Source organism: Vipera ursinii (genome assembly GCF_947247035.1).
Source record: "Vipera ursinii genome assembly, chromosome: 1".
NCBI classification, from domain to species: domain Eukaryota; kingdom Metazoa; phylum Chordata; class Lepidosauria; order Squamata; family Viperidae; genus Vipera; species Vipera ursinii.
In genome coordinates this window covers 198,290,926-198,357,752 of record NC_139512.1, presented here as the reverse complement: position 1 = coordinate 198,357,752, position 66,827 = coordinate 198,290,926, and the positions used below count along the sequence as shown (strand labels likewise).

At 40.3% G+C, this 66,827-nt stretch overlaps 1 protein-coding gene and 1 long non-coding RNA gene across 3 annotated transcripts; one reads left to right on the top strand and one right to left on the bottom strand.

Annotated features, from left to right (window-relative positions):
* The first annotated feature begins 23,732 nt into the window (after window positions 1–23,732).
* PPP3R1 (protein phosphatase 3 regulatory subunit B, alpha) lies at window positions 23,733–65,791 on the top strand. 2 transcript variants are annotated; one of them, XM_083369956.1, is made up of 7 exons: window positions 23,733–24,426; window positions 40,202–40,273; window positions 56,105–56,144; window positions 60,498–60,674; window positions 62,338–62,397; window positions 63,177–63,361; window positions 63,736–65,791. In XM_083369956.1, the coding sequence occupies exons 1-7, from the start codon at window positions 24,424–24,426 to the stop codon at window positions 63,781–63,783; spliced, it is 585 nt and encodes a 194-aa protein (XP_083226082.1). In that variant the 5' UTR covers window positions 23,733–24,423; the 3' UTR covers window positions 63,784–65,791. The 2 variants fall into 2 exon arrangements, with proteins under 2 accessions (XP_083226082.1, XP_083226083.1); XM_083369957.1 differs by lacking the exon at window positions 40,202–40,273 and having other exon boundaries at window positions 23,738–24,426.
* LOC310644765 lies at window positions 36,697–45,073 on the bottom strand. Its single transcript, XR_014493378.1, has 3 exons — window positions 45,031–45,073; window positions 44,522–44,727; window positions 36,697–36,909 (listed from the first exon to the last, which is right to left on the bottom strand). It is a non-coding gene; the product is annotated as an uncharacterized lncRNA (long non-coding RNA).
* Window positions 65,792–66,827: the final 1,036 nt, after the last annotated feature.

The following is a 66,827-nucleotide window of genomic DNA, read 5'->3' as shown; positions in this document are numbered from 1 at the left end:
ATAAAGCACAATTTGTAGATTTGTATCATTTGTAACATACAAACTATACAATAAGTACTACATAGTGTGTGTAATTCTTCCATCCCTCCCCTTCCCCCTTCTCCACAATAGGGACATTTAGTCATGAGACCCTAGTGACATAGCTTGAAAACAATTTATTAAACTGTGAACAGATTTTTTTAAATACAGAATACTAGGCATGGTGAAGGCTTCTAAAGAGAGACAGGTTGTTTGTACAATATTTAATTGGTCCCAGTGGAAACAAGGACAGCTGTGCAAAGCTTACTTGTTCAATTTTTCTTCTGCATGTATTTGTTATACTTGTATTATGGGCTGAAAATATGGGATTCTATAATTCATTGGCCTATTCATAGAACTCTATATATTTAATTTAACAAAAGTCCATCATGGCCCATTAAGCATGAATCTGTAACCAAAGGAAAAAGATGACAGCATGATCTCAGTTTCAGTAATCAGAGGCTTGGGGAAGAATTTAGGAGAATCCTGATGTTTAACTGTGATACTCTGTCCAATATATTGATTTCTGTTTGAAGAGATGTTTCAGAACCAGCAGGAGCAAAAATGCAGCTCCTTTAGGCAACTTGTTAAAGTAGTCACATCTTTTCCCAGGATGTGTTTTAATAAGTCAGCCAGCTCATTCAGACTTCTGCAATATCTCTTCTGTGTTGAATTGGCATTGTGTTGAAATTCATTGCCAAAATGTATTTTTATGCAACAACTACATTAGTATTTACCCAGTAGATGGCAGTGTTTACAGGTTTCGATCTATGGTATAAATTCTATGCTCTTTTATTCTAAGTAGAGTTTCCTGTTTCTGGTTAGAGTTATATAGTTGAGCAGTAAAGTACATGGTGACTGTACTCTTTGTTTGCTCTGTGTGGTGCTTTATATAAACAGAATTTCTAACACATTGCATATCATCCAGCATAAAATAGCAGAATATTTTATTGTCGGTTTTCAGCAATCAAGGCTGAAGGAGACATAGGGAGCTACTAATGAAGGACTTGAGGACTATATTGATCAGAGATTGCCTACTGCCATCCTGTAGTCTTAATCACATAGTTGACACAGTTTTGCAGTACTGTATATACTTGAGTATAAGCCGAATTTTTCAGCCCACTTTTTGGGCTGAAAAAATCCACTTCGGCTTATACTCCAGTCAACAACAAAAAAGAACTTACCGAGGACTTGCGCGCGGCCGAGCTACTTTGCCTGATGCTGCTGGGGTCGCCCGGGTGCCTCTGCTCGCCCTCAGCAGCACCTGGCCCGGAATCACATGCGAAACAAGCCCGGCAGAGGAGCCGGAGCGGCGAGCAGAGGCGCCCGGCCCAGATCCTGCAAGGCCCGGCCGAGACGCGCCCCCAGCAGCGGAGCTGCTCCGGCTCCTCTGCCGGGCTTGTTTTACATGTGAGCTACTTTGCCTGATGCTGAGAAGACCCGCTTGGGCACTCGGGTTGTTGTCAGTCTCCGCAGGCCCTTCTCGTTTCCAGGAACGTCAAGCGCGCTTGGCTCTCCACCCCCACGGCAGGGCAGGGCAGGGCAGAGACTTGCTCGCCCTTCTGACGGCCCTGAAGAGAAACGAAGGGCTTGCAAACTCCCCGCGAGAAGCTGGGCGAAGCGCGCGGCTGGGCGAGTGTGTGCCTGCGCGCGTATTTACGAAAGAAACGCTCCGAGAGTTCTTCTTTCTCCGCCCCCTTGGGGGGAACTCTAGCGACTGCTGTAGCCGCGCTTCTCTTCTCGGCTCCGAAAATAGGGATTTCTACTCTCTCTCTCTCTCTCTCTCCCCTCCCCACCCCGCATTCTCCTGCCTCTTCGATTGCGACAATAAAAGGGCGAAGGGTGCGCTGGTTTCTTCCTCCTTCCTCCCCCCCTCCCCTCCCCTCCCCGATTGTCAGGTGAGGCAGCTGGAGGTCTGGCCGGGAGATTGTAGCCGTTTTGAAACGCCGCGTCTTGAAACGCCCGATCAGCTGATTTTCGGGTGGAAGAGCCGCGGCTTGAATCTGTTTGCATCTGCCTGAATTAGACCGAAATGGCCTGAATTTGACCAGAGTTGCTTTGTAATGGCTGGAGGAACTGCAGAGGAGGTCTTGCCAGGAGATTGTGGCCGTTTTGAAACGCCGCGGCTTGAAATGCCCGATCAGCTGATTTTCGGGGCGGAAAGAGCCACGGCTTGAATCTGCTTGTATTTGTTTGAACTTAACCAGAAACGGCTCGTAATGGCTGGAGGAACTGCGGAGGGGGGTGAATGCTCCAGCCTGGAATATTTGGAAAGGCTGGGGGAACCGAATGAACTGCAGCTTAAGCGACTGTTGCCGGAGGAGCCATGGCTTGAAACGCCCCAGTTTTGGGGCAGCGTTTGCTTGTTCCCTCCCTCCCTCCCTCCCTCCCCTTTCCCTCCTCTCTAAATTCTTCCTTCCTTCCTTCCTTCCTTCCTTCCTTCCTTCCTTCCTTCCTCCCTCCCTCCCTCCCTCCCTCCCCTTTCCCTCCTCTCTAAATCCTTCCTTCCTTCCTTCCTTCCTTCCTTCCTTCCTTCCTTCCTTCCTTCCTTCCCCAGCCCTAATCCGGAAAGTGGAAGGAAAGAAGAGTAAAGGCTGGGCGGAGGAGGAGGGGAAGTTTAAAAAGGGGGCGGCGTTCCCTTTAAAAAGCCACCCGCCACGCCGCGCTCCCTCGCAGCACTCGCGGCGGCTGGCTTCTTGGCTCCCGGTCTCCCCCAGGCTTCCCGGCTGTGATTGGCGAGCGAGCCTCCCGAGCTCCGGCGGCCGTGACATCAGCAGAAGCGGAGCAAGCAAAAGCGAAGGGGGAAGGAAGTTCACCAGCAGCACCTCGAGCCCGCTCCGAGCGCTGGCGGACGCGGAGCCGAAAGAGAAGCAGCATCTCTGTGCGCCCGGGCTGCTGGGGTGAAGTTGCAGCCGCCGCACCAACCAGCCGAGGAGAAGCAAGAGAAGGAAGTCGCCGCCGCTGCCCAGGCTGGGTTTCCTCGAAGGCTGCTGTTTGCACCCGGGAAGGTAAGTGCAGGAAAAAGGGCAAAGTGGCGAGCTAGCCCGGCATTCAACGTTTCTTCGCCGCTGCCATCCCCGAGAAGGCGAAGGGCTCCTATTTACAGCCACCCATCCGAGAGAAAAGCGGCTGTCGGTGCTTCGTCGGCCTTGATCCGGGACGCAGCCTGACCTCCCCTCGTCCCGGGAGACTCTCGCTTCCCCCCACCCTCCCTACATCCCGAGCCTTCCAGATCTTCGCCTGCCTACTTGCGAGCAGGCATGTTTTCCAGCCAATCCGGGCCTGGGAGCAGGGCGCCGGCGGCACGTCCACTTTCCCCGCACTCTCCGTTCAGACGGCGCCCTTTGAGCCTGGAGTGATGCGGACGTCGGAAAAGGGCGCCGGGCGAAAGCAGCGAAGCGGGATCGCCGCGTGTCCCCCACTCCTCCTCCTCCTCCTCTTCTTCTTCTTCCTCCTCCTGGTCAGCTTGACACCCCCATTTCGGCTGCTTCGCAAACTGCTTCCTCCACCCCACCCCACCCCACCTCACCCCTCCTCGCAAAAGATGCCGGGGTCGACAGCGTTTTTTCTACCCGGAACAAGCAAACACGCAGGCAACCCTGCACTATTCAGCTCAGTGAAGTCACGCTTGGTTAAAAAACAGATTTAATAATAATAATAATAAGAAGAAGTTGGGCTGATCAAATGTTTCAATAATGACTGAAGGAGAGCTGCTTGTACCTTGGTCTTTGTGCTGGTGTCTTGACATGCCAATACACTAGTACGGAAAGCTGCCGTTCACTTTCGGGGGGAGGAAAAAAACACAACAACACCGCACGCTTTCCGCCCCGAAAATCAGCTGATCGGGCGTTTCAAGCCGTTTCAAGCGTGACTTCACTGAGCTGAATAGTGCAGGGTTGCCTGCGTGTTTGCTTGTTCTGGGTAGAAAAAACGCTGTCGACCCCGGCATCTTTTGCGGGGAGGGGTGAGGTGGGGTGGGGTGGGGTGGAGGAAGCAGTTTGCGAAGCAGCCGAAATGGGGGTGTCAAGCCGACCAGGAGGAGGAAGAAGAAGAAGAGGAGGAGGAGGAGGAGGAGTGGGGGGCACGCGGCGATCCTGCTTCGCTGCTTTCGCCCGGCGCCCTTTTCCGACGTCCGCATCACTCCAGGCTCAAAGGGCGCCGTCTGAACGGAGAGTGCGGGGAAAGTGGACGTGCCGCCGGCGCCCTGCTCCCAGGCCCGGATTGGCTGGAAAACATGCCTGCTCGCGAGTAGGCAGGCGAAGATCTGGAAGGCTCGGGATGTAGGGAGGGTGGGGGGTGGGGGGAAGCGAGAGTCTCCCGGGACGAGGGGAGGTCAGGCTGCGTCCCGGATCAAGGCCAACGAAGCACCGACAGCCGCTTTTCTCTCGGATGGGTGGCTGTAAATAGGAGCCCTTCGCCTTCTCGGGGATGGCAGCGGCGAAGAAACGTTGAATGCCGGGCTAGCTCGCCACTTTGCCCTTTTTCCTGCACTTTCCTTCCCGGGTGCAAACAGCAGCCTTCGAGGAAACCCAGCCTGGGCAGCGGCGGCGACTTCCTTCTCTTGCTTCTCCTCGGCTGGTTGGTGCGGCGGCTGCAACTTCACCCCAGCAGCCCGGGCGCGCAGAGATGCTGCTTCTCTTTCGGCTCCGCGTCCGCCAGCGCTCGGAGCGGGCTCGAGGTGCTGCTGGTGAACTTCCTTCCCCCTTCGCTTTTGCTTGCTCCGCTTCTGCTGATGTCACGGCCGCCGGAGCTCGGGAGGCTCGCTCGCCAATCACAGCCGGGAAGCCTGGGGGAGACCGGGAGCCAAGAAGCCAGCCGCCGCGAGTGCTGCGAGGGAGCGCGGCGTGGCGGGCGGCTTTTTAAAGGGAACGCCGCCCCCTTTTTAAACCTCCCCTCCTCCTCCGCCCAGCCTTTACTCTTCTTTCCTTCCACTTTCCGGATTAGGGCTGGGGAAGGAAGGAAGGAAGGAAGGAAGGAAGGAAGGAAGGAAGGAAGGAAGGAAGGAAGGAAGGAAGGAAGGAAGGAAGGATTTAGAGAGGAGGGAAAGGGGAGGGAGGGAGGGAGGGAGGAAGGAAGGAAGGAAGGAAGGAAGGAAGGAAGGAAGGAAGGAAGGATTTAGAGAGGAGGGAAAGGGGAGGGAGGGAGGGAGGGAGGGAACAAGCAAACGCTGCCCCAAAACTGGGGCGTTTCAAGCCATGGCTCCTCCGGCAACAGTCGCTTAAGCTGCAGTTCATCCGGTTCCCCCAGCCTTTCCAAATATTCCAGGCTGGAGCATTCACTCCCTCCGCAGTTCCTCCAGCCATTACGAGCCGTTTCTGGTTAAGTTCAAACAAATACAAGCAGATTCAAGCCGTGGCTCTTTCCGCCCCGAAAATCAGCTGATCGGGCATTTCAAGCCGCGGCGTTTCAAAACGGCCACAATCTCCTGGCAAGACCTCCTCTGCAGTTCCTCCAGCCATTACAAAGCAACTCTGGTCAAATTCAGGCCGTTTCGGTCTAATTCAGGCAGATGCAAACAGATTCAAGCCGCGGCTCTTCCACCCGAAAATCAGCTGATCGGGCGTTTCAAGACGCGGCGTTTCAAAACGGCTACAATCTCCTGGCCAGACCTCCAGCTGCCTCACCTGACAATCGGGGAGGGGAGGGGAGGGGGGGAGGAAGGAGGAAGAAACCAGCGCACCCTTCGCCCTTTTATTGTCGCAATCGAAGAGGCAGGAGAATGCGGGGTGGGGAGGGGAGAGAGAGAGAGAGAGAGAGTAGAAATCCCTATTTTCGGAGCCGAGAAGAGAAGCGCGGCTACAGCAGTCGCTAGAGTTCCCCCCAAGGGGGCGGAGAAAGAAGAACTCTCGGAGCGTTTCTTTCGTAAATACGCGCGCAGGCACACACTCGCCCAGCCGCGCGCTTCGCCCAGCTTCTCGCGGGGAGTTTGCAAGCCCTTCGTTTCTCTTCAGGGCCGTCAGAAGGGCGAGCAAGTCTCTGCCCTGCCCTGCCCTGCCGTGGGGGTGGAGAGCCAAGCGCGCTTGACGTTCCTGGAAACGAGAAGGGCCTGCGGAGACTGACAACAACCCGAGTGCCCAAGCGGGTCTTCTCAGCATCAGGCAAAGTAGCTCACATGTAAAACAAGCCCGGCAGAGGAGCCGGAGCAGCTCCGCTGCTGGGGGCGCGTCTCGGCCGGGCCTTGCAGGATCTGGGCCGGGCGCCTCTGCTCGCCGCTCCGGCTCCTCTGCCTGGCTTGTTTCGCGTGCGAGCTACTTTGCCGGCCGCTGCTAAGGGAAGATCTCTGGAGAGGAGCATAAGGTGAGCTGCTGCATTTCCCAGCCTCGGCTTATACTCGAGTCACCAACTTTTTCCATTTTTTTGGGGTAAAATTAGGGGTCTCGGCTTATATTCATGTCGGCTTATATTCAAGTATATACGGTACTCAGATTCACTATCTGAATGCCATTTTTTTAAAAAAAAATCTATGACACCTTGTCAGGATAATGATTTAAAGGCTAACCAGCTGATATAATGTAAGGTGGATGATAAAATGATAGGAATGACTCAGCAGGTGTCTGTATCCTTTTAAGAGCCTGAGTATAAAAGGGAAGGCTTTTACTGCTGTGTTCTCTCTCGTCTTTTTCCTGCTGTAACTGCTGTGTGTTGGAGTTTGCTGTATTACCATGTATCTTGTTCCTAGTGTATATTGTAGACAGTTTATGATAAACCACCATTTAATATATAGCACTGTTTACTGTATTTACTCCTGGGTTACCTCAATGCAATAAGACTGTGCATGCTATGTCACACCTGCAGTATTCATCTAATAGAAATTCAGTCAGTTATTCTGTATGTTTACATAACTTGAAAGACAACAACTGGCATATGAAGGTAACATATTCTAAAACAGGACTTTGTGTGCTGGAATATTTTTTTTTTTAAACTCAGTAAATTATTAATGAGTTACGTTAACTGATAATACTGAAAGAACAATTGAGTTAGTGTTTTGGTTTAACTTCTGGCCTTTGTTAATATTTGCATCTGTACTATCTGGCTCACCAAAAGCGACCAAACCACTTTGAAGATACAGCATAAATGTATTAAGCATGCAAACAACTGAATTGTACACACAGCTCCCAGCAAAGCATCGACAGCTTGCTGAGCAGCTCCAAAGAAAAGCAGAACCATAGCTTACATGGTTCTGCTTCGGCAAACTACATTATGAAGACAAACAAAGAAAAAAGCAGATACTGTGTAATTACAGCACAACTTTGGTATGTTGTTAATAAACTCACTGGGGTCACTTTTATTATTTACTAGACAGATCGTGACCCACTGAGTCCTCCTCATTTCAAAGATATTTCCCTATCCAAACAGAGAAACAGAATGATCAAGTGCAAAAAAAAAAGCTGTGCAAGTGACTTCCAACTTCCTGTCGGGTTGACTGCAGCTGACTGCTCGCCAGCAGCCGATGGTGTAACCAGTCTGCCCAGGTTCTGAAGGGCTGGGGTGGGACTAGTTTACTGAACTTTTGGGCAGCAGTGAGTGGTGCAGCAGCACTGAAGCAACCACAAGTGTGCCAAATTTTAATCCCACAAGAGTCATGGGTCTCAGATTTTGCATGTGTTCTATAAATTAGCCCATTTGAGCCACCTTGGTTCAAAAACTGTTGTCCTATAATGCACTGTTTCACCCAGTTAGATGTAATGGTATGAATGAATAACTTTGGGGAATGAGGGGAAGCGATGCTACCTAGGATATAATCAGACAAGAGAGGCAGGAGCCTCCAGTGACTTAACAGTCAGGAAAAAAAAAACTTAGGAAGGACCTGCCCTCATGGATCCAGTAGTTAAAAGCACCTTCAGACTTACAAGATTCTTTTAGGACAACCTTATAATAAAGTAGAATTTTAGTTCATCTAGTTCAGGGGTGTCAAACTCAATTTCATTGAGGGCCACATCAGCATTGTGGTTGCCCTGGGTGGGGGCGCTGGGTGGGTGTGACCTACTGGGTGGGTGTGGCTAGGATGGGCGTGGCCTACTGGGTGGGTGTGGCCAGCTCAACATCACTTGCTTCAGGGGTTCCTGGGTAGGACTGGGGCAGATCTGAGGGTCTCTGGCACAGGAAGATGGGACAGGGGCGAGTGCCGGGACATGGTCCCTCCCACCCTCTGTTCTTTCCTTCCTCCCTCCCACCCTCCATTTCTCCCTCCCTCTGTTCCCTCCTTCTTCCCTTCCTTCCTCTGTTCCTTCCTTCTTTCCTCCCACTCTCCATTCCTTCCTCCCTGTTCCTTCCTCCCTCCCTCCCTCCATTTTTTTAAAAAAATCCCATTTATATCCCGCCCTTCTTCGAAGACTCAGGGCGGCTTACAATCTAAAGCACAAATCAATGTGCTTAGCAACAGCCTTCATTCTACTGTATGTATATGCCTGCTTATTAGGGCTTTTGCCCCCCCCCCAGCGGCATTTTTACAAAGTCAGCTTAATTGCCCCCAACAATCTGGGTCCTCATTTTACCTACCTCGGAAGGATGGAAGGCTGAGTCAACCTTGAGCCTGGTGGGATGCGAACCTGCACTAATTGCAGGCAGCTGGTGTTACTTAAGGAGGCATTAGCCCACTGCTCCACCAAGGCTCTTTTACCCAGACATTCAGAACTGAAGATTTTCTTTCACTTATAAGTAACTGTAATGGAACCCCTTGTTAATATCAGCACACATTCATTGTATAAAGGCTTAAAGTAGCACTGATGGCTGTCTCAGCACATGCTTTATAGCAGTTTTATTTGTGGTACAAGAAATTTTTTACTTACTGCCTAGTTTTTTCAACTTTAGGTGAACAATCGTTGGATTTCTCTATGCTTCTTATAATATCTGTTTTAATTGTGAAGCCTGAAACTATGTGTCTGCATGTGTGTATGTGTGTGTGTACTGAAGGGTAAGATGTAAAACAGAACCTCTTGATCAATGTTTAAATCTTGTTTTGCCAGCTAATAAGAATGCTAATATCTCTCAGCTGTTTGACAAGAGATGTGTACCCTAAGCATGGATTTATGATAAACATTATTAATAGAACCTTAAATATGGCTCAGGTTATGAGCTTTTCCAGGCCATTTAAATCTTGAGATAGTTATATAAATCCAGCAGTTTTGCTCAAGATATGCAGTGAATGAAGATGGCAAAAGAATGTTTAAAATTTCTTCTCTGACCCATTAGCATTGCCAGTCAGCTCTAGTCTAAAATATAAAATATCAGTTATATGAATTCAACTTATTAAATTCCTATTCTGTAAACAGTACATAAGATGGGAACCATGAATTTTCCTTTCTCCAATGATCCACGAAGTGTCCGGATCAATGGTTCCTTGTATTGCTGCTTAAAGCATGATGATTAGGGGAGAAAAAAAATCAGCTCTAAACAGTGGAAAACGTAAGGAATGTACAATGGAAAATGACATCTTCATCCCTCATAAATTTCTAAAAAGGATAGAATAGAATAACAGAGTTGGAAGGGACCTTAAAGGTCATCTAGTCCAACCCCATTTAAGCAGGAGACCCTATACTATTTCTGACAGATGACTGTTCAGTGAAAACATTAAAAAATACTCCTCTCTTTGAAATTCAGCCCTCTTATATATGGTTGTGTAAGATGAATATTAAGAAAGAGAAAGAAAAATATGGATTGGGTGAGAGTTACAGTACTTTAAGTACTATGAACCACAAGAAGAACAAATCCATCGATCCTGGAACAAGTAGACATCAGAGGGAAGCAAGTGAAGGATACTTTTGTGAGACTATATCCAGTCCTGCTCTTCTTCCATTTGGACTGCAGCCCTATTAGTGTACTGCATAACCATCCTACTGCATACAGAATCCCTGATTGAGCTGATGTTTGGTTTATGGTACTAGCAGTTTCAATATCCACTTCACCGGTTTTAATTTTCTTGATTTTAAACTTTGTTTTGTAACTTCCAAATAATTTGAGTGACTGGCCAAAGTATGTTTTATATAGTATGCTAAATAAAAAAGCAGAAATTCACATACTTTGGGCATGTCATGGAAACAGATTACTGATTAGAAAAAATGATTATGCTTGGCAAGATTGAGAGCAGTAGGAGGAAAAGAACACATAATAAAATAGATGCCTGTGTATGCAATTTAGATTCCAATGTATTATTTGAAACTGATTCCCAGTCTCCTTTCCGTCTTAATAAAACCAGAACTTTCATTTAAAAATAATAATAACATCAGCATTCATTTGCACTGTTCATTTAAATTAGCAGTTTAACACGCTAAACTTTACTTTCCTCTTGAGATAAAATATCAATTAGTTTTTCTAAATACCAAGTATATCCTACTGAAATAAAAAAAATATGCTATTTATAGTTAAGGTTGTATGCTTACAGCACTTGCAGGTGATGCAAAATTGGAATGGACAGCTGATAACCTTGAAAACAGAAATAATATTCAACCAATGGAATTGGTGGGAAAAATATCTGAAGGTAACAGAATGAAGTCCAGAATATTCACTTAACAAAACGCACAGACATTGGACTGTAAATCCCTAAATGTGTAACTATATTTATAAAAGTGGGTTGCAGAATGTAAATGAGTTAACCGTATTAACAGCATGATGAATTGATATGATACAGTGTCAAAAAAGGCAAAGGCAAATCCCAGGAATTATCCCACTTGGTTTTATCTCATATCAAACATTGTATGAAGTTCTAGGCATCACATTTTAAGAAGAATACAGAGAAAGTTCAGAAAAGGCTAGCAAGTTTGATTACAGGACTAAAAAGAAAGACCAATGGAGAGAGATTTAAAAAGTTGGGTTTGTTTAGCCTTGAGAAGAATAGATTTGATAGCATTCTATGAATATCCGAAAGGGTATTATCAGTGCTTTTTGGTAAAAGAAAAAGGTGCTGGAACTCACACACGTCATACAACCCACCTTGCCTACCCTACAAGGTTCCATCCAAAAAAGGTGCCGGAACTCCGTTCTGGGCGTTCTATGACAAAAAACGCCCTGGGTATTATACAAAAGAAATATTCTTTAATTCCACACTGCAAGACCCTGAGTAATGGATTTAAGTTACAAGAAGGCAAACTCTAATTAAATGTAAACTTCCTAACAATGATAGTAATTCAACAATGGAAACCATTTTCCAAGGAAATGCGGAATCTTCAGCTGGTTTTGTGCCTAAGGTGGGACTAGCACTTATGGTCTCCCTGTTTCTAGCCTGATGTACTGACACCACGGTAACTTACTAGAGTTTATAGCTTTTTTAGGACTTTAGCCCATATTTCAAAAGGTTAATTAACACCTTTATTATCTTTATGGAAATTCTGCTATTTGATAGTGGCTGCTCTTCTATCACTAGACAATAGGAAATATGGTATACACTGGATTGAAGCTGTTGGATCTTTAGCAGGATTTATTTTATTTATTTATTTTATTTATTTATTTGATTTGTATACCGCCCTTCTCCCTAAGGACTCAGGGCGGTGAACAGTGACATAAATAACAAAATGTACAAATACAGATATTGAAAACAAATTAAACCATAATGCCCAAATGCAGAAGATAAGATACCTTAAAATAATAATTACAGCCAGTTTATTCTTACTACCAAAAGCTTAAGAAATTTGGATAATTTGCAACCCTGTCAGGTAAAAGGAATCGAACATAAAAATTTCTCTAAATGTACAGGATTTTTTTTTAAAATTAAAGACTGAATTAACTTAAGGTAGAAATCAGAGTAAAATTGACAGAGAGTAGAGCAGAATACATTCATTTGATTCCGTCTCACCTGATTCAAATGGACAGAACCTTGAGGACATTGCAATTTTACAGTCCCTGTCTTCCAGAAAAAAAACAAAGAAAAGAAAAAAGTTTATGGTCAGAGCATTAAATTGAGTTGGGGAGATGCCCATCAATATTTACAATGGATGAATGAATACCAAAGAACTGCCAGGATAAATCTTTGGAAATCTGTAAGTGTCAATACATAATACGGATTCAACTCAGTCATTTTGTAATGCTGTGTCCTAGTGCCTCTGTTTAACGATCTTCTTAGCCTTAACTAGTCCTTGATATCTGATACATAAGTGAAAGGCCATATGAATGTAAGTAGCTTGAAATGCTTTCCTATCATTTAGATCTAAAATTGTCAGATGGTACTAATGGCAGCAACCCAACTGAGGCCAGGATATGCCTTAGTGAAGATGTCAGCATAACTAGTTGGAATGTTTGGCAGTCCTGCCCCTAACCTAATGCATGAGGAACCCAGATAGGGGACTGAAAAGGAGGTCTGAAGAAATACAGTGGAACTTTTGCACAGGAGACATAGGAGGTCTTAAAGTTACATATGAAAACTGTGCCCTACACAATAACCAAGCAATTATTTCATAGATAAATAATAAATAAATAAGTGCTATTGGAATATAATTTATCTTGGTTTTTGATGGAAGACAGGGGAATATATTGACAAATTTATATACACCAATACATTTTCCAAGGTAGTATTCAAAAATAATAGTTTCCTGAATTCATAGTATCTTTTAATTACTCTCAGCTTCAGGCAACAATAAAAAAAATAATATATCTGTAATATTTTAATGTGGGATGGTATTCCTTTTTATTTTATTAAATGTTTCTCTTTCCTTGAATTTGGAAAAATGCTGACTTGACTTCTGAGAAGTAGGTAGTATAGTAACACATTTTCTCAAAACATTTAAAAGAAACAGTAACCTTTACTAAAAATAAATATGAGCCTGTATAATAGCAAGAAAGAATTATATTGCCTGTGTACCTTAGTTTTAAAAAGGTAGATATTTTGAAATGGAATTTACAAGGACTCAAGTATTCACATGCTTTGTGGTAAAAAGCAGTTTATAGCTTTTTGATGTTCAAAGGAGAAAATCAGTTTAGTTAAGTGGGATCCTGAACCATGAGTTATCATAAAAATGATTAGTACATTGCAAAGGCAGCAAGTGACAGCCAATTCCAGACAGTCATTGTAAAGGGCAAGAAGCTAAAAATCTATTTAAAACAATATAGAGCAATGATATATAGGTTTAGTATATTCGGCTCTCACAGTAAAGTTTACTTCTATAAAAGAAAGATATTCATTGTACAGCTTGCAAGGTAATCTATAGTTTGGAGGTCCTAGCTTGCAATGAACAGTCTGAGCATGTGTGGGATGGATTTTGCTGGCCAAAAATTACCCCAACTAATCAGTTCTGTATTTATATATTTATGAACAATCTCTCTATATATATAAACGGCTTACCTGCAGAAGTTGTGGGGGCTCCAGCACTGGAGGTTTTAAGAAGAGACTGGACAACCATTTGTCTGAAATGATACAGGATTTCTGCTTGAGCAGGGGGCTCAGCTAGAAGACCTCAAAGTCATTTCCAACTCTGTTATTATGTTACCACTAAAAAGGATTATTACTTGTGGGAACTCTTGATATAGCTCAAAGTGGTTGGAAGAAGCTGAGAATGAGCAAACTGTAAACAAGAGAATGGTTGCTCGAAAAATGAGACTGAGAGAATTTGTGATGTATAAGATATATAATGTGTGTATGGAAAAATGAACTATTGCAAGGAATGCTGTCAAAGAAAACAACAAATTGTTAAGATCAACAGAAGTAGAGACAATACAGCATTTGGATGAAGTCAATGACTCAACAGGAAAAAGCAATCCAAGAAAATCATGGTTCAACGGGTGTAATGAAATAGTAAAAGAAAACAAAAGATGATAAATCTAAAGAGCAAGAGACAATTTAAAAAGTAGTGGATAGATACGGCAGAAACAAGGTTAGCAAAAAAACAATAAATAAAATATGAAAACATCTTTTCATTTCGAAGTAGATTTAGCTGTATTTTTTCATGCCTTGGGCTTCCATCAGCAATCCCCAACCTTCCAAGCTTCATGGAGCAGCAGTGGCAGCAGTTGGGGTGAGGGGAGGGATAAGGCATAGTTTCTCATGTGCAACCTAAACCCGCACACACACCAATGAAACTTCATGCACTTGCCTGCCACTTGCAGGGACTGGTTCCTGACGGGCCACAGACCCTTGGCTTATATGATAGATCTGACGGTATGTCTGTCTTTACACCACCATTCCTAAACCCCCCCCCCAGTCTCTTGACAGCCTCGATCTAATCATTGCTCTTGTAGCTGGCCAATAAGAAAGGACAAAGTATAACATTCAGTGCCTTGCCCTGAACAACAGCAGATCCCAATATAACAACAGTCGCTTCATATCTACACTACATAAAAAGGAAGTAAAACAAATTGTTAGATGTTTTTTGTGCCAGCCACGGCAGTTCCCCAAAAAGGTCATCAGATGGGAGCAAAGAGGCATCTTTGCTCCCACTGGTGGGTCAGGGGTCCCCGGTCCCTGCAGCCCCATTGGCGAGAGTTAATTGGTAAGGGAGGGGCTGAGGACCCCCATAAAAACTCTGCTCAGGGGCTGCTCTCTGCTTGCTCTCTGCTCTTTTTTTGTTCTCTTCTGCTTGCTTGCTTGCTGATCCATGAGCTCAACCCAGGCATGGAAGCCTCCATGCCAGGGAACTCTTTCTATTTACTTTATTGTTAAATAAAGCTTTGAATGATTGCATCCCTGCGTGATGCCTTTTACTTGGAAGCACCTTAACGAACCATCGACCTCGTGAGGCCATCTCACACAAATCATATCATTTTCTTTCCACATTATGTCCCATGTAAGTGTGTGGCCGCAAACTCAAAGTGGGAATCTGGTACATGCAATGTAGCCCTAAGACACAGTGTTATTCTCTCGAGCAATCTTCCTCGGCAGTGGTTCCAAGGTTAACTGAGGTGATTAGGAATCTTATATGAGAGATCACAACTGAACAAAATAACAGATTGTTTTTAAATCACGTATCATGAGCTGTGTTGTTGTTAGCTGCGAAGTCGTGTCCGACCCATCGCGACCCTATGGACAATGTTCCTCCAGGCCTTCCTGTCCTCTACCATCTTCTGGAGTCCATTTAAGCTCACGCCTACTGCTTCAGTGACTCCATCCAGCCACCTCATTCTCTGTCGTCCCCTTCTTCTCTTGCCCTCAATCTTTCCCAGCATTAGGCTCTTCTCCAGTGAGTCCTTCCTTCTCATTAGGTGGCCAAAGTATTTGAGTTTTAGCTTCAGGATCTGGCCTTCTAAAGAGCAGTCAGGGTTGATCTCCTCTAGAACTGACCGGTTCGATCGCCTTGCAGTCCAAGGGACTCGCAGGAGTCTTCTCCAGCACCATAGTTCAAAGGCCTCAATTCTTTGGCGCTCAGCCTTTCTTATGGTCCAACTTTCACTGGCATACATTGCAACTGGGAAGACCATAGCCTTGACTATACACACTTTTGTTGACAGGGTGTAGCTGGCTTCATGAGCTGTAGATATATATTTTTGCCCAGCTCACATGGCAGAGGAGCTGGTGGACTGGATATTGCCGACCTTCCGTTTTAGATCCTCCTGATTGACTATGGGACTGCCTTGCTGGACTCATTTACCCAATGGCTTGCCTATTTTACTCAAACATTGACTTATTCGCTCTCAGGGGTGCCCCCCCTTCCTGGGTGTGACCCGCCTGTTTTTACCTCTCCTCTTGATGATGGGCCCAATTATTGGGAACCTGAGAGATGGCTGGGCAGGGATAGGAGCCTCTGTTAATAAATTCAACAAGAGGCCCCTGGTTTGTTTTTTATCAAAAATTTTTGGAGGGTTAGGGAGGGGGGTGGGATCGCAGGTTTGGTTGGAGACTGGGGGATATCCACCAACCGTTATTCAGGCCAGGCCTGGGACAGATCACGGCAGGACGGAGCTTGGGCTGGTTGCCTCCGGGGCCCCGGAGCGGGGTGTGGGATTATCTATTCCCACGACGTTAGGGAATGGCAGCAGGCGTCCAAACAGAGGGCCGTATCAATACCCGAGAGTGCGTCCCCGCTGTCTCCAAGCGGTGATGCACTCCGACCCTCTGGTTTTGTCCCGTGGTCCCGGGAACGAGGATGAGCAGCCACCTGAGCTCAGGCTTGTGTATTTTAATGCCAGGTCCCTAGTCAATAAGGCTCCTCTCATCCGTGATTTGGTTGAGGAGGAGCGTGCGGACCTGGCTTACATTACGGAGACCTGGTTGCGCCCGAGGGTGGTGTCCCTCTGGTCGATATCTGCCCACCAGGTTTCCAGGTGCTTCACCAGCCTCGGGCTCAGGGTAGGGGCGGGGGGGTGGCGGTAGTTGTGAGGGAGACCTTATGTCCGCGGGAGGCCACCGTTGTCCAAATAGCCGGGTGTGAGTCTCTCCTCCTGAGATGTGGCCCTAGGGCTCAGTTGGGCTTGCTGCTGGTGTACTTTTCACCTAGTCGCATAGCAGCAGCCCTGCCTGAGCTTCTCGACATCCTCTTGGGGTTGGTGGTTGAGTTCCCCAAATTTATGATTTTGGGTGACTTCAATCTACCATCCCTGGGGGGATCATCTGAGTTAGCTCGGGAGTTCATGGCTTCCATGACAGCCATGGACCTGATGCAAGTAATTCAGGGCCCAACTCATGAGGGGGGGGTCACACGCTCAATTTGATTTTTCTATCTGGACGGTGGTTAGATGATCTGGGTGGGGGTTCCCCAATTGTTATGCCCCTGTCATGGACCGATCATCATCTCCTGCGGCTGGTCTTCCATTTTGCCACTCCCTGTCGTGGGGTCATTGAACCAACAAGATGTTTCCGCCCTGGGTGCTTAATGGACCCTGAGCGGTTCCAGGCAGCGCTTTGGTCCCCACCTGCCGCCTTCGCTCACAGCTCGGCCGATGCCTTAGTAGAAGCCTGGGAAAAGGCAGCCACGGAGGCACTAGACCGAGTTGTACCCCTGCGGCCCCTGACCCAGTGCAGATCCCAGTGGGCTCCGTGGTTCTCCGCAGAGCTCCGGGAGATGAAGCGTCGGAGATGGGGCCTAGAGAGCTGTTGGAGGTCCAGCCCGTCTGAATCCGACCCGATTGCGACTAAGGTCCTCTATGAGGTCTTATCTCGTGGCGATGAGGACGGCAAGGTCTAACTACTTTGCTACCCTCATCGCGTCCACAGATAATCGCCCGGCCGCCCTGTTTAGGGTGACCCACTCCCTCCTTAATCAGGAGGTGAGGAAGGAGCCCTTGCAGGGTTGTGCCGAGGAGTTTAGCCAACATCTGTCGGACAAAATCGCTTGGATCTGGACCAGTTTGGACTCCGACTGGGCAGAGTCTGACAGTGAGGACATGGGCGGTCTTGGTGATGTCATCTGGGAGGAGTTTGATCCTGTGACTCTGGAAGAGGTGGACAGGATTATGGGGAAGCTGAGCTCCACCACGTGTTTATTGGACCCGTGCCCCTCCTGGCTGGTTTATGCGGCTCAGGAGGGGACACGAGGCTGGCTTCAGGCAGTGATAACTGCTTCTTTGAGTGAGGGCAGTTTTCCCGCCACCTTGAAGGAGGCAGTGGTGAGACCCCTCCTCAAGAAGCCTGCCCTGGACCCAGGTGTTTTAAACAACTATCGTCCGGTCTCCAAACTTCGCTTTCTTGCAAAGGTTGTTGAGAGTGTGGTGGCGCATCAGCTCCCTTTGTTCCTGGAGGAAGCTGATTATCTGGACCTGTACCAATCGGGCTTCAGGCCCGGGCACAGCACAGAGACGGCATTGGTCGCGCTGGTGAATGATCTCTGGTGGGCTCGGGACAGGGGTTGTTCCGCTGTCCTAGTCCTATTAGACCTCTCAGCGGCTTTCGATACCATCGACCATGGTATCTTACTGCGGCGTCTCAGAGGGTTGGGAGTGGGAGGCACCATTTTACGGTGGTTCTCCTCCTACCTCCTGGGACGTTCACAGTCGGTGTTGGCAGGAGGGCAGAGGTCGGCCTCGAGGCCTCTCATTTGTGGAGTTCCTCAGGGGTTGGTCCTCTCGCCTCTCCTGTTCAACATCTATGTGAAGCCACTGGATGAGATCATTTGTGGTTTTGGGGTTGCGTATCATCAATATGCTGATGATACCCAGCTTTTCATCTCTATCCCAAACCACCCCAGTGATGTCCTCGATGTGATGTCCCATTGCCTGGAGGCGGTTTGGGTCTGGATGGGGAGGAAGAGGCTTCGGCTCAATCCCGACAAGACAGTGGTTGTGCGTGCCGTTATCTTGGGAAATTCAGATTATTCCACCTCTAATCATGGGGGGTGAGGTATTACCCCCCGTAGATAGGGCTCGCAACTTGGGTGTCCTCCTAGATTCACAGCTGTCTTTGGAAGATCATATAGGAGCTGAGACTAGGGGGGCCTTTGCCCAGGTTCGCCTGGTGCGCCAGTTGCGGCCCTATCTGGACCGGGATGCCTTGCGTACAGTCACTCATGTGCTCGTGACCTCTCATTTAGATTACTGCAATGCTCTCTACATGGGGCTGCCCTTGAGGACTACTCGGAGGCTTCAGCTGGTGCAGAATGTGGCCGCGCGAGTGGTGGTGGGGGTTTCCTGATACTCCCATGTAACACCTCTACTCCGTGAGCTGCATTGGCTTCCGGTTGCCCTCCGGGTGAGATTCAAGGTGCTGGTAATGACCTATAAAGCCCTAAATGGCATGGGTCCAGATTACTTACGGGACCACCTGCTGCCGGCATCAACTTCCCTTCGTCCAGTGCGCTCCCACAGAGACAGCCTCCTCAGTGTGCCGTCGGTCAAAGAGTGTCGACTGGCGACCCCCAGGGTGAGGGCGTTCTCTGTGGGTGCGCCAGACCTTTGGAACCATTTACCGGTTGAGCTCCTGATGGCTCCTGACCTTCACTCCTTCCGCCGTGACCTAAAAACTTATTTATTTGAACAAGCTGGCCTGGTCTGATGTTTGGGATATTTTAATATTAATTTTATTAATTTTTACTGTAATTGGGCTACATTATTTAATTCTTTCTTAACTTTTGTACATTGTATTTTTATTGTATTTATTGCCCTGTACACCGCCTTGAGTCCTTCGGGAGAAGGGCAGTATAGAAATTAAATTATTATATTATTATTTTTTGCAGGGCTCCCTGAGACCAGAAAATTTTCCACCTTTCTTTCACATTGAATACATTTCATATCTACAGATGTAAAGGTACCCAGAGCAATTGATAAATGATCCATAAAAATAAGGCAGTCTTTGTCCATGGGTCTAAAATGTAAAAAGGACATCGAGGGGATTGGGGAAATACTTTGGATGTATATATATATTCATGTGTACATATACGTATGTGTGTGTATTTGCGTACGTGTGTATACAGAGTCCTTGACTTACGACCATTTTTCCAGTCACTGTTTAAAATTATGACAGCACTGAATAGATTTATAACCTGTGCTCAAAGTTACAGCTGATGTAGCACACCTGAGGTCACACGACTGCAATCCAGATTCTTGGCAACCTATTAGCACTAATGATGGGTTACTAAGCCCTCCACAATCATACGATTGTTATTTGTAATCTTTCTTGCCAGCTTTCTCAGACAATCAACAGGGAAGCTGGCAGGGGAGGCCCCAAGCTGCTTGATTTCTCTGATGCTGTGTGCCATCTTCCCTCCCTGCCCTGGACTAGAATGACTTTCTAGCCCAGAGAGGGCAGGGCAACTGATGTGCTACATCGGAGAAATAAAGTTCTCGCAGTTTTGTTTCTCTAGCACAATGCACCCTCTCTCCTCCCCTTTGTGGGCTAGAAAAACTTTTCAATATTCTAGCACACGGTAGGCAGGGAAACTGGTGAACTGGGCTGGAGAAAGAAAGCTCAGATCAGTCAAGCATGCTGGCTCTCCACATAGAGGGGGGCTGCCTACCCTCTTTCAGCTTTTCCACTCCAGTCATTTCATGACCGCTTAGCACAGGGGTGTCAAACTCAATTTCATTGAGGGCCGCATCAGCATTGCGGTTGCCCTCAGGGGGGCGGGTGGGTGTGGCCTACTGGGTGGGCGTGGCTAGAGTGCGTATGGCCTACTGGGTGGGCATGGCCAGCTCTACATCGTTCGCATCAAGGGTGCCTATGGGGGCCTGGGCAGAAGTGGGACAGATCTGAGGGTCTCTGGCAGGAGGAGGGTCTTAGGCCAGGGCCAAGGCAGTGGGGGCTGTTTCCAGGATGGCTTCGTGGGCCTCATGAAACCACTTCACGGGCCAGATGTGGCCCCTGGGCCTTGTGTTTGACATGTCTGGCTTAGCAATTGCGCTGGGAATAGCTGGGACAGCAGTTGTGAGGTAATCACATGGGCACTTTGCTTCATGACCACAACAGTGTATGAGTGTACTGGGCAAGCTCCATTACGATTATAAGTTAAGGACTTGCTGTATTTTATTGTCAGCTTTATTAAAAAAAATCAGAAAAATATGAAATCCTAAAAAGGTTGGTGCTGTTTTTCAATTTTTCCTAGCCTGCAATTTAATGAAACAGTGGTTGTCACATAACAGCTGCAGGAGAACTTGCCGAGAGAACCCAGTTTTACCAGTTGTTAATAGAATGCTCAGATTCGGTAATGAGGTAAGGGGTTGTTAGTTGGTTTTTTTAAAAAATACCTTGCTGACAGCAATAGGCAAAAAGAACACAGCAAACTACAGCCTAAATTAAATATTGAAACAAACAAGGAAACAAAAAACAAAAAAAGGACTTATCAACAAAGCAACCAATTTTTTAATGTTGCATTTCTCTATAGTAAGTTTGTGTTAAAATGAAATAAAAATAGAAATACATTATCAGTTTGTATATTGCTTGAAATTCAATAAAGTGGAAAGAAAAAAAAGAATACAAGAGCATAAACAGTGCCCTTATAGATCAGACCCCACACCTACCTAATCCAGCAGTCTGTCCTCACAGTAGATACCAACTGCATGAGGAAGCCCACTAGTCTTTCAGCAAATGGCCTTTAGAAGCAATCCCACGGCCATCAAGGGTAAGAACCATCGATCCCATGCCTTCCATGGTCTAGTACTTTTTCAAAGCCAACCAACTTGGTAACCAGCACATTTCATACTAGTACAGGCGTCCCCAGTCCGTTTGGCCCATTGGGAACCAGAGTGCCAAAGTGGCAGGTGAGCATGCAAAGCTTCATTTGCACATGCACGGGATAGAGGTGACATGCATGAAACCATTTCCCCCTGCCACCAAAATTGCCGAAACCGCTGCTGGTGCATGGAACTAAAAAGGTTTGGGACCTTTTTACGTAATTTACATAATTAGACATTATATAAAAGACTATTTTCTTTTTTCTGTCCTAATACTTCCAAGATTTAATTTAATTGGCTGATCTCTGGTTCCATTATTTTTGGGAAGGGAAAAACAGCTTTTCCTTGTTCATTTTATCCATATCATTAACAATTTTGTACACTTCAATAATGCCACCTCTCATTTGCCTCCTTTCTACATTAAAAATCTCCAAATGTTTCACTGTTTCCTTTGGAAGCTGCTCCAGCCACTTGATCATCTTAACTGCCCTCTTCTGAACCTTCTTTAGCTGCATTATACCTGCACACAATAATCCAGATGAGGTTTCACCATTGATTTATTTAAGGGTGTTATGGTTGTGGCATCAATTGACACTTGTTCATGTTGAATGACATGTGCCATTTTAATACCCACTTCCCTACAGTTCTATTAACATCCTGGCCCCATGCCTGAGGAAAAGGCCAAGTCTTCACCACTTTCCTGAAGGCCAAGGTGGTCATGACCATCCAAATCTCCACTGGGAAGCTGTTACACAAGGCAGATGCCATAAATGAAAAGCATGATTCCAGGGCTCCACCAGGCAACACTGCTTCACTGAGAGGAATCAGAACATGCCCACCCTGCCAGATTAGTAAGATAAGACAGAAAACATCAAGCATAGGCAGTTCTAAGTGCTATGATGTGTCCAACATGGGACTACTCTTAAATACCATCTAGAAACTTTAGTTGGTCCAGAAAGTAGTAGCATGGGTAGTTATACGCATACCACAATACAGCTATTGAACATCTCTACTTTACAAGCTCTCCTGGCTTCCTATTAGCTTTTGGGTGCAATTCAAGGTGCTGTTTGCCACCCACAAAGTCCTTTAAGGAACAATGCAAAACTCTAGTCTCTAATTGTATCTATCCGTCCAATGACATCTCACAGAGTGGGCAGACTTCAGGCCCTTTCCATGAATCGATACCATCTAATCGAGTCAGTGTGCCTTCTCCTCCTCTCTTCCTGCCCTTTGGAACAGCATACCCTTGGAAGCCTTCCATAAGGCTTTAAAAATTGTGAATGTTCCCTCCAAGCATTGGATTAAGATGTTGGATGATTTCATCCATTACATCGTTTAGGATTCAAATATGTTGGGGTTTGTGGGGTTTTTTTGTCTTAGTTTACGCCATATTATATTGTGTTTTTATGGCTTTGTATTGTTTATTTTACTGGTTTTTTTTTAAAAAAAACTCTGTTACCCACCAACATTTTGCAAGTTGGACAGAAACAGACATCTATTTAATTGGCTGACCTCTAAATAAATAAGTAAAAGAAATACTTCGTGGAACGGAGACCCTGGAGACCATTCAAGGAGAACTATCACCCTCAAATTAAATGGTCTGCCACTGCGATGAAGCACCCCATTCCGAAGCCATCACGTATCACTGCTGCAACGACGTTTTATATATTTATATTTATATTTATTTGATTTATATACCACCCTTCTCCCGAAGGACTCAGGGCGGTGTACAGGGCAATAAATATCAAAAATACAAGATACAAAAGTTAAAAATAAATAATTGTACCCAATGCAATAAATTAACTAAAATCAATGTTAAAACCCCAAACCCATCAGACCAGGCCGGCTTGTTCGAATAAATAAGTTTTTAGATCACGCCGGAAGGAGCGAAGGTCGGGAGCCATCCGGAGCTCAACCGGTAAATGGTTCCAAAGGTCTGGCGCGCCCATAGAGAATGCCCTCCCCCTGGGGGTCACCAGTCGACATTCTCTGACCGGTGGCACTCTGAGGAGGCCGTCTCTGTGGGAGCGCACTAGCCAAAGAGAAGTTGACGCCGGCAGCAGGTACTCCCATAGGTAATCCAGACCCACGCCATGTAGGGCTTTATAGGTCATCACCAGCACCTTGAATCTCACCCGGAGGGCAACTAGAAACCAATGCAGCTCACGGAACAGGGGTATCACATGGGAGTATCGGGAGACCCCCATCACAACTCGCGCGGCTGCATTCTGCACCAGCTGAAGCCTCCGAGTGGTCCTCAAGGGCAGCCCCATATAGAGAGCATTGCAATAGTCTATACGAGAGGTCACGAACACATGAGTGACTGTACTCAAGGCATCCCGGTCCAGATAGGGCCACAACTGGCGCACCAGGCAAACCTGGGCGAAAGGCCCCCTAGTCACAGCTCCTATATGATCTTCTAAGGAGAGCTAAGCTTGCTTTCCGTACAGGCTTTTTCAAGCTCCTAAAGATTGGCCAGAAAGTCTTCTTTGTTCTTCAAGTATATTTCATCGCAGTAAAATGGAGGGTTACTTATACTAGCATCCCCCCCCCCCGAAGAGTGACCCGAGATGGAGTCCGGATTTAAGAGAAGCAGGAAGTCGGCTGAAGTGCCTTTGAGCCGGTTACGGTATTACTGCGGCAGCAGACACCACGCCGCCTCTCTCCCCCAATCCTCCCGCCATTTATTTTATTTTTATTACATTTATATCCCGCCCTTCTCCGAAGACTCAGGGCGGCTTACAAGCTTGAGGAGCTACAGCCTCCTTTGTCTCATCATATTTTGTGCTGCTTCAGAAAATGGGCTGCAGCGAAAGCAGGACTTCTCCACATGGCTTCCTCCCGGGCAGCCTAACGGACACCAGCCTCGCCTGCAGCGCCACTTCCATTTTCTGCGCCGTCTAAACTCCACCCCCGCCTTCTTTTTTCCCTCAGTCTTCTTCTCGCCCGTGTGACGTCACACGCACGTTCCCTCTCGCCCCCTTCGGCGTATGTCCAAGCGGGTCCCCTGCTCTTGGGAGGCGGAGTTGCCCGGATGTTGGGAGCACCTCCCCTTTGTTGTTGCTTTGCTCCGTTCGCGTCTTCGCTCCTTCGTCTCGTCTCCGCCTCCTTCTCTTTTTTTTTTCTCCCCCCTCCCCTTCCCCCCTCCCCCCTTCTCCAGGTTGCGGGTCAGCGCGAGCCACTGCAGCAGTGAAACCGTCGGGAACCGCCACGAGCCGCTCCGGCCTTGCAGCAAATAACAGCCGAGCGCGAGCCCAGGCGTCAGACTTGGGCTGAGGGAGAGCCGCGAGGGAGACAGGAAGGAGAGGCGAGGCGGGCGAGGAAGGAAACAGTCGTGCGCTGCGGTAGCAGCGGCAGCGGCGGCGGCAGCGAGAGGAGAAGAGGAGGCGGCTGCTACTCGGCGGCGGATTTAGCTGCGGGCGAGCCCTCGACAACCCTCCCGCCACCATGGTAAGGGGCCGCCGGGTCTCTCTCCGCGTCCATCTTCTTCGGGCCTCGGCGGAATATTACAAAGGGATGAGGACGAAGGCGGGCTTCTCTTTTATTAAAGAAAAGGGAGGTCCTCCCCCGCCTCGTCTTTTCCGCCAGCGGGAACGGCAGGCGCTGCTCTCCTCCTCCTTTCGTGTCAGGCCTTCACACAGCGCCAAGACCCTCTGCGCCAGGGGTTTCCTCTCCTCCTCCTCCTCCTCCTTTCGTGTCAGGCCTTCACACAGCGCCAAGACCCTCTGCGCCAGGGGTTTCCTCTCCTCCTCCTCCTCTCGTGTCAGGCCTTCACACAGCGCCAAGACCCTCTGCGCCAGGGGTTTCCTCTCCTCCTCCTCCTCTCGTGTCAGGCCTTCACACAGCGCCAAGACCCTCTGCGCCAGGGGTTTCCTCTCCTCCTCCTCCTCCTCCTTTCGTGTCAGGCCTTCACACAGCGCCAAGACCCTCTGCGCCAGGGGTTTCCTCTCCTCCTCCTCCTCTCGTGTCAGGCCTTCACACAGCGCCAAGACCCTCTGCGCCAGGGGTTTCCTCTCCTCCTCCTCCTCTCGTGTCAGGCCTTCACACAGCGCCAAGACCCTCTGCGCCAGGGGTTTCCTCTCCTCCTCCTCCTCCTTTCGTGTCAGGCCTTCACACAGCGCCAAGACCCTCTGCGCCAGGGGTTTCCTCTCCTCCTCCTCCTCCTCCTTTCGTGTCAGGCCTTCACACAGCGCCAAGACCCTCTGCGCCAGGGGTTTCCTCTCCTCCTCCTCCTCTCGTGTCAGGCCTTCACACAGCGCCAAGACCCTCTGCGCCAGGGGTTTCCTCTCCTCCTCCTCCTCTCGTGTCAGGCCTTCACACAGCGCCAAGACCCTCTGCGCCAGGGGTTTCCTCTCCTCCTCCTCCTTCTCCTCTCCCAGGCCTAACAGCCCCCTTTCCCATAGTTCCCCATTGGCGTGGTGACGTCCTTTTCGCCTGGTCCCCGCTCCCCGCTCCCTTCGGAGGCGCTCGACTTTCCCCGCAGCAGCCCTCCCTCCCCCGGGGACCGCATGCATTTTCTCTCCCCGCTGAGGCTTCCCCCGCCTTTCCGGTAGTTCCCTTCACCCATTGGTGACCTCTTCCCTGCAGTGCCCCACCCCAGCAAAGCAAATGCGCTGCTTAACGCTCCTTTCGCGCGCACGAAATGTCGGCTTTTCCCACCTGCATTCCTGCAAGCGTACTTCTTTCTGTTCTGAACTCCTCCTCCTCAGCTCCGTGTGAGGGAGAAGAGAGAAAAAAAATAAAATAAAATCGTGCGAATTTCGCTTCGTCCCACGCAGCTCCTCTTGCGCCCTCCCGTATTTTTTTCCTTTCTTTTCTTTTTTTACTTTGTACTCCTGCTACCTACTAAGAACTACTTTTCTTCTACTTCCCCATGAGTTAGTTATTCTTATTCAGCTTTTACCCAATTCTGTGTGCCTCAGAACAGTCTTGCCACCTCTGTGGAGAAACTTCTGTCATGGATGCCTGCTGAGAATTGTTGGCTGCGTTTAAACCATAAAACTACTTTGAATGGCTAGGAAGGGGCGTTTCTTTGGGGAGTACCTTTTTAATTACCTTGACTGTAGTAAGAAGGTTGTTTAATAAGTTATTCAAGAGGGAGAGTTTGTTGGGTCAAAAAGGAGCCTTCTAAAACTGCATTATCAAGTTTTATATTTATTATGGCATAAGCTTTCTTCTTGAGATGGACTAAAATCTCCTTCATCAGATAGATAGAAATTGCAGCCCATGCACATCTTTGTGTGCAGTGAGCCGTACTGAACATAGTTACACCATTTTTGTATATACATCATGCACTTATGTGGGTATGTGTATGTATGTATAAACACACACATAAAATGGGGGGGAGTTCTTTGGAAATTATAGATATTGGTCTAACTAGAGTATAATTTTCAAAGTAAATCCAGTGTTAAACAGAACTCAGATATGTGTGCATAGCATCTTGTTCAATAGCTATTTAAACTGTTTATATCCATTCTAGATATCTCTGTATTGTACAGTTATACCAAGTGGCTTATTCTGCCTAAACTTCCACACAGCACATGCTGTTTTGCTATTGTATCTTATCAAACTTATAGTAATAATTGTCCTGGGATTTCTCTCTCTCTTTCTCAGCCCCCCCCCCCCACTTCTCTCCTGTTCTCAGTGTGTCCAGATTTCTTGTGCTATCTCTTAGCATGCTTGTTTCTTTATTTGCTTTGTTTACTTTCTGAGGGTACCAGCAATCAAGTCACCCTAGTTTTTCTTAAAACTTATATTTTTCTAGATTAAATAGATTTTCAGACCAAGTTGTCTTTATAGTATAATTTCCACAATGGATTATTTTTCAGTCCTAAATATGTCTTTGTTGTAGTTTAATTTTCAAACCTTATTGCTCAAGTTTGAATGCAGCAATAAACAAACTGTTGTGGAAAACATACTAGATAACATTTTGTGTATTGAGTTGGATTATGTTGAATCTGAAATACAAAATTTGGAGCAACTAAATTTTATTATAATATAGTGGATAAAAATGATAAAGTAGAATACAATATCTTAGCTGTAAGTCATGGCAATTAAATTGTACTGCTTGCTGCAAATAAATGATACTGCTCCTGTAGTATTTTATTTTAACACTAGGGGTGTTTCCTGTTTGCTGCTATTACCAAGAATCAGTTCCCTTTTTCAAAAACTCCTGTTAGCTTTGTTCATATATAGTATGTATATAGTATGACTTTTCTTATTGTATCTTAGCTGTTTCATGTATTATCTTTTAAAAAGATTCCCAAATCTTTTTTCTGCTTTCTTAAAATGGTGAAATTCCATTTATAAACCAACATTTTGAGGAATAATAATGAATATAAAGGTTGCAGTGGTAGATGGGTTTGTTGTATATTAGAAATATATGTTGGAGAGTGCAGGTAAAGTGAAAAAAAATCACAGACTTGTAAAATCAGAGGATGTCATTTTAGACATATTTGTCTATAAATGTCTCTTGAGCAAGCTCTTTATTGAAAAATACCTGAATTCTAAGATTTATCCTACATGCAGTAGAATTCCAGTTGCTTTGATTTTATTTTGATAGTGTCAGTCTACATAAGAGTTAAGAACCCAGGATAAAGTTTTTGTTTGCCATGAATTTTTCTAGCAAACATGGAAGTAAGTTAACTTATTTATGTATTTATTAGGCTATTTAGAGGCATAAGCACATTCAAGGTATTGTATTTTACAGAATGTTTTAACAGGATCTTAAAGCCATTTGCTATGCCATAGAAAGGGATGATTGCTGCTATTATTTAGAACTTAAAAATGCTAGGTATTTTATGGTAATATACCCTTTTTCAATACTCCTCAGTGAATGGAGGCCTGGAATAGAACTAAAAGTTATGCATATACCATGGTCAGCCAGAGTAACTAACAAAGAGATGTTAAATCATATAAAGCCAGACACATCACTAAAAGCTAAAATCATAAGTTTATGCCTGATTTACTTTGGCCATGTCACGCATACAAATTAATTGGAGAAGGCAATGATTCTAGGAATGGTTAGTGGAACAAGAAGGGGCAAAGCAAAGAACATGCTGGCTTGATAACATCAAATCTGATACAAAGTTGAACATCCAACAATTGAAAGAAGCTGTGCTTGACAGGGTGGCATGAACAGCACTTGCCTATAAAGTCACCAACAGTCAAATAGGACTAAATAGTTAAAACAACATATGGATTTATGACTTTGGCCTAGGACTATCTTCAGTAACTGCAAAAAGATCAAATTGTATTTTTCTCTGTTTAGGTGCGTGGGTGTTATTTAGTTGCATATTTAGTGACTTTCTAGGTAATCTTTTTTAAAATCTCTGTGTGTGTTAGTTAAAAGAATATGTTCATTTGCTGCACAATTTGATTTTTCAAAGTTTGTTTCTGTTGCCAGGACACCATATGTTCCTATCATTCATACAGTATTTTGTATGTATCCAGATATTCTTCTCATGGAAAACACACATACTGGGATTGCCTTGTATGTAGCATGGCTAGAATGTTGCTTTCTAGATACTTTTCTCTGATATAATTAATAGTAAGAAACTGATTCTTCATTCTCCATTGCCCTTACTTTCTAGTTTAGAAAATTTGTACTTAAATTGTTTTAAGATGCCAAATGCTTCACAGTAAGGAAATACATTCAATTATAATTTAAAATATGTAAACATTTCCTGGAGATTCTACTACTCTTCCCTTTTTTCCTGTACATAACAATTCCACAGCTGTCATTCAAAAGGAATTGGGTCAACTCTAATAGTTTGGCTGATTCTGTAGAAAGGTTTTAAAAATTCATTCCACTATAAGTTATAAGTTATAAAATTATCTTAAATTTATTAAAATATTCTTAATATAATAATGGAATAATAACTGGAGAAGATCACAAAATATCAAGATCTGAAAAATTGTTAAAAAATTAGGTCATAAATTGGCCACTCTAGTGGTTTTTGGCATTCCAGGTGCCATACCAAAAAGTCTTAGATGACACTTAAAAATCTGCATATTGACCAACATTTCATCTGTAAATTACAAAAGATCATCCACACATATGATCTGCCAATACATTACAACATCCTAGATTTTTTGGAAGAACTTGGTATGAATGAAGGCCAACGTCAGCTAAAGAACTGGCAGCTGTGATTTCATATTGTGTGTATAATAATGGAATAAGGAACTATTTTCATATATCTGTAGGAGCTTTCTACCAGTAGTGAGTGATCTGCAGCAAAAGTATTAACGTGTGTGTGTGTGTGTGTAAAATCATAGCTACTCAACTTTTGCCTCGCTGCAAAAATGTATATAAAAGCTGGAATTCACTGCTTTCTAGGTTCAACTACCATCAATATTTTATATTTCAAAGGACTTTTTTATGTTCTAACGTCTTTCCCTTTCTGTACAAATGTAAGGATTTTCTATATCTATCCGTTCATCCATTCATCCATCCATCTTGTTGTTCAGTAGGTGATCATGCTGTAGCCCCAGAGGATCCTGGAGGAAACTGATTACTTGCACCCTTTTCAGTTGTTATTCAAACCTAGATATGTGAAAGAAATGACATTGGTTGTGCTTTTCAATGATGTTTGAAGGGAGTAGAATGGGTTAGTGCACCTGTCCCTGCTCTGCTTGATCTCTCAACAGTTTTAATGCTATAAACTATGGTATCCTTCTAGAATGGGGGGGGGGTTTGGAAGTGTGTGCATTTCATTGCCTGGTTCACTTCCTTCCTCTGGGGCCATTTTCATTCGTTAATTGGGAGTGAGAGGTTGGGCCCTCAGCTCCTGCTATACAGGGTTCTGCAGATATCAGTGCTTTCTCTGCTTCTGTTTAATTTCTACCTGAAACCACTGGGTAAGATGATAAGATATCATGAGTATGCTGATTATAGTTGTACATCTCTGCTTGTGGTGAGTTAAGCCATGCCATGACTGCCTTTTTGTGGTGCATGGAGTGTGTTGAGGCCTAGATGGGGATCAACAGGCTAAAACTGAACCTTGGCAAGATGGAGTGGCATTGAGTTCAGGGTTTCTTGGAGAATTAGCAAAGTTGGTGTGGTTGTAGTAATTACCACTAGACAAATCTGGTACGCAATATGTCTGGACTTGTGACTCCTGTCAATATAGTCATGAGTGTTTTTGCAATTGCAAGGTATATTCTAGTTACACCCATTTCTTAACCAATGTGCTCTCTTCACAGTCACCTACCTGAGTCACCTACAATTTGGAGTATTTCCATGTACTCTTTATGGGGTTGAAAAGTATCTGGAAGTAACTGGAAGCTCCAATTGGCTTAAAATGCAGAAGGCAGAATAGTTGAGATTTATTGATCTCTAAAAAATATAATTTTGCAGAAGCTGCTTTGGTTACTGATCTGCTTCTAGGTGCAAGTCAGGGTGGTGCTTATTATCTTTAAATCCCTAAATGACTTGGGGCCAGGTTATTTGAAAAACTACTTTTCCTCAGTTATGTCTACCCAGCCAACCAAAGCAGGTAGGCAACATATGTTTTGGGTTTCATCTATTAGGGAGGTGCATCTTGTGGGACCAAAGAAGAGGGCCTTCTCTGTAGCAGTTCTTTCCTTTGGAATATCATTCCCCTGGAATTAACATTAGCCACCACCTTGTTACTTTTCTACAAGGCCCTGAAGATGTGGTTGTGTCAGCAGGCCTGGAGACCCCTGGTTGATTCAAAGCTGATCAAGTGGCTGGTGTGAATGGTCACCATCACTGGGGCAGGTGGGAGGATTAAGGCATTTTACATTGTGATATTTTAATATTGTGAAATGCCTGGAGTCACCATGTGTGAGTTGGGGGACCATATAAATTTGTTTAATAAATAAATACAACAATCTTTTCGTTTGGTCGTATCATATCCTTTGTATTGCCTCACTAGGGAAGCCATAGGCTGGCAGTTTTTCTTTAATGGATATATTCTAGGTGAGGGGTGTCAAACTGACGGCCCGCAGGCCATATGCGTCATGCAGAGGCCATGCCCACCCTGACTCCATAAAGGCAAAAAAGTCATGATACGTCACTTGACAATCAAGTTTGACACCCGTGTTCTAGGTAGACTGAAAGTTACTTCTGTTAATGAGAGATGTCAGCCCGGTTGGGTTAAAGAGAGGTTTAGGCAGTAATTAAAAATAATAATCCAAATCCTGGCTTCTGTCCTTGTAATTCCTAGTTCTAGTATTAAAGCTGGGTTAAATACCCATCTAGAGGCTTGCACAACCAATCTTAAAAGAACCTGGACTATACCCTCTCACTTGCTGTTAGGTTACTGTAAGGCTTCAGTTGAATCCCATATAATAATCAATTATGAATTTTAGATCTTTTGTTAAAGGCCAGAAATTGGGGGAGGAGGGTTTAACATCTGTTTTTCTTTTTTCACAATACTGAGCAAAGGATCAAAGGAGTCATTGCATTCCTGTCACAGATAAAATAACCATGTTGTCAGGACACAGGAAAACTGAAAGCGATCTGTCAGATAGTTTGATGGGTGAAAATTGCCATTATTGATGTATTGTGTGACAACTTACATAAAATTGGATTAAGGATACAGCCTGCATTTATTCCTTGTGTTGCTACTATACAATTGAGTTGGTTGGCTGCCCTTGGAATCCATCTAATAAATTTTCTAAATAATTGTTTTAAATGTTGAAACTAGACACCATTTCATTAAAGTATGCACTCTTCATTTTAGTACTGGAGATAGCTAGGCTAGCTTTAAAAGGGACAACTCCTTTATGTAGAGTTAAATGGAGTAAAATATACATACATGACTGGATATTTAGTGAGGTTGTTAGTGCAGAATTATGAAATAATGCTTTTCACTTCCCCATATAGGTAATTAGGGAGGGAATGGTTTTGCTTTATTTCACTTGTCCAAATCAGCATCATTTTTTGTGATATATAAGATATTTGTAGGTTATGAAAAATCATGGCTGTGAATTCCCTGTGGCATTTAGTCCATTTTTTGCTGCTGCTTTATAAATTCTAAGTTGTGCTTTGAAATATAAATATTAATTTGCTTTGCTTCAAAATGTCTTTAAGCATTACAACAGAAATAAACATTAAACACATCAACCCAATGCAGTAACAATATCAATTAATAGTAGCAACCATTATCAAAAGTAGCTCATAAACGAAAACCTAATATTCCCCAAATGCTCTTTTCCAGAGCCAGGTTTTCATCTCTTCTGGCAAACTAGGTAGGAAGGCAGTGATTCTTATATGTGGGAACAAGTTGTTTCACATTTAAATATCTCCAAAAATGTGTTTTATTGAATTGTAGACCCACAGCATTTTGTGTTCTGAAAACTAAATTTGTGAATCAAAGGGTCTCTTTGTCCCCATAGTGGGAAGCTATGCCATCTTCTAAGTATATAATACAAATAGATTATATCAGAAAGGAAAAAAAGTTATTCTGTTATTTCAGTGTGTAAAGAATGTTAATAAAGGTCTTCCTTGATTTACAAATGTAAATGAGCTCACAATTTTGGTTGTAAGTCATGACGGTCATAAAGCAGGTCATCATGTGACCAGACCCAATTTTACAACCTTTTTTGCGGCAAACACGGTCATTAAGTGAAGTCTGCGGTTGTTAAGCAAACCCATTTTTTGCTATGGAGCACTTTTTGCCAGAATGGAAGAAAATACGGATGAAAATGCTATAAAATCATGGCTATGTGACCGCTGGAAATGGCTGTAAATGTGGGTCAAAGACTTGCCAAGCATCCAAATGCAGTTATATGAATAAAGGCTGGACGGGGGACATTGGCCATCAACACTTTGAAAAGTACCTTTTTCATACCATTGTAACTTCAGATGGCCACTAAGTGAGCAGTTGTAAATCAAGGACTATCTGTAATAAGAAAATATTTCACTCATATTGGCTCACTCCTGCTTAACTTCTATATTCATCTCTATAATACAGATTTTCATTCTGCCAAATGTGCTGGAAGACACATTTGAGCTCTATGCAAATGAATCAGTAATACTTTCAAGAATGCCTATTGGTCTTAAAACAGAATTGAGGACTCTAGCATTATTGCAAACAAGTTCAGCTGGAAGTCAATAATAAGAAAACCAAACTAATAGCTTTTGCCAAAAGATCCAAGGACCATTCCTGGGACATAGATTAAGCTGGTTTCCTGTTTCAAGTCTTAAAAGATGGTTCTTCACCCTGCAAGCAATATAAAACTCTGTAGATGCCATATTGCTGAATAAGCATCATCTTTGCCTGCTATCTTTAAATAAAGGTATTCATTATATATATTATATTTATATTTATTAAATTTTTATACTGCCCTTCTCCCGAAGGACTCAGGGCAATAAATATCAAAATATACATACAAAAGTTAAAAAAGATTAAATAATTATGCCCAATATAAAACAATAATTAAAACAATGTTAAAACCAAATCCAAACCCCAAACCCATCAGACCAGGCTGGATTGTTCAAATAGATAGGTTTTTAAATTGCGCCGGAAGGAGCGAAGGTTGGGGGCCGTCCGGAGCTCAACCGGCAAGCGGTTCCATAGGTCTGGCGCGCCCACAGAGAACGCCTTCCCCCTGGGGGCCACCAATCGACATTCTCTGATCGGAGGCACCCTGAGGAGGCCCACTCTGTGGGAGCGCACTGGATTGAGGGAGGTTGACCTTATATACCTTATATACCTTAAAGGTATTCATTATATACCTTTCTCTCAAATTACAGGTAGCCCTCGACTTACAAGACTTCATTTAGTGACTGTTCAAAGTTACAACTGGGCTGAAAAAAGTGACTTATGACCATTCAAACTTAAAACTGTTGCAGCATCCCCATGATCATGTGGTCAAAATTCAGATGCTTTACAATTGGTTCATATTTACGACAGTTGCATTGTCCCAGAGTCATATGATCACCTTTTGTGACTTTTTGACAAGCAAAATCAATGGGGAAGCCAGAGTCATTTAACAACCATGTTGCTAACTTAGCAACTGCAGTGATTCACTTAACAACTATAACAAGCAACGTCGTAAAAAGGGGCAAAATCCACTTAACAACTGCCTCACTTAGCAATAGAAATTTTGGGCTCAATTGTGGTAAAATCAAGCCATTGGTATAGCTTCTCTGATGCCAGTAGGCTCCCTTGTCCAACTTTGCACCACTAGACTTTTCTTCTATCCAAATTCCTAAGAGCCACTCTTCGAGTCCCTTCGTGCCTCTAATGCCAACCCGCAACAGGAGATAGGCTTTGTGGAAATGAAGGCTAGGCCATGCTTAATTATAGGCACACATTATAGCATTTTCTTTTTTTTGGGTATTGCCCCACTAACTTATTGGTGACTACCATTGTATGTGGAAACAAACAGGCAGTGGCAACTGAAATCTCATACTCTTCTTTTTAAAGGTTATAATGAGAACAAAATGCTTATCAAACAGCATGTGACAGATGTAGAACATTAGACTGACTTGGCCTAGCCCACAAGCTTTTTTTACCCAGTGTATTGGGTATTGAGCATATTTAAGCTGGAAGTCCCTATACACAGAAGGGCTTAACTCTGGCATATTCCTTCTCCTCAGCCATTCTTCAGAATAATTACAGGAAGACTGTGTACTTTGTCCAGTAGGGCAATACTCCTGTGACTTTAAACATATAGAAAAAATGGAGCATGTGCCTCTCCAGTGCTCCTACTATAGACACTTGCATTGACCTCATTCCAGCATTACTACATATATATTTAGGATAAATGGAACATTTTGCCCTTCTCTATTCTTTTGAAATGGTAACCCTGACTCAGCATTGCTAGATTCTGTGCAATAGGGTTCAGAATTTGATAAATTAGACTCAGTGCACAGGTTAGTTAGTTATATACTGTCACATTTTATATACATAGATAATCTCCTGTAGACTTCTGATATTTTCATCCTTCTTTTGATTGTGTTATATCTATTATACTTTTCATATATATGTGTGTGTGGGGTCAGTGCACACACATGCACATGTATTTTACCTTTCACATTTCTTTCAGATTTCCACATTTCCACCTTTTATATCAATATGCTTTATATTTTTAACTTTATATTGTATATAATATATTTATATTCACCTATTATATAATCTTCCTAATGATTATTCTTCACCCCCCTTATATTGCCCTCTGATCGCAATATTGATTTGATATGTTTTTATTTTGATAAAACATACTTGTGATATGTGGTGAAATAAAAATTTAATTTACTTTTACATTCCCCAGCACTCCCAGCACTTTTACATAGAAACTAAATAACATGGGGAGAGAATTGCATCTTATAGAACCCTACATTGGAGCAACTGTGAGATTTATCTGCATCTGATGTTCCAATATTATCCCAAGTGGAAAAAATGTTGGAGACTGGGTGCAAGTTGTCTAACATAGCTGGATTGAGAGAAGATGTCATCAAGAAAGGGTATAGTTCAAGATGTTTATGAAGTAGAGGTATGGAGACTAAAGCTTATAGTCATTGGTGATTGTTGTATTTTGTGGATATTTGCTGTTGGGAGTTTAGGGAAATTAGAACCTAAGAGGGAAGATTTTTCCCCCATGTGGGGTGGCCTTGATAGTGATAAAAAGTTGGAGATCAGAGGCTGAAGGTAGGGAAGTTTAGGATAGAAAGATAACCGGCCTGGAGTAATAGTGGCTTGTGGTTTAAATGACAAGGGGACACAGAGTTGGGGGTTTCTAAAGTTTTTTCTTAGAGACCATGAAGGTACATTGATGGATAGAGAAAGGTACGATAGAGTTAATTGGGTTGGTAGTTTCTGTCTGAATATGTGTATCTTGGGTTTGGGAGGTGCCTTGGTCTCAGATTACTGTTGTGGGGTAGCACTCTTTATGTAATAAAAACATTCTCACCCATGACCTTATTTTCAGTGAGAATATGGACTTGGCATGCAGTATTGAAACATGGTAGGACAAGGCAGCAATGTTGTTTTGTGTGAGAGATTGTGGGGATGTTGGGAAACTACTGGATGGAATGCTAGATGTAAATAATCGAAATAAGAAAAAAGTTTGTAGCTTACTTTAAAGACAGCTCAACCCTGCCTGAAACAAGCGTGGGGAAAAGAAAGAAACTCTGTCTTAATGTAGTCACTAATAAACGAGAGCTGGAAGAATCTTTCCAAGGTTCTGTACTTTACCCTAAATCCTTGCATTCTAACACGTCATTGAGGTCTTTACTAAGGTTTGTATAATTTTTGTTTCCTTGTATCTTGCTATGGGGTCTTGATACCCTGTTTGATATTTGTGCTTCAGGGTTTGGATACTTCAGATGCAATTCCTGAAGATTTTTGTGACTGCAATGATTGTGTAAGACATTGATCGTGACTAGGGGCCTTTGTTTTCAGATAACCGAGTATGATTGCCTCTGAGTTGTAGAGACAACTAGGGATTCTGTAGATGTGCTGCCCAGCACAGTCCTTTCTTTAGTTACTGGACTCTGCAGGAATGGTGTTGGATTCTTCCTAGTATTTGATACAGGTGGATTTTGGTGTCCATGTCTTTGGATGATATCTGTGAAAGAAATTTACGCCTTTCATAGCAATCATGGGGCTGCCGCAGAAAATAAAAGGCCAAATCCATTCTGGTGTTTAATTTGAGCATTTGGGTTGTGGTCTGAAAGTGGAAATTATGATTTATTGATCCTTTTTCATGATTAGTTCATTATCTGGATAATAAGCTGCTCATCAGCATCTGTGATCTCCTCAAGATGGGGAGTCATTAAAGATTCTTTATGGATATAATTCATTTCAAGTGATATTTGAAGATTTTTTCCAAACTGGTATGCAGTTCTTTCCCATACCTCATTAAACTGTGGAATTCAGTGATGACAAGAATTGTTGGGTAGAATTCCCACCAGTGACTTCTTTCTGTTTATCAGTCCCAGGGGCCATCTTCTGTGTACTGTAATGGTAAGAACAGTAAATTACCAATATTTCTATGCTATTAATGCCATAATACCATATGTCATCTGGTGGCACTGTTTAAAGTGGCTTGCTTCTTATTGGCAAGAATGATAGGTGGCACTATTTTACAAAGCCTATAGCGCTTGTTTTCTATCATGGTTTTTAATATCAATATCAATTTAGTATAAAATATCGTGAGGATGATACTAAATTATATATCTTTACCTTGGGCCAAGCTAGAGATTGCTAAAAGTCCTCAAGCTAATTGAATCCTATGCAAAATGAAAATATTGTTCTTTCAGAGACCAAATGGCACAAACTCTGCTCCTTCACTTAAAACAGATTGCACCCCCCTGCCCAAGGAGCATGTGACTTATAGTCACTGCTTGGTCACTGGCCTTGGCTGATAAATCACTTGCTACTCCTTTTTTGGGTAGAATTATCTTATGTCATTAACATATGCTGTTATCAATTTGAAAACTGATTACTGCAACATATTTTATTTGGGACTGTCTTTCAAGGCTACATAAAAACAGATTGTTGGAGATTGTGGTGGTTTGCAGGTTGACAAATAATAGCCAACTCAATCATGTGGCATTGGTTCTATAGACTATGCTCTGACTTCCAGGAGTTTTCTGTGTACAATTCAAAATGATAATTTTAATTTATAAAACTCTTGTGTGGATTATCTCTTAGCTATTTTAAAGACTGCCTGCTTTGATTTGAATACCTGTTCTGTGTATTTTGATGGAGGGCTATTTTTCTACCTGGGAAACATGAGGAAGAAACCAAGGAGATTGTGGTGGTCTCTCTGTCCTTGTAGAATAACCTCTCTCCACAGGCCCAGATCACCTTCACTTTTACTGAGCTTTGGCAGAGTAGTTTTATTGTATTGGGGTAACAGGTAAGAGTTTATTTTACATAATGATACTGAACTGTATTTTAAAAATAAAGCCAACTAGCTTCAAGTAGTCCATTAAGTAAATAAATGAAAAGAAAGCCTGGACAGTAGTAAATATATAAGATTTGTCCTTGAATAGCTGTAGTGGGTGAAATTCTTTGGTATCGGGTCCTACTTTTTTTTAGTAAATCTTACCTTGGATTTCTTCTGGAGACTTCATTCCTACCTAGTGGTGGAATTAGACCTATGGGAGATTAGATGTTGCTTGGATGTTTTGCATGGAGGGGAGTGGAATTTAAATTACAAGAGATTGTGTTGCTTTTTAAGTAGCTTTAATTTTGTTTTAATATGAATCTTAGCTCTGTGGATTTTATGGAATGATTTTAGGATTTCAAAATTGATTGTAGATTTTAGTCACTGAATCACTTAGTTAATTTGAAATTATCCATAGATAAGCACTGTAACACATTAATCCTTTTTGTTAAGTAAAGCTAACTGGGTAAGGAAGGAACTGGGTGAGGAACAATAAGAATATCTGGATATTTTTTGTAGTGCTAAATAACTCTCAGGAGAAAAATCTGATATTTAGTTTCTTAAATCCAGTTTAAGAATAATTACACCTGCTTATCTTTACACTCATGTGCAAATGTAGACATTTCAAGCTGGTTTTCCCAAAAACTTAAGTGATTAAATGAGTAGAAATATATTTGGGTTGATCAGAGATACTAACAAGAAGCAAGGATCTAAAGTTCTTAACCAGCTCTCCACTTCTTGTGTAAAGGGAAATCATAGCAATTATTTAAAGGTTTTAACCAGCAGGAGGACCTTTTGGTTTAATGTGTGGAATGTAAAAAAATGTAAATGTCCTTCTGTCCTCATTGCAAAACTCTGATCCAATAACACTGGAAAATTCTGAGAATGAATTTAGGCAACATTTTGTTTTTCAAAGTGTGTATTGTGTGCCACACTTAAGGGGTTTCAAGACAGCGGATGAGGTCTTCCTTGCAAATTCCTAGCAAGTAGCCTTATTAGATTGATGCAAAAATACAGAATACTGAATATGTAACAGTATCACAGTCCAGAATAAAACCTGAATATTGCCCCCCAACCATCCTAGGAATTTTTTATATAATGCATTTATTTGCCTTTCAAAGAATGAGTAATTCTGTCTTTAGAGGACAAGTTTTTGATGGAAAATTCACTCTACACAAGATACTTGGAAGGAGGAAGAAAGAGGAGGGGTGAAGGTTGTGGTTATTATCTCAGTGCAGCTGTACTGAGAGAGTCGCCAAAACAGCTTAACCATGATTATTAAGGTAGCTGATTTAAGGCAAGAACATCTTGTTTGCGCCCCCCCCCCCGCCCAATTTTGGTAAATGAAAGTAATTATCTTCAAAATGAAAATCAGATCTGGATTGTGCAAAAAAAAAGGTGAGCAAGTTTATCCTTACTATTAGATTCATGGGATGGGTGGTTATATAAATAATTCAAATAAATTAATATAATTTAATATTAAATGTTGATATATCAAATAATAGAAGAAAAAGTATAGAAATATATATCTTCAGCATTAATAATCTTGGTCATATTTTAAAAATATTAAAACCCTTGGAAAACGCTTGAAATGAAATAATCCCAAAAAGGAACTTTCTGTTCAAAAAGTCTTCAGCTTCATACATACATATCATGTAATTTTGACAAGTGCATATAAGCACTCTTTTGCTGCAAACCAGGTGTAGATTTCTTTTCCCATTGTTGCATTTTGTATGTTTTGATATATTTCAAATACAAAGAAAGTACCTAGAAAATATATATGTATTTCTAGATCTGTAGAAATCACCCCACAGAGACAGCATTATAACAAATTATAGAAATAGGTTTCTCTCATCATGACAAGTATCTAGTTTACCATAAGTGTGATAAATGTTCCCTTCATTTTTGCTACCATTGTAATATAATTAAAACTCCATATTTAGTTCATAACAAATCTTACTTTTTTTCAAAATTCTATTTATTATGCAGCTTTGCCTCTAACTGTAAGTTTAGGATTTGAGGCTTTGACTTCAATTAAATTAAGAGCTTCCATTTGTTGTATGAATAACTAAAGAATAATTATTTCAAAATGACAATGTGGGCAAGGCAGTTATGGCTATTTCCATTATAAGTGTGTTTACTTTGAAAGGTCTTTTTTAAAGCTTTGGAAAATTATGTAATATTTAATTTGCATGATCTCATAATTTAAATGCCATTGGACACTCTGATGAAGTATTATTTAAGAAAGCTCATGCCACAATAAATTATTAGTTAGCACAATTCATATAAATTACTATATGAAAACATAACATTTTATAAAGAGGAAAAAAGTGTAACATCTTTATTACATCTGCAGCAGCAACGCCAGGCAGGTCCAACACCAGTACCAGGCAGGTCCAGCAGCAGCAAGCAGCCGACCCATTCCTCAGTGAGTTAAATAAAATCAGAAGTAGTTTATTCCTCTTATTCTAATTACATAATCTATTGCATTTATCCTCTCAGCTGCTTTATGAAGAGGACTATTATTTGTATTTTAAAAATGAATATCTGAAGCTAATCTTCCACAATAAGTTGTCACAGCATTGGAACTTCAGACTAGATGTCCCAAATTCCAGCATACTTCATTAGAATATTAGCACAACATTTTATAGAACAAATGAATAGCGATAAATATTATTAAAATAATATTACTATTTCTCATATGAAATCAGATATGAATACAAATGAAGTAACAGTTATAAGCAAGCCCTTTTCCTATGCTAAGTATCAGAAAGTTTTATAACTCATTAATGTTTTCATCATTTTTTTAAAAAAAATTGTTCATGCAAAAAGAAAATATAGCCCAACCTACCAAAAACAGAACCATAAAGGACAGAGTAGGAAGACAAATTAAAATAAGCAAATAGTAAGAGAACACCTGTCCGCTCTAGACCTGATTACCAGGACCTGATGGATTATATCCCAGAGTTCTGAAGGAGCTGACAGACGTGATCTCGGAATCATTGAACCATATCTTTCAAAGATCCTGGAGTGCTGGGGAACTACCAGAGGAAAAAAACCTGATGTGGTTCCCATCTTCAAAAAAGGGGAAAAAATAAAACAGGTCCAGGAAAGTACTGACCAGTTAGCCTGACATCAATACCTGGGAAGATCCTGGAAAAGATAAGCAAGAGATCTGCTAACCCTAAAAATAAGCAAAGTCGTAACCAGAAGCCAATGTTAGTTTGTCAAAAACAGATCATGTCAAACAACTCTTATTTCATTCTTTGACAAAGTGACTAAATTAGTGGACTAGCAAAATGCTGTAGAAATAATGTACTTGGACTTCAGTAAGGCATTTTATAAGGTGAACCACAACCTTCTTAGTAAACTAGAAAAATGTGGGGTAGACAGCAGCACCACTAGATGGATTTGTAACTGGCTGACAAACAGCACTCAATGTATAGTCCTTAATGAAACTACATCTACATAGAGGAAAGTAAGTATTGGGGTATCCCAAGGTTCCATTTTATGTACAGTACTCTTTAATATCTTCATAAATGATCTAGATGAGGGATTAGAAGGGGAACTCAACAAATCTTCAGACAACACGAAGCTGGCAGGAATAGCCAACACCCCAGAAGATAGGCTTAAGATCCAGATGGATCTCCACAGACTCAAACACTGGGCCTTATCTAACAAACTGAAATTCAATGGAGAGAAAATTAAGGTTCTACCCTTAGGCAAGAAAAATCAAATGTACAGGTACAGATTAGGTGAAACCTGGCTCAATAGCAGCAACTGTGAGAGGGATCTTGCAGTCCTAATGGATATTCACTTAAACATGAACCAGCAATGTGTGGCAGCAGCCAAGAAAGTCAATGCACTCCTACGCTCGATTAACAGAATGATAGAATCAAGATCACGTGTATTAGTAGCGCTTTATAAAGCCTTAGTAAGACCACAAGTGGAATACTGATCCAGTTTTGGTCACCACAATATAATAAAAGATGTTGAGACCTTGGAAAAAGTTGAGAGAAGAGCAACAAAGATGATTAGGGACCTGGAGACTAAAACATATGAAGAACAGTTACAGGAATTGGGTATGTCTATTCTAATGAAAAGAAGGATTAGGGGTGACATGATAGTGTTCCAATATTTGAAGGGCTGCCACAAAGAAAGGGTCAACCTGTTTTCCAAAGTACCAGAAGGCAAGACAAGAAACAATGGATGGAAACTAATCAAGGAGGGAAGCAACCTAGAACTAAAGAGAAAATTCCTAAAAGAACAATTAACCATTGGAATGGCTTGCCTTCAGAAGTTGTGGGGAAATTTTTAAGAGGAGACTGGACAGCCATTTGTCTGAAATGGTATAGGGTTTCCTGCTTGAGCAGGGGCTTGGGCTAGAAGATCTCCAACCTCCCTTCCCATTATTCTGTTATTCATATAGGTAAAGTATTTAATTGAATAACACAGATGCAAATATATTGGCTCCCTCTAACCTCCATCAATCAGTAATTGTTCATTTTTGCTGATCATAGCAATTGATGCATGTTTTTAGAAGATGCATAGCTAACCTAATCAATTATCAGAGCAACTGTCTTGGCACAAATAGCATGAAATAAAAAGTTGATATTTGAAAGTTGCCATTACAGGTAATTAGGACTAGGAACTCCATCATTAAGCAACATGGTTATGTGGCATGACATCATGTGACTCTGCTGTCTTACAGTGGCAGACCCAGTTGCCATTGTTAGGCAAATCCTGTTCAGCCAGAGTGTCCCACATGGTCATTTGCTTCTCCATTGACTTGCTTGTCAAAAGTCTGTAGTGGAGGTTTGAAATATTGATCATGTGACTGTAGCATGGTGTGAAATAATTGCAAACCAGCACCCAAATCATGATCATGTGACAAACGCTGCAATGGCTGCAAGTAAGGGAAACTATAAATACTCCTTGTTCAGCACCATCAAAACTTTGAATGGTTACTGTATGAGTGGACATTAAAGTGAGGACTGCCTCTTTTGCCACCTGAATGTATGAGAGTGATTAATCATTTGGGTTAATGTAAAAGTTAGTTACCCAATTAGAGTGTTTGAAGCTTATTATTTGGGAATAACACTTTATAATAAAATTACTATGTAAATATTCAGCTGTATATAATTTCATGTTGGTCAAACCAAGCTCAATACAAGACTAACATCTGATGAATTTGGGTTGTCTTTATAGTAGATTGGAATCAAGTGATAGTCTCCATAGCACTTTTATGTTTGGGAAGTTTTTAATTTATTAGAAATTATTGGGAAGTTTTTAATTTATTAGAAATATTTAACTAGATGAATGAAAGTGGTGACTCTAGTCATTTCCATTCTCCCTTGGCAGAATATGCCTTTTAAACTTCTAAAATCTATTCTGGATATTCAGGAGATAGTAGGAAAATTGATCCTGGGGTTTGCAGGAAATAGGAAAATTACTGAAGGCAGTGTCATCTCCTCCTCCTCCCCCCTCCCGCCCCGTCTCTAATGTGGTAGAAATGTTCTGATTAGAATTTATATGGAGACTCAGTTCTGTCATTGAATAAAGACCCAGGGCAGAATCAACCCATTTATGTGATGGTCAACACATAATAGTGTACAGTGCTTCCTTTCGAACAGTGAGATAACAACATGAGAAAATTTATTTAAGTGATTTCTCTTTTCTCACTATCTGCCTGCTAAACTTCCTTGTAGTAATGACTGAGCAATATTTGCAAACTTATTGATAGTAGTAAAGTTACCAATAGTACAAAATGGTCCAAAGTACTGAATATGCATGATACTGATATAGTGCTTCAAATAGTCATGCCGGCCACATGACCATGGAGACGTCCTCGGACAAACACTGGCTCTTCGGCTTTGAAACGGAGATGAGCACCGGCCCCTAGAGTCGGAAACGACTAGCACGCATGTGCGGGGGAACCTTTACCTTTACCTATTTGATATTTACAAATAATTTATATGCATTGTATTGAGTTAGAATAAGGGACTTTGGAAAAAAGCTGCCAGTAAAGAGCAAATTCCCAAGCCATACATTTGTCTTACAAAATGTTTGCTATGAATATCAATAGGAAACATTAAAAAAATAAGAATTTCAAATTCTGTTGGAGCTCCCAGTTATACTGGGCATATGCCAGGTACATTATATTTATAAATATGTAATCTATGTATAGTATGTCTTCTCTGAAATATAGTAAATTTTTATTATAACTGCAGTGCAGCAGTGCTTAAATATTGTTAATAGCTGTAAGTTGACCTGATTTAGTCTGTAATCCTAAATCTTGAAATCTCCTTTGCCTTGATTTATTATCTCTGATGTATACTTTTATAAACACGCAGTCCAAGAGGTATTAATCTTCATTTAAATTTCTTATATTGAATATCACCTTTAGACTATATTGATGAAAATAATAATGTTATTGAAGGTCAAACATTTATTAGAAAATAATCTTTTGTTGTAAGAGAAATATTTTTAATATTTTTTTTTCTGAAAGACTTGATGCTAAGTTATTATAAAATAAAAATATCCAAATATTTAAATTAATTTAAATAAAATTTCAGCTTTAAATATTTTGAAATATGTGGAAAGCTTTGGAGATGATGCAGATGCTCTAATAATATAGCAGAATATAGTAGCCAGACTGCTGGTTGATCAACCCTACCTTTGCAGAGTACAGTCTTGGCTACAGGTCAGCTTATGGCCACAGTTGGGATCAGAATCTGGGTTGTAGAACAAAGCAGTCATTAAGTGAACTGCCCACATTCAATGAGCGCACTTTCATCTCCCAGTTGTGGTTCTCAAGCAGATGGAACAATGGAATACTTGCTGAAGGAGGCGAGGTAGCTCTTCTCCATGTGCAAAAAGGAACTCCTGTATTGAGTTGGAGAAATGAAGCAGGGATATAAAATATCAGAGACCAACAAAGGATTCCTCCCCCCATGCATGGAGGGGAGGAGAAATCCTTCAGCCGGCGGCAGAAGCTTGCAACCTTCCCTGCCAGCATCCCTGTTGACAGTGGGGAAACTGGCAAAGAAGATTGCCAATGGCAATCACATAATCATGAGGTGCTTGGCAACAGTCATCTTATCATGATAATAATAAAGTGTCAGTATGAATATATGCCCAAGTAGCAGTTGGAAAGCATACAAATATGAGTAAATGAATAGGTACCACTTTGATGGGAAGGTAACAGAGTTCCATGCACTTTGGCGTAGACATGCTGGCCACATGGTCGTGGGAAATGTCTTTCGACAATGCTGGCTCCCTAGGCTAAGAAATGGAGATGAGTACATATCATTAGAGTCGGATATGACTGGACAGAGGAGACCTTTACCTTTATCAATATGGATAAATGCTTTTATGTTGATAGGATTCTTAATATTTGGAAGCAATTCCTTCCCTTTCAGATTTCATTATATGCGTGATAATGTGTTAAAATACAGGTCAGAGTAGAATTGATAAGGCTTTAGTTGGAGTTACATTGAACTTTTTATAGCTGCACTGTAATACTGGACAATAACCTTTAAATATAATGCATGAAGCAAAATGCTATATTTTATGTTAGTTTAGTCCATTGTTTCTCAGATATATGCATGTTTTTCTCAGAAAAAATAGGCAGGGTTCCCTTTTCTAGTTGAGAAATGTATTATTTGATAGAATTATTTAAAATATTGAAGACTGAGAATCTGAGAATTATTTATTTAGTGCATCCTAGGTAGTATAGTTTTATCAATGCACGTGACTCCATTGCCAACTTGTTCTGGAAGAATTCCAATAAAAAGAATAGCAGAGGCTAATTCCTTTCCTTTTGTGGACATACTGCAAAAGAAAAACTTTTGCTGTAGTCTTGGCTGTTAATTGGCATAATAGTTCTACAGGTAGTCCTTGACTTACAACTGTTCATTTAGTGACCATCTGAGGTTGTTATGACTTATGACTGTTTTTCACACTTACGACCATCCCCATGGTCACATGATCAGAGTTTGCAAGTTTGGCAGCTGGTTCATATATGTATGACAGTTGCAGTATCCCATGGTCATGTGATGACCATCTGTCAACCAAAGTCAATGGGGGAGCCAAATTCACTTTACAACTGTGTTACGAACTTAACAACTGTGGTGATTCACTTAACAATTGTGGCAAGAAATGGGATAAAATTCATTTAACAAATGTCTTACTTAGCAACAGAAATTTTGGGCTCAGTTGTGGTCATAAGTCAATGGCTACCGGTATCTGGAAAATTGATGAATTATTTATTATTTTAGTTGAGACATGTGTCTCTTAAAATATTGTTTTGGACTGTACTGAATTGACTTTTACAGAATTCCTATATGGCATGATTAGTGCCAAGGGCTGATACGTAGTTTTCACCAGCAACATCTGGATGGCTGTACACTGATTTAGAGCTTGATTATTTAATGGCAAAGTATGTTAGCATTTGTTTTAAAGTACAATTTACAATATTTCACGACAAAAACGAAGGCTGTAATAAGTCTACCAGCAGCACACGTTTTAAAATTCAAAATTTGAAGTTGGGCAATACCTTTATTAAGACAAAGAAAATTGAAAAAAGAGTATGCAAGTTTCTTAATTTTTCATTGAACAAAAGTTAAAAAGTGGGGAAGGATGAAAAAAGCTTTGAAGTCGCTTTTATGTTTAAAAGTTAAGAAATGCATCTGTTTTTGATGATAGTATAAAAGCTTAGTTGTGCTGGTTTTCTAATAAGGAAAATGTTTTCCAAACATCCATGGTTAATTAGACTGGAATTGGTTTTGATCCTGATGATTTCATATTATATGTTTTGATTTTAAATAAAATTACAAAACCATACAATATTTAAATGAAAATCTGGAAAACATCAAGACAAATACTTGCTTATTAAACAACAAAAAGATATCTTTTAATTTAAAAGGTTGATTCAGTAGAATCTTCCTTAGCGGTTTCTGAAATCTCAATCTCCATTTGGAGGGATTTAAATCAATTTGATTTTAATCAGACCTGCCTTGAGTAAAAGTAATCCATTTATTTGTGGAATGATTCTAAAATTATGACTAATGGTAGTTACAATGTCTTCAATGCTGTTTGTTCCGGTAGTTACTAATCATAATTAATAAGCAGAATTTACTATAAGTAGCAAAGGAATTTGTAGTTTCCACAGATTTATTTTCTGCATTTTAATTGAGGTCTTACAGTACTTTGATAGTCAACATGAAAGATACCAAGTATGAAAAAAAATGAAATTAATTTCAATTATTTTACTGGACATTACAAGAATATTTAAAATTTATGTCTAGCATCCTTTTGTTATTATCGTTTAGGCCTTTTATCCCTTCATTTTTTTCACTGCACATAATTGTTCCAATTCTCAGAAAAATTTTTACAAAAATTATTTTTAAAATTTTATTTGTATCCTGACTTTTATTACTTTTACAAATAAGGTGGTGAACATATCCAACACATCTTCCTCCTCCTAATTGCCCCAGAACAAGTTAAAATCATGCATATTTCACCCAGCTGTAGATTAAGTAATTATTTCCATGCTTCCTCAAAGAATGTTTTTTATATATTTAAATTACTGTTTCCTTGAGGCTGTTAACTTTGCTGTTTTTGACATTGCAGATCTTTGAGTTGTGTGTCATTTGTGCTCTTTTCTGGGTAGGGAGGTCCTGCTTGCTGTCACTCATGCCCTTGTGACTACTAAATGTGTTCTACATGGGGCTGCCCTTAAAGAGCATTTGGAAACTTCAACTGGTACAGAGCACCTGCATGGGTAGTAAATGACGCATTGGTTGCCAGTGTGCTTCTGAGTGCAATTAAAAATACTGGTTGTCACTTTTAGAGCTCTCCATGGTGTTGAGATTGGGTTACCTGAGGAACCCCACATACATACTTTTTTTTTTAAGCTGGAAGGATGCAGCTTCATAAGGAATGCTGCCTCATTCTACAACAGTGCTCCATTCTGGTTTAGCAATATCTTTCAACTCTGCAATACTCTTGGATAAAGCTAAAAATCCTTCGAGCCACATGTATCAGTAAAAGTAATTTAATTTTATTTTGCTTGTTCACCTGTTTCAGGCAGCGCTTTGTTGAACAAAGTGATTTTTTTATGGAATTGTGTCATCTGGCCTTAATTTCTCTTTTTCACAATAGACAATGGACTTTTCATTATTTTCAAACTGTTAATATCTTTACCCATTTGTTTGATCTTATACTTGTGAAGTAGTTCTTAGGATACATTATTTAAGAATGTTGTTGTTGTTAGTTGCGAAGTCGTGTCCGACCCATCGCGACCCCATGGACAATGTTCCTCCAGGCCTTCCTGTCCTCTACCATCTTCTGGAGTCCATTTAAGCTCACGCCTACAGCTTCAGTGATTCCATCCAGCCACCTCGTTGTCTGTCGTCCCATTCTTCTCTTGCCCTCAATCTTTCCCAGCATTAGGCTCTTCTCCAGTGAGTCCTTCCTTCCCATTAGGTGGCCAAAGTATTTGAGTTTTAGCTTCAGGATCTGGCCTTCTAAAGAGCAGTCAGGGTTGATCTCTTCTAGGACTGACCGGTTTGATTGCCTTGCAGTCCAAGGGACCCGCAAGAGTCTTCTCCAGCACCATAGTTCCAAGGCTTCAGTTCTTTGGCGCTCAGTTTTTCTTATGGTCCAACTTTCACAGCCATACATTGCAACTGGGAAGACCATAGCCTTGACTATACGCAGTTTTGTTGGCATGGTGATGCCTGTGCTTTTTAGTGTGCTGTCTAGATTTGCCATGGCTTTCCTCCCCAGGATCAAGCGTCTTTTAATTTCTTGGCTGCAGTCCCCATCTGCGGTGATCTTGGAGCCCAGGAAAATAAAATCTGTCACGACCTCCATTTCTTCCCCATCTATTTGCCAGGAATTGAGAGGGCTGGATGCCATGATCTTGGTTTTCTTACTGTTAAGTTTCAACCCAACTTTTGCACTCTCCATCACCCGCAGCAAGAGGCTCTTTAGTTCCTCTTCACTTTCTGCCATTAGAGTGGTATTATTTGCATATCTTAGGTTGTTGATATTTCTCCCGGCAATCTTAATTCCAACTTTTGATTCATCTAGCCCTGCCTTTCTCATGATGTGCTCTGCATACAAGTTAAACAGGCAGGGCAACAGTATACAGCCTTGCCAGACTCCTTTCCCAATTTTGAATCAATCAGTGGTTCCGTGTCCAGTTCTCACTGTTGTTTCTTGACGCGCATGTAGGTTTTTCAAGAGACAAATAAGATCGTCTGGTACTCCCATCTCTTTAAGAACTTGCCACAATTTGTTGTGATCCACACAATCAAATGGTTTAGCATAGTCAATGAAGCAGAAGTAGATGCTTTTCTGCAACTCCCTAGCTTTCTCCATGATCCAGCGTATGTTGGCAATTTGATCTCTAGTTCCTCTGCCTCTTCGAAATCCTGCCTGTACTTCTGGTAGTTCTTGATCCACATACTGCTGGAGTCTAGCTTGTAGGATTTTAAGCATAACTTTACTAGCATGTGAAATGAGTGCAATGGTGCGATAGTTTGAACATTCTTTGGCACCGCCTTTTTTTGGAATTGGAATGTAAACTGATCTTTTCCAATCCTGTGGCCACTGTTGAGTTTTCCAAATTTGCTGGCAAATTGAATGTAGCACTTTTACTGCATTGTCTTTTAAGATTTTGAGTAACTCAGCTGGAATACTGTCACCTCCACTAGCTTTGTTGTTGCTCAGCTTTCCTAAGGCCCACTTCACTTCACATTCTAGGATGTCTGGCTCGAGGTCAGTGACCACCTTATCGTGGTTATCAGGGATGTTAAGCTCGTTCTTGTATAGTTGTTCTGTGTAATTTTTCCACTTCATCTCAATGTCTTCTGCCTCTGTTAGGTCCCTGCCATTTTGGTCCTTTATCATGCCCATTTTTGCATGAAACGTTCCCTTCATCTCTCCAATTTTCTTGAAGAGATCTCTGGTTCTCCCTATTCTATTGTTTTCTTCTATTTCTTTGCACTGTTCATTTAAGAAGGCATTCTTTTCTAGTTATTCTCTGGAATTCTGCATTCAATTGGGCGTATCTTTCTTTTTCTCCCTTGCCTTTCGCTTCCTTCCTTTCCTCAGCTATTTGCAAAGCTTCCTCAGACAGCCATTTTGTTTTCTTGCATTTCTTTTTCTTTGGGATGGTTTTAGTTGCTACCTCTTGTACAATGTTGCGAACCTCCATCCATAGTTCTTCAGGCACTCTGTATATCAGATCTAATTCCTTAAATCTATTTGTCACCTCTACTGTATATTCATCAGGGATATGATTTAGTTCATACCTGAGTGGCCTAGTGCTTTTCCCTACTTTCTTCAGTTTAAGCCTAAACTTGGCAACGAGAAGCTCATGGTCTGAGCCACAGTCAGCTCCTGGTCTTGTTTTTACTGACTGTATAGAGCTTCTCCATCTTTGGCTGCAGAGCACATAGTCAATCTGATTTCTGTGTTGACCGTCTGATGATGTCCATGTGTAGAGCCGTCTCTTGGGTTGCTGGAAAAGAGTGTTTGCTATCACCATCGTATTCTCTTGACAAAATTCTATCAGTCTGTGCCCTGTTTCATTTTGTACTCCAAGGCCAAACTTGTCTGTTATTCTGGTTATCTTTTGGCTTCCTACTTTAGCATTCCAATCCCCCATGATGTTAAGGACATCATTTTTTGGTGTTAGTTCTATAAGATGCTGTAGGGCTTCATAGAACCGGTCAATTTCATCCTCTTCAGCACCGGTGGTTGGGGCATAGACTTGAATTACTGTGATATTGAATGGTTTGCCTTGGATTCGAACTGAGATCATTCTGTCATTTTGGGGATTGTATCCCAATATTGCTTTTCCTACTCTTTTATTGACTATGAAGGCTACTCCATTTCTTCTGAGGGATTCTTGCCCGCAGTAGTATACCTGATGGTTATCTGAATTAAATTCACCCATTCCTGTCCATTTTACTTCGCTGATTCCTAAGATGTCGATGTTCAGTCTTGTCATCTCTTGTTTGACCACGTCCAGCTTTCCTTGATTCATGGATCTTACATTCCAGGTTCCTATGGAGAAAAAATCTTTACAGCATCGGACTTTCCTTTCACCACCAGATACATCCACAGCTGAGCGTCCTTTCGGTTTTGACCTAGTCGCTTCATTCTTTCTGGCACTACTAGTACTAAAAAGGTAAAGGTAAAGGTTCCCCCGCACATGCGTCGTGCTAGTCGTTTCCGACTCTAGGGATCAGTACTGATCTCCGTTTCAAAGCTGAAGAGCCTGCGCTTGTCCGAGGACGTCTCTGTGGTCATGTGGCCGGCATGACTAGATGCCAAAGGCGCCCGGAATGCTGTTACCTTCCCACCGTAGTGGTCCCTATTTTTCTACTTGCATTTTTACGTGCTTTCGAACTGCTAGGTTGGCAGAAGCTGGGACGAGTAACAGGCGCTCACTCTGCTACGCGGCACTCGGGATTTGACCCGCCAAACTGCCGACCTTCTGATCGACAAATTCAGTGTCCTAACCTACTGAGCCACCGCGTCCCCTACTACTAGTACTAGCCCTCTGCTATTCCCCAGTAGCATATTGGACGCTTTCCGACCTGAGGGGCTCATCTTCCAGTGTCATATCTTTTTGCCTTTTGGTACTGTCCATGGGGTTTTCATGGCAAAGATATTGGAGTGGGTTTCCATTTCCTTCTCCAGTGGATCACATTTTGTCAGAACTCTGCTATGACCTGTCTGTCTTGGGTGGCCTTGCACGGCATAGCTCATAGCTTCATTGAATTACGCAAGCCCCTTCACCACGACAAGGCAGTAATCCATGAAGGGGTTATTTAAGAATGTTCGGCCTCAATTCTTGAAGCAAGTAATTGTTTAATTTGGGGTAAAAGTCATGCGTTACCTTGTTAATTGTGACATTTGTCTTTAAAACTTATCAGTCGTTTAAATTCTGCTTTTTCTGTTTCTTCCGTCTGCTGCTAGGTTAGATCTGTACGTTATAGCCAAGACTTAAGTTGATTCCTGTATGTGACTATAAATAGTTAATGAGTCATAAACAGCTGCTTCACAGGTTAAGTGACTGTCAGCTGAAGACTTTCTTTCTGTTATCTGCTTTCGGTTACCTTAATAAATTTTCAATATCAGATTAGGGAAAATTTCACTGCAGAAGAACATTTTCTTGTTAATGTTTCCTCAAAAAAATCTTAATTAGGGTTTTCTGACAAAAATAATATTTTCTACATAGATTAATCTGGAAAGATATATATTTGATAGAAGATGAATAGTGAAAAAAATAGGTTTCTCAGATGAAAAGCCAGCAGTGTTAAGTTACTGTTAACCCCAAATTATACACTCACACATACTTACACACACACACATACACACACACACACACACACACACACACAAACACAGGCCAGTTATACAAAGAAAATATAGCTAAATGTTACTGATTATTGCTGTTTTTAAAAATATGGGAAGTGGGTCAGAGAAGTTTAGTTAAAAAAATAGTGGACATGGTATATTATGTGTAACTATTTTACACCACACTGAAGAAGCTTCTTGAATGAGAAGCAAAATGTTTTCAAGGAAAAAAATGAAGTCCAGTTGCCATTTGAACAGCACCTTTGGGACAGTCATGACCCGGATGATTGAGAATCTTCATAGACATTCTACTCCAGACTTCTGAAGATTGGTTTAAACCTTCTTTTATGTTTTAAGAGTAAAAAAATAGTGCTTTAAGTTTAATAATTCAGTTACTTTTTCAACATTTAAAATGCCCCTGGATATTTAGTCGCCTCTCTTTCTGGAGAGAGGGCTGAAATCCCCCTTCCCTCACCACAGGGGGAAAATGCTTAGCAGCTTAAGGAGGTACAGAAAGTAATTAGGGTGTAAAAGAGGTAGATCTCACCCAGTCTCTTTTGCACTGCTTTAAGAGTTGCCTGGTGGAAAATGTGTTTTTAAAGGGCAGGACGGCTGTCAGCAACACATCCAATATCATCACACTGATTGGAGACAAGGTTGGCTCACTCCTGGCTCCAATTAGCTCTTGGAGAAGTCATTAGGCTAGGGGTTCACATACTTTTTCCACCCTGCACTGTGAATGTTTCCATCTTATGTTCAATTAAAACATGACAACAGCTAATGCTTGTGTAGTATTTTAAGCAGACTGTGTTTTTCTATTGTTGTGACTTACATGACGTTTAGAATGCATTTTATGGCCAATTCATGCAAAACTCCACGTAATCCCAAAGGGTTCACATACTTTTTCTTGCAACTGTACTATTAAACAAATATTGATATTTGAAAATCCAGAAAAGACATTGACAACCTGGAAAAAGGAAAAGGTTTCTTATACAACTCAGAAGGAACTAGAGGATCTAGAAAAAGAACGGTTGGATAAGAAGACAATTCAGAATAACAACATCAATATGGAAGAATAAAGAGACAACCCACTAGACCTACAAGTCCTCTCAAAAAGATGGCGATTGGATGGTTTTGCCAATATCAATTAATATACATGATATTATAAGAAGATTGGTTCGATGACCCAAAAACAAGGACATAGAAGATGATTTGGCAAAGGAAAAAAGCTAGAATAAGACTCAAGAAGAATGGAGTTTAGACCATCTTATTGAAATCTGAAACAGAATGTACTTAAATCGATAAGATGTGTATGTTGAACACAAGACATTATTATGAACTGAGATGAAGAAAAAATTTTGGTCATTAAAATTAAAATTTAGCAGTATAAATACTAATAGCTAATTTGAATATTGATTTGTGCATAAAGGTCATGTAAAGGTGAATAACGAGATAAGCTAAAAACGTATTGTTGAAAGTAATAGGTCTATATGGAATGTTAAAAATGAATATTATCAGTTTAAGCAAGAGATAGCAGATATAAAGAGGAAGAGAGGAAGCATTAAATATTGAAATAAAAAACAAAAACTGAAAATTAGCATCCTTGTTGACATAGAGGGTGAGAAGTTAAATGGGATGTGTATTTTGAATATTAGATTTTGTGAGGAATGATGATAAATGGAATTGGGAGTATACTAAAAATCTTGGGAATGATAAATATGAAATGTTAAATCTAAATGTTAGTGGGAATTAAAATTGAAAAATCTATTAGGTCATTGTCTAAAAAAGATTGTATGTGTAGAATATGAATTAGAATATGTGTAAAATAAAAACTATGGATAAATGTAAAAGTTATTTTCTATGTGATGGATAGGATAAAACTTGTCTTTTAATTTACAAATAGACAGTATATATAAGGGAAAAAGAGGAAATTTTATGGTAGCAATTTGAAATCTGTACTAATGATATCTGTATGTAATTGAATTACTACTACCCAGCCACCACGTTGCTTTTCAAATATTTATTTTTATTTATTTATTTTAATGCCATTTATATCCCGCCCTTCTCCGAAGACTAAGGGCGGCTTACAAGCTTAGCAGTAGCCTTCATTCTATGTATATGCCTGCTTGTTAGGGCTTTCACACACCCCCAAAGCGGAATTATTACAAAGTCAGCTTAATTGCCCCCAACAATCTGGGTCCTCATTTTACATACCTCGGAAGGATGGAAGGCTGAGTCAACCATGAGCCTGGTGGGATGCGAACCTGCACTAATTGCAGGCAGCTGGTGTTACTTAAGGAGGCATTAGCCCACTGCTCCACCAAGGCTCTATGTGAATGTAATATCAGAAAATCAATAAAATTTGTATAAAAAAGTTTAATAATTCAGGTGAGATGGCCACATCTTAGAATAAAATACTAGGGTTAATCTTTATCAACAGTATAAATGATTCACATGCATAGAAATCAAAGAAGAAAAATAAACAGTGTTCCTCAAATTTTTAACTTTTTTGCACTGCTCTCACTTGACAGAATATCTCAACTGCATTGATTTAGTTTTTTCAAATATGTATTTAGTACATATACAGTAGCTGAAAACTGTTGCTCTTTCTCTTAGCCTTTCAGCCCTGACTTCATAATCTTCAACTAAAAACAGTGGTAGTCAGAAAAATATCTACTTATATTGAAATGTACATTTGTCAAAAAGAAAATCAATTTAAGTGTGTGCGCAGCATGTATATTTATGGATATATTAATTTCTGTGCAGTTATATTTTAGAACCAAGTCATAGGAATTTGGAGATTAATGATTTCTTTTAGACATATGGTCTTTATTTAGGGTAAAAGGTGCTGGTTCTTACCTATAAAGCCCTACATGGCTTAGACCCAGGTTACTTGCAGGACCATCTGCTGCCAGGAACGACTCCCCATCGCCCTGTGCTCTCACACAGAGAGGGCCTCCTCAGGGTGCCGTCTGCCAGACAATGTCGGCTGGTGACCCCCAGGGGGAGGGCCTTCTCTGTGGGGGCACCTGCCTTGTGGAATCAGCTCCCCCGGGAGCTCCGGATGGCCCCAGATCTCCGGTCCTTTCATCGTGACTTCAAGACATACCTTTTCCAACAGGCTGACCTGGACTGATGATAAGGGCTTTTAATTATGTTTTTAATGTTTTATTGGTTTTAGTGGGGCTTTGTGATAGTTTTTTTTTTTTTTAAAATATTTGTATTCTGTATTTTATTGTTGTTAGCCGCCCTGAGTCCTTCGGGAGATAGGGTGGCATATAAGTCCATTAATTAATTAAAAATTAATTAATTAATCAGCTCCAAAAAGCAATAATCCATATCCACAGGATATACAGAAAAAGGGAAAACATTAATTCACAAATGTATGCTGAATTAAACTATCCCATGACAAAGACAAAAGTACAAAGATGAAGATGATAAAATGTTAGGGAGCTACAATCAGCAATGGCTCTTTTAAAAAAAATATATTTCCTGATGTACCTTCTGCTGATTTAGGATAAATTCAGTTTATTGCAAGTTAGGACAAGTCTTAGCATTACATCAGTACCACTTAACTGTAAAGAAAAAAAAGGTATGAGAATTAAAGGTCTGGTTCTAAAAATGTAATGAAAGAAAATGATTCTTAGATATCTATTGGATGAAGGTCATCAAAATTAGAGGCAGTCATACCAGAAGAGCTGCGTAATTGGGTTATTGAGCTCTGGTGTGTATAAGTGTTATACTATTATACTGGTTTCCATCTCTTTAAAGCAGCCATGGTTTTTGATTGTGCTGTTGCCCACTGCAGTTATTTGTTGTATTCCATTGGCTTCTCTCTGCTAAACTGCCTTTTTAAAAACATTTTTTTTTCTCATTTCAGGGAAATGAAGCAAGCTACCCACTGGAAATGTGTTCGCACTGTAAGTTCAACTTTACTTAGACTGCTTGTAACAAAAGTGCAGCTGTTATCCTGAGAAATACTCTTCTCAGTATAGAAGAGAATAGATAGTTCAAGTTTATAATAAAAAGGCAAGAACAGTTCTTTGCTGGTTTATTTCTCACCATACAACAAGAATAAATTGCTTCAGCTAATTGAGAATGAGCCACCATTGAATAGTATCTGTTTTTAAGATAACTGGTCAATATATTAGTAGTATTTGATTTGAACCTTCAAAGGATAAAAACCAGTGGATTAAATGTTGGCAATATAAATATTTTTAAAACACTTATTCTTTAAACTTAAATTTTGTCTATTTATTGGTATCCCATCTTAATTATTTTTATAAATAATTTGCACAATATACTTTCCTCCTCCTAGTTTCCCTACAACAACAAACCAGTGATGTGAGTTGGGCTGGGAGAGAGGACTGGCCCAAAGTCATCCAGCCAGGGTTTTGTGCCTTAAGCAGGACTAGAATTCAGTCTCCTGGTGTCTAAACCAATAGACCAAACTGTCTCTCATTACCATCTTTAAAACAAGGAGGAAGGCCAATTATAATTCTTGGAAGTAATTCAACTTTAATTATAATTTAATATAACAATGTAGTATATGGAATTCAGCTAAACTGAATTTGTATATACAAAATATCTTTATGGTGTTCTGTTGTATTCTTGTATCAGTACCTTGCAAAGCTACTCCTAAGATATTGAGGGATTCATTGAAATATTGCCTGGGAGTTGAAAAAGAAAGGATGGGAGGATTAGTTATGAATAAAAAGTGTCATTAATCTTTCTTCCCAAAAGTTATGCACAAAGTGAATGATTTAAATTAGTTTCAACAAAAGATGACAATTAGTTTCAACAAACCATGACAATTTATTCTCAGTCCCTTTGAACTTCTTTAACTAACAGATGTACAATTGCAATTCTGTGTTCTCTGAAGACTTGGAGTATGTACAAAATAATAACAATAAAACAAAACCATTCCCTTCACTATAAAGATGCCCAAAGAAAAATACAAGACAGTAAATCCATATTTAAAACTTACGGTTTTTGTTGCCTTCTTAAATGCTGAAATTTAAAAACATATCAGGGCAAAATATTCCATAAGAAGGAGAACATCATGGAAAAGATCTACCTCAAAATCCACAATCCTCTTCTGATGGACATATGATGAAGTGTCTTACTGGACAGGCAGAACCATGCTTGATAAGATGGTATCTTATAGCCTCCTGGAACCACACCAAGCAGGGCTTTATAGGTAATAACCAGTGCTTTGAATCCTGCCCAAAATTTTACTGGCAACTAAGGTAGTAATTACAATATAGAGTGACACATTTTCTCTGTTAACTTCCTGGACGCCAGATTTTCTACCCATTTAAACTTCTGGGTTATCTTAAAAAAAAAACACTCCACATGAAATACAGGTATGTATTCCACATAAATGCCCAAGTCACAATTATGATATTGCAGCGAACCACAATCATGGGATTGCCATTTCATTTTATAAAGAATCCAAAGTCATAACGACGTGTAATTTCATGAATGAATTAAATAATTTATTCTACTTATCTCATATGGTTCTATCCAGTTGATAGTTGGATTTGAGCTAATGGAAGTGACATCATTTGCAACGAAATCAGCAAAATCATCTAGGTAGTCCCATCACTAAAAATGTTACAGATTAGATTAGATTAGATTAGATTAGATTAGATTAGATTAGATTAGATTAGATTCTGCAGATACAGCAGACTCTAGTAGTTGTATTTATCACTACAGTACTATGAAAGCCCAAAACCTATTTGAATGGTTGCTTGGTCAAACTGACTTTTCACTTGCTTTATCTCCCAACACTCCTCAAAACTGTTAGGGATTGGTAACTGAAAAGAGGCCTTGCAGGAACAATTTCACCTAGTCATTTGGTTATGCTCTCCCCAGAATGAACCAAATGGATTAGGAACTTTCTACTTTATCATTAAGAGAACCCCCAAGTTCTAAGTGTTTTGATTTTGTTCTCAGTATGCTAAAATTATCTTTACAATATTGCACTCAAAAAAATTTCTAAAGACTTTTTTGTAGCATTGTCAATTCTAATTGTACACTAGAATTAAGATTTTGTTATGTATATGCTGTCCCTGAAATCATATTGGAAGAACACCATGCTTTCAGGACTGGTAAGTATATATTCAACAGTTACTGGATGTTCCACTAGCTTAGATCTTTCAATAATATGAATATTAATGGATTGAATCTCAGTGCATGATATTTGAAAATTGATACTACTTTTAGTATGAATTTACATTTGTTTTGCACAAATGTTGATAGTCTTAATAGGGTTCTGGTTCTTTTTGCTCCCAAATTGGAATAACACACAACACAGCTTTTCACCTTTCCAGAAGGCTGTTAAACAATTAGATTAGAACTCTTATTTTTCAAAGTAATTAATATAATCATACTTTTGACCAGACCTATATTGTCATCTTCACAGAAAATGTTTTACTTTATTATGCCACCTTTTGGAGGAAGAAAATGCACCTTGTAAGATGCTAATATATACTCTAAACTGTATTACGTAAATACAGAGCACTATTACATTCATACCCAAACTGAGTTTTGAATAGAAATTACTAATTTGTATCTCGTTCATAATCCAATGGATACTTAATAGTTTGCAAAGATTTGATCAAGATTGCTAGTGACATAGAAAAAAGAATGTTACTTTTAATTGTCCTCCAATTTGCTATACAGGTAGTCCTCAACTTATGACTATTTACTTAACAGTTCAAATTAACAATGGCCTCAGAAAGGGTGCTATATGGTCCTTAAAATCTGAAAGTCCTGCTTGGATTTTGGCAAAGAAGAATGTGGTGCCTAAGTGGAGTCCGCCAGGGCTTTCCTTCTCCCCCCCCCCCCCCCGAAGCACATGGGACTCTATCCATTTAATGACCTGAGCAATTAGTTAACTATTGGAACTGGGAGTGCCAGGATTCTGGTTGTTAAGTGAAGCGCCGGATATTTCACTTAACAATCATTTTGCTTAACTAAAATTCCAGTCCCAGTTGTAGTTGTAATTTGAAGACTATCTGTACTTTATAACATAGGCATGCAGTCTTCTGAAAGTGCTTCCATTACATCAAGAATTGGCTAAAACTTACAAAGCACATTTTATTATTTCAGTAATCTATAATATATAGCGAGTGTGTATGTGTATGCACACAGACACATATGTTTTGTAAGTGGTATATAAAACTTTGACAGTATTTCTGGTGGTTTTTGAAGTCAATGGAAAAAAATATTTTCAGTTGGTTTACCTAATAGCTGGGTTACTATGGACTTCATCTAATATAATGAAATAGACCTTTTTCTTTTTCCTGTAATGTTGGGATGGTGTGATGTGATGTAGAAGCAATCAATTATGTGACTAGAGTTCAGTCATTAGCTGATATTCATCTACTAACCAATGTTAGGTATAATTCCTTCAGTCTATAGGAAAATTCCTTAACATTTACAGGTCAGTTTCAAGTGTATTCAAGGAATATGTAGAACTACACACCTCACATACTTTCTGTTACTTGTTCAGCTTATTCTGCTACTTGTAAAATGACATATGGTGTGGCTATCTTTTTTTTTTACTGTTGTTGGATACAAAGAAAATGATGCAACATTCCATTTCATTCTAATGTTAATTTTTCCTCAAAGAAAACATCCAGGCTTATATTCTAGAATATTATAGAATGAAACAATATACATTTCAGCCAAAAAATATTTGGCAAAATTTTATTTTTTTAAATAAAGAATATTTGATCATTCAATAGACAGTTAAAGAGAATGGCATCTAATCCTTTGATAATTTCTTAATTGTGTTATAAATTTAATATTTGATCAACACCAGTTCAGTTTCATAAGGAGTTAAAACTAAAAATAGAAATAAACTCATTTTTTATGGATTGTAACTGACCTCACTCTCATTCCCTCCTATTTAAAAGATAACTGACGTGGGTTAGATAATTAAAAGGAGATTTGTACCTGACAGATGCTTGTAAACATGAGGCTGAAGTTAACTAAGCACTGTTAGTCCTTTGCACACTTGAGTCAGCATATATTAGGTTATACAGAGCTCTAAAGTAAGGTGTGCAATGTCCTGTCCTGTGAAAGGTAATCCATATTAATTTATTACATTTAAAGCTGTTTGGGTGTAAGAGTAAGGGGATATGCACATTCTTAAATAGTTGTCATTTTTAGATCTGAACAAGATATTGTATTACAAGGAATAACTATTATATATTCAGTTTAGGTTTTCATATTTCTCTGTCTTTCCCCTACCCCTTTGCCAGTTGATGCAGATGAGATTAAACGATTGGGGAAGAGATTTAAGAAGCTTGATTTAGATAACTCTGGTTCTTTAAGTGTGGAAGAATTTATGTCTTTGCCTGAGTTACAACAGAATCCCTTGGTACAACGAGTAATAGATATATTTGATACAGATGGAAATGGAGAAGTAGACTTCAAAGGTAAGAAAAGTTTAATTTGCTATACACTTATTCAAACTGTCAGGTTTTGCCTAACGTGATAAGATATAGAATTTTTGTAGTTTTTCTAAGTTAATTATAAACTTCAGTTATTCACGTTCTATGTGATAATGTAGCTTTCCAGTTGAGAAACGTTTTGTATTATGAGCTAGGAAGGATTCATAATGCTTCTATTCATAAATAGTTTCTCTGAAATGTTGGAAAGCATTTAACAGTTTCGTAATTGTATATCTGTTTGGGAAAAGGAAAAATGGTTTGTCTTGCTCACGAGTGCAATTCCCTCAGTGGAAACATTTCATTTGATTCAGTTTTTAAAAGTTCTAATCACCATAGGTTAACTCCATCTAGGAATTAGTTTCTTGGACAGTTGTTCCACAGCTGAAAATCCTATTTATCCCTGATACCTTTTCAAATGGCACAAGGATTACAGAAGAACCATTAAAAGTCTTAGTGCTGAGTTTGGTTAGTGTGAAACGAAGTGAACTTGGAGATAGTCACGGTACTTTAGAATTTGAAAAGTAAAACTTATCAAAAAGTAAAATAAACAAAAGTCCCAGGCTGTATTTTTTAAAAAAAATAGTTTAGGAGCATATTTAAAAAAATTAAATAATCTGTCAACCTAAAGAAACAGAATTTTAAGCTTCCACATTCAATAAAATAAATAAATATTTTTTTTTATCTTCCGTCAGTAATTAGATCACTATTTTTGGGCTCCATAGCTGATTTGGGTTGGCTCTAGATACTTGCTTTTAAAATGCAGATGATAACCAAGTGGGCATGTTTGGATGTTTGATATGATTAAAATGCAAAGAGATTATGTTTTTCTATTCATTCCCTTTCAACTATTGATGACTCCACACAGAGTTCCTTGACTCTTGAATTTTGGAGACCTGTAGGGAGATGAAAAATAAAGTGTTCTGTTTTATTGTTCTAAGACCCCTTAACACTTACAGGGAGGAATAACATCAGTTGCAATAATTATACCTGCACCTTGGGCAGAGTGTTGTAGTATGGCAATTGACCAGAGCTGCCCTTGGCAGCCTTAGCTGCTCACTCAGGCATCAACCCAAGCAAAGCTGGCCACGTCTGGAAAGCCTCATCCCCTTTCAGCCTGTCAGCACAAGCAAAGCTGCCCAGACCCAGGAAGGCTTTGCTTGAGCTAATAGGCCAGATGGATAGTGAATCTTTCAGGCCATAGCAGCCTTGTTTGTCTTCTCGGGCCAAATGAGTGATGAGATAGGCAGGTAGAAGGAGCTGCAGCATCCCTGTGGTTCTAAGTGCAGGTGGACTGCCAAGGACCTGAATTGGTACCACATGACCACAGGAGGTGCTGCAGTGATTGTAACTTTGCGCATGGGATATAAGTACCTTGGTCCACCAACATTGTAATTTCAAACAGTTGCTGAACAAATAGTTGTAAGTCAATGATTATCTTTAAAAGCTGCATTTTTATGTGTCTTTGGAGAGTCACAAGATCTTGTCAAATAAGAAAATTGAAGTACATAGTACCTAACTCGGGGTCATAAAAACAATAATTAAAAATTACTGCTTTTAAGATTGTTATGGAAGAAAATTTGAGAGTATTTTCCAAAGTTTGGGATATATAAAATATTTTCTAAATTCTCGTTATACCTGTATTCTGTAGAATTTATAGAAGGAGTCTCCCAGTTCAGTGTCAAAGGTGACAAAGAGCAGAAGTTGAGGTGTAAGTATATTATGTTGTGTTAATTACAAGCTACTATGTTTTATTAAAAAGTTGTTTTTCTCTTCTTCCTCACTTAATCTTACTTCATAAGCCATTTTAACTTTTAATGTACCTTGGGCTAGATAACAGTTGGAAGATTCATCAACATGATTTTCATATTTCTGAGATAAAGTAAATGGCTTTTACATAAAAATGGCTATTCTAATACTTCTCCATCCCCCTTTTCCTTTTGATACTTTGAACAATGAGATATTGATTTTTAACTCTTCCTTAGCAATAACATGTAGCTGGAAATTATACAGTTACATAGACGTAACTATTCTTGCTGAATTTTAGCAATGAGAATTTGAGAAGATATACAACAGTATGTTTAAGATAATGCAAATTACATCATAGTTTATATAAATCCCATAGAAGTAGGGATTTATATAACAAAATATAAAATAAAGTAGTCATTGGTTATTTGTATAGTGATGTCAGACTTTTCATAACTAGTCCTTAGAAGATTAAATGAGATTACTGACTCTTACTGACTTAGTTTCAGCAACCTAGAATTTAAGGAGAAATTTCTTTAATTTTCCTTCAATTGTAAGAATTTCCAAGCCTTGAGTTACACTGATTCACTAAGGCACAATCTCTTTGAAAACTTTTTCCATAATCTCTTAGTAGCTGCATTGAATTGTTTCTGTTAAAACAAGACATTCAAAAGCCTCACCCTCAGCTTTCCCAGTCTCTCAGAAAGTCTTACTCAGAATTGCATTTTTCTTTTTTCTTGGCAGTTGCTTTTCGCATCTATGACATGGACAAAGATGGTTATATTTCCAATGGGGAGCTTTTCCAGGTTTTGAAAATGATGGTTGGGAACAATCTCAAAGATACCCAGTTGCAGCAAATTGTAGACAAAACCATAATAAATGCAGATAAAGATGGTGATGGAAGAATATCCTTTGAAGAATTCTGTGCTGTAAGTGTATTTTTCCCCATCATTGCAATTAATATTTTCATATATCCATTACAGTTTATTCAGCAACTAATGTTTTTGTTATTTCACCTTTGACAGTTCTCTTATATGTGTCATTATAACGATTTCAGTGTGTGCTTCATAACAATCATAAGTAGAAGTATTTTTTTAAAAAAAAATTCAACACCCACCTAGTTCAAAATAATCAGGCTGGTTAGGAAGAACTATAATTGGATTCTAGGCCAATTACATCAATTTTATCTAATGTATGAACCAACATATTTATTACTAATATTTTAAATCCAATTATTCTTGTCCTACCTATTGTTGTTTCATGTCTTTTTAATTCTCACAGTATTTTTTAATCAATATTTCAGGTTGTAGGAGGCCTAGATATTCACAAAAAGATGGTGGTAGATGTGTGACTCTTTATGATACTACCCAACACTTTTGCTTTCTTCTCCATCTCTGAAGATCTGCTCAAGACGTCCAGCAATGCTCTCTGTGTATTTAAATGGAAGTATTTTTCTCTGTGAAACCATATTTTCCAACATGAGCCTCATGAAGCCAACTAAGTGTTGTTGAACTTTCATTCTCTCAATAACGCAAGTGTAGCACTTTAAAAGTCTGAAGGACAGCAAAATGGAAAGAGCATATCAGTGTGGTGGAGAAAGGGAAGGGGGTTGGCTTTTTAATTTATTTTTCTCAACTTTTATAACAAGAAAATATCTATCTATATATATGTGTGTGTGTATTTATATATAGATATATATGTTGTGCTTTCTATTTAGTAGTTAGGCAAGCTTTAATTTAATATACTTGATTTAGGCATAAAACTAGAGTACAAAAGTGCCAAGCAGATTATTATATAGTTCAACACATATAGATATACATCTTTACTTTTATGTCACACAGATACATACATGCAGGCATACTTTAGAAGAATATAATGTTTTAATGGATGTTAGGTCAACTTTTTCCTGTGACTGTTTCAGATGTTTATATATTGGCTGGCTGAATAGCATCATTTCCTGTTAATTTATCTTAATTACATTTTTGTATGACAGGAATGTAGGTTAGTTTGTGTATATATGTACACTATTTAATAGTATATGCATGTACATATATGTACACATACTATTTATGGGTATTAAAATAGCAAGGCATGTTATAAAAATTTAATTGCCAAGAACTAGGTTGTATATGCAAAAAGATGCTTATTTCATTTTTTCACTTAATAAATGAACACAATTGCATAAAATAAACCTAGTGAACATTGGCTCTTCTCCATTAAGTATAGATAAAACAGTTGTAAAGACACTTGTTTTTCAGTACTAATCTTAATTAAGAATTAGGATTAATTTCCTAGGATACTTTCTGCAGTGAGATTACAAAACCTCTCATGCCATTAAAATATCTTCCAACTATATAGTTTAATATACTCATTTAAGTTGCATAAGTTGCATAAAGCCTGGTAATATTTTATATATGTGTATATAGGTTTATTACAGGAAAAACATTAACCTTTGCCATAGGGAAAGAGGTAAGGTTCACATTATCTTTTTTTTTTAACCTCCTGATCGTCAGCTGGAGAATTCTTTTTTCTAAATTTGTTTTTATCATGACTTGTAATTGACAGTAACTTTATATGTGTGATATAAAAGTAGCAAGGCATGTTATACAACTTTATATCATTCTTTTTCTGCAATGGTACTATTGGCTAGAAAAAAATTGTTAAGATTTTTAGGATAGTACGCCCTTTCCTCTAGCAATTTTTCTATTTGAAACGTTTTATAATCCGCAGTGGAAAGGCAGGTTGCTCAAACTTAAAATCAGTTGCCTCCCAGCCAGCCATAGCTGTTCCTTCAATTGAGTGCTGCACATCATGGGCTCTGTCTGTGAGAGAGAAATCCAGGTGCTTGGTGTCCTTGCATGACATGAAGTTTTGCATGTAGATCGATTTGAAATGTTCCTCGTTTACATGATTTGCATAATTTTAAAAAAAGATAATGTTGCCAAACATTTGGTAAATGTTAAAACAGAAAATCTCCACTACATGTATCTTTCTTCCTCTGGATCAGTATGTGGATTATAATCCCAGCCAGTGGTTGTATTTGTTCCATTGTCAACTGCCATGTGCTCTGCTTCAGGGGGAACTAGTCTTTTGTGAATTTTTTTGTACATAAATATTTGTTACAAATATTTTAGCAATTGCTTTCTATTTCTTAATTGCTTGTGCATACCCTTGCTGGCATAATAGAAAATAGTGCTAATGTTACTTTCGTACTGGGGGAATGAGCTTTTTTTTAGTTTGTGTGCAAAAAATGGGTTATGTTGAATGTTTAGATTTTTCCTCTGCATGCTATATCATACATTGTTGGAACTATAGGAACCTTAATAATGTATGAATAAAAATAAACTTTATGAACTTTACTGCATGGTGTTAAAACTTGAATTTTTTTTTTCTGAATTTCAGATCTGATTGTACCAAAATTATTTGATGCTGGTAATTAAATACCTGTAACAATATTTGCCCTTTTTTTCAGTGACAGATCATTTAACAGCAGGTAGCATCAGATTTAATGTTTATAGGGATAACCAATTCCCAAATTAATTTTTCTTTGACATGCTAACTATGCTGTATTAGTGAATAGGAACCATTAGATCCAAGATACATTAAGCTGTAATTTTATGGTAGTTTTTGGCACACTTATGGGGAGAATTTTAGTTGGTCAGTTTTATTCTTAGTTCCACGGTAATACCAATTTTACTTTAAGCATAGTATTTTTTCTAATTTTGCAATCTTGACTCATTGCACATATAAGGGAAAGTTCCATCTAAGATGTATCTACTGTAAACCTCGGAATAATGAATTTAGGATTGAATGCACATATTGTCCATTCCTATTTCAGCACAGAATCTTATATTTAAAAAAACAACTATAGTATCTTAGATCCAAAGAGCCTCATGTAGAATTTAAAAGAATCCCCTTGAATCTGTAAAGAGGGCTTTTCTTGTACTATCTCTGAAACTTACAAAACATATGGGGCTGTAACTAAGAACTGGCACCATACATACAATATATAATTCAGCTATTCAATCTGATTTTGCAAATTGACATTAAGCTTGAGTTACTGGGAATTTACATAGTAGCTTAAGAGCTAGTTTGTGGTATTAAAATTATGAATTTTACTATGAAAGGATCTTTAGTTTGCTATTAGCAAGCTCTCATTAATCCGTCAGCATTCATGGGATAGGACATTTTTTGTTAGCAACTTGCAGAATCTTACAGCAAAAAATGGGAAAAATCAGTTGTTCCAAAAGCTGCTGTAAACTGTCTACATATTTGGACCGTGAAATAATATGAAATGGGCTCTGATCTATAAATGTTTTAAGACGCCAAATTACTAAAAATTACATTTTAATGTGAAGACCTGCAAGGTTCTTTTATGATGGATAGATACTCATT

Coding starts and splice junctions, on each gene's coding strand:
- PPP3R1 (XM_083369956.1), top strand. Junction 40,274..56,104: donor AGCAGCCGACCCATTCCTCA/GTGAGTTAAATA, acceptor TTCTCATTTCAG/GGAAATGAAGCAAGCTACCC. Junction 56,145..60,497: donor ACTGGAAATGTGTTCGCACT/GTAAGTTCAACT, acceptor CCCCTTTGCCAG/TTGATGCAGATGAGATTAAA.